This window comes from Lepisosteus platostomus, chromosome 21 (genome assembly GCF_059453375.1).
Source record: "Lepisosteus platostomus isolate fLepPlt1 chromosome 21, fLepPlt1.hap1, whole genome shotgun sequence".
NCBI lineage: Eukaryota > Metazoa > Chordata > Actinopteri > Semionotiformes > Lepisosteidae > Lepisosteus > Lepisosteus platostomus.
The window spans coordinates 10,026,294-10,091,468 of NC_142631.1; the positions used below are offsets into that span (position 1 = coordinate 10,026,294).

The following is a 65,175-nucleotide window of genomic DNA, read 5'->3' on the forward strand; positions in this document are numbered from 1 at the left end:
ATTAACACACTTGATAGTATTTCTTCTGCATGGATAAACAATAAGGACAGATGACAGTAAAAATGGAGAGGTTTTACTGTGTCAATTGATAAAGAACAACAGAATGCAGATTGTAATGAGTCTAGGGGGCTGTGCTTTGTTTTCCAAGAGCGAAACATATTTTACTGTTGTCAGAGGACTGCCACAGGCAGTATAAGGCTCTGCTTGAGAGAAGAATCTAAATAAAATATCAACATGCCAGGCTGCTTGAAGCCATGAGATATTCTGATTCTACCTCAACAATTTCCACTCTATCAGCAACATGGCTGAAGCCTTTGTGCCAACTGTGCTTCTCGGACATGTGTCACACATACATTCGGGTGTAAGGTCACAATCAGAGTTCCCAGTCATTAAACCATTACCTTTGCACAGACCAGCTTCCTGAGAGCATTTCTCATTATTATAGGATGAGTTAAAACTCAGAATTTTCTTATAGAAGCCATAAGTAGGAAATGTTGAGGCAACAGTTGAAAGAAGTGACAGATCAGATTTCCAACAGGCAAGGTTAGGGACTCTTACAATGATCAGTCAGTTGGTGTCACCCCAGAAAATGTCCTTGGAACTAAAGACCCTTCTTTGCTAAATAGACACCACAACCACCATCAGAATGACTGAGGCCTCTGAGCCCAAACTCAGCTCCCTGTTAAGTGAATCTGCCACTAAGGAACCAGGTGGGAATCTAAATGTATCATTTCTCACTTCCCGTTTAGAGCTAGTAGAGTAGAATTGTTTCTAACAGTTTATGAGTACTGTTTTCCCTGTTAATTCAGGATTTACAAAATATTTATGCCTTAAAAGGAGTTCTATGAAAATTTACATTAATTCTCAAATGGATTGTGCATCACACAGTAAAACGTAAAATTATTCTTACAGCAAGAATGCCTATCACTATTGAAACAACCATGGCTGCACAAATATGGAAAGGTTCACGTAGCGAGATCTGCTTCCAGATTTCAATTCTGCGTAGCAGTGAATATGACTTATTTGAAGTGTACGTGGCTCTGAACAGCTCTGCCCATTTGCAAAGCTAATAAGAACATTAGTAATAACAAAAGGTGAGGTTGGGTGGAAAAAAAGAAAATGTATTGCTGCTGATGTCTGAACTCAGTTTTTATTGTGAAAAAGCACCCCATGAAATTAAAAATGGATTGTCTAAATGCTAATTGGCAGGGAATTCAGTTTGCGAAATAAACAACTTCACTTTTTGAATCGGGATTTATGATACCTTATTGGAAAAGAGATCCCAGGAACATAATTTTAATTCCACTTTTGAAGAAAGCTCAAGATGATTGCTTCATAAACTGTTAGAATTATCTGTAGATGTTAGACTTAATAAAGCATTTCCTTTATACTGCATGGTTATACAGTAGAATCCCTGTAATGTATTATATTAGTGCTTTACATTTTTTGTGTTGTAGAACATGATGCTGGTATAAATATGAAATTAACATTGGTGGAGTAAGGATGTCCTGCGTGAGAAAATTTAACCCACGTGAGAGTGGGAGAGAACGCGTGGCAGAAACATTAGAGTACACACCGTGATTTGCAGCAATCCCCATTACTTAACACCTACAGTGCCAAAGCTCAGGAAGCTTGGGAGGCAGGGAGACATGCTTTTTGTCTTCCTTTGGGCACGATGAATCTAATAAACATTTCATGAATTAACAAAGACACCCGCGCTTTATGTGCCTTTCGTATAACCGGTTTCCAGTTCAAAAGAGGCATTAAACTTCCAGTAATCAATATTTCACATCGTGTTTCCTTTAAAGCCACAGAATTTAGTTTTATGTTTCTACTCCTATGATTAGATTATCTGGGCTGTGACCATCTATATTTCATCTCTTGACTAGTTTAAAATCCTAAGCCTGCTCTTTTTTTCTGATATTTGCAATGCTGCAGACCCATTACAGGGTTTCCGAAAAAAAAAAAAAAACACCTATGAGAGGATGCACAGCTGGCTAGCAGGCTCAGCTGTGGACCGGCCTTGGCACTGCAGCGGTTAACGGCGAGCGGTTTTGTCGAGCTCAGCATTGTTTGCGCGCCACGTGACAGCGCTGCCGTTTTTAGAAAACAAACTGAGACAGCAGCTCGTATGCAAATGCACTCCTTTCCTGTTGTGGCTCTTAATGTCATCAAGTCAATACTTTCTCAAATTATTCCTTCAAGAGCTTGTAACGGCTTCAGACCAAGCCCCTCAAGCCTCCACTGTTCAGACAGAGAGCCCACTACCACCACCCCCTTCCCTCCGAGAGGAAACAGTACAAATGTTAAAAGAAGAGCAAGGTAAGGTGTTCCAATAGACAGCATACAAGTGTAATAGTTGTAAGAAAGATATAGTAATTATTATTTCTTTTTTGACAATACTTTATTATCATAAAGATTACTTCTTTAATTAATTAATGGAGGCTCACTTGTACCATATCACCTTGTACCACAATATAACTTACAGAATAAAAAAGAAAGTGAATTTTGTCCTTTATATCTTTCTAGAATCTGAAGCATTCATTCGCTGCCTAGAAATTAAGCATAGCAGTCCTAACAAATGCATTTCAGAGCAGACTCTGAGATGCAATTTAAGAACTTATGGGAAACAGGAAAAGTTATACTGCTGACTGTGAGTTACTCTGAGATGTGTAATATTTTATGTATATACATATTGAAACATTCAAGTTGCTTTATATTTTATTGGACCCTATGGGACAAAAAATAAAGTGATATTCCAGTAGGAGTTTTAGTTTTCATAATTGTCTCTTTCAGTTTTATTGCTTTGTAAGTGCGAATAATGGTGCGTCTCTCTCCTCCATTAAGAGATGCAGAATAGTTGATTACATTTTAATTAGTGATGATTAAATGCCTGTATTAGTGGATGGGACTGATCAAAATGCCAGTGAAGCATTTACTAGCACACTGGTTCCCAGGAACATCTGTGCACAAGAACAAACATCATCAGTTCACACAAACATTTTTGGCAGATTTCTCACCAACGTACATCCTGAATGTGGGTGTGTGAGGTGTGCTGGCACATAACCAAGGCTTGGCTAACAGAGCTTGGCCTGTTAGCACTCCACAAAAATGCAGTTGTAGGTCTAACAATTCAGTCCACGTGGCAGAAAAACAAAAGAAATGAAACTACTGTTCTCATCAATATATAGTGCTTTCATTTATCTTGTGGCTTATGAACAAGCTGCATCATTCTCTCTGACAATTTGCAATAGGGCTTAAAGGACAGGATCAGCATTTGGTCTTCAGGCAGTTTTTGACCTGGGATCCCTTATGATCTAAGCACACCATCACCTCTCCAAACACTGTTCCAGGTTGGCAAGAAAACTCAACCTGAAATCATATTTTATCTAGACCCAGCAGATCTTCAGCAGCTGGGATCCTTGGTACTTACAGTGATTTATAGGTGTAATAGTGTGCCACATTCTCTCCTAAGCCAGAACCAGTAAAGGAGATTAAAAACATTTACTGCTGTGCTAAATCAGTCATTAAGGTATATAGGCCATCGTGCCAACTTAACAGTGCCATACACTGAGCTTTCCTTACGTTACCGTTCAGTGTCTACACTACTGAAGCTTCTGTGCTGAAACCAGGAGGGCACAAAATATGACAGCCTGGAAAAGCTAGATACTTGGATTCTTTTCCTTTTTGGAAAGCTTTCACAAAATTCATACTATTCCCTTCCCTGGTATGTGAGAGAGCTCCTTGTGGCCAATGAATCAAAACGAAACATTACAAAAACAAATACCTCCCTTCAATACACCGGATGTAATTGCCAGAGTGAACTAAACTATAAAGAGCAAATAAAAAGTCCCTCAAGACTGTTAATCTTTACTGAAACCTTTTTAAAAGTAAAAGAGGGAAAAGGCGAGAGAGAGAGAAACAGAGAGAGAGAGAGAGAGGGGAGGGGGGAGATGGGAAAAGATCAAGAGAGGCAGTAAATGGGTCTCTCAGCATTCTGGTCCTCCCACTCTCTGTCATCACCACTCTTCAGCACCGGTCCCACTGGGACGGGTGCGATGTTGGATCTGCGAGCTGATGTGGGCTGATGTGTGATCTGAGAAGGTCAGGGACAGGGCTGTGAGCGATGAGATGGGAAAGATTTGGGACAGGCATACAGCTTAAATCCCAGAGGGGAGAAGTAGGGGGGGGAGGTGGGGTGGGCTTAGTGCTGAACTGATGCCAGGTTGCAGCCCCAGGTCCATAAGGAAAACAGTCCCAAAGTCAAATAAACATGACCCAGCAGCCTAACAAAAAAGAAAGCTTTCTTTTTTTTTTGCTTGTTAATGTTTCTCCCAATTCAGAAACTGTCAAGTCAGCACATGTCTGCTGTGTCGCTGTCAGAGAAATTGTGTACCTTTCTTTGCCTCTGTCCCCATGGTAGTTTATACAAGCCTGATTTGGGAAATCCAGTATTTTATCCACCTTTCCATGTTTCTTCTGACAGCTTGGAAATGACACGACACCAGATGCAGAGTGGTTATAAACCGCACAAAGTAATTAATGCAAGGATTAAAGGTTTTTGAAATGTGTTACTAATCCCTATTTAACATCAGTGAGAGACTTGCAATAGGGGTGAATACAAACTCACCACCTTTCATGGCTCATTTTTGTCCGACAATATTAAACTGCCACAAAGAGAAAGTTCTTAACATACTGGAGAGTGGTGGACCTTTTATGAAAGCAGCCCTTCAGAGCGCTTAGCTTGTGTTTCTGCAGGATGATACACAGCATTACAGTCTGAGTAAATTCCTCACCTCTCTAAATCCAATGACCTGATATGACTTGGAAGAAGGGAGTGCAGTTTATATTGTTTCTTCTCGGACAATGTCTCTGTGCTTTTTCTTTTTGTTCCAGACAAAAGTGTGCCCCACTAGTTGTTCTAATCAGTCACTTCATCCTATTACATTAGTTTCTCCTATTAAGTTTCCTTTTACTCATGATTCAGAGTTGAAGGGAAATGTGCTACAGGGACCAGGAGAGTGTAAATATTTTATTGCAAATGTACAAGACTCGCAGCGCATTCTAGAAGCCTTTGTTTTATTCCACAGAATATATATCCTAGGCCATGTGCTTCCTGGACTTCTATATAAGCTTGATTGCGTTCTCTGTCAACACAAAAACATATAGGGAAACAAAGCCTACTTGATTGCACAATGCTTAAAGCAAAAAAAAAAGGAAACAATGATTAATGGCATACTACAAAGCCACTGCCTTGAAGGACGACTGATGTTATTGTAGTTGCAGGATTATTAATGACTAAATATGGCAGTGGGGGAGATTTGTAGAGTTTGTTTCAAGGATTATCAGCAAAGAAGAAATAACTAAATCACTGGATTGAAAAAAAACACATTTAGAATAGAGTGTGACAATAGCAATTCTGGCACAATTACTGGAAATGAAGCTTTTCAAATTTGAAACATATGATTTAGGCAATGAAAATGCCTTGTAGAGATACAGTAATTAGACTTAATTGTATCTAATGAGCTCTTCATTTTCATTATACATAGTAAAACTAAAGATGTAGGACAATACTAAATATTGGGGTTTAAGCATTTACAATGAAGCTACAGTCCTTTTTTCTTATTTTTAAATACACTGTACCTGTTTAGAAATGTAAAATGAGATTCAAGATAAAATTTAATCTGCATAAGATAAATGGATTCTGTCAGTTGTGGATGGGACACCATTTGTGCATTTGTACACAAGATGAAGATAGACAAGAAGTCATGTGTGATAGGAACCACATGGTATATTTACATCAGGTACCCCTGTGTAAGTGATCATCATCTAATGTGTCCACAATTAACACACGTCCAACCGTCATGTAGTAATGTACTGTATCTGTCCGAATAGCAAAGCTAACTGATGGTGTAAATGTCCATCCAGCCTTTCCCTTACTTAGTTAGATATAATAGACCAACAGGCCACATTGTATGATGGGGATTCCAGACAGAGACAGACCCTCATTACAATATTGAAAGATGAAAGGATTACTCTGATATTGGTGTTGTTGTAATAGTGGGTCAAGTGACAGCTGTGTAGTAAGATTAGCATCCAAACCCACTTCTAGAATTGGCATGAATGTTCCTTTTTACCATTATTGCTAGCAAAGCAGTGTTGCTCCCTAATGCATTAATATTTCATTCTCTTGTATAAATATGTCATGCAACTGCCAAAAGGGACAAAGGACTCCACTTCCTTGGAAAACACCACCTCCGACCAATATAAGGACCCCTGTTCATGTTGAGGATGAGGCGTAAACTGCGCTAGTCTCTTGATGTCACGGGAATTTATCTAATATTCTGTAATCAGGTTTGGGGGTCGTTCACGCTCCAGGCTGTGCTGGCCACTATAACTGCTGTGTCTCTGGTCTTGGTCTCTTATGGGTATGTTTTGCCCATTAGTAGTGCTGCTGGAGTCTAGCGTTGCTGAGTGATTGGATCCAGAATCTCTTATTGACTTCATGTGGCACCCTTCCTGCCAGCAACATTCCCAGAGTGCAGTCCTTCTCTCAGTCACTTGGCCATGGCATTGCCACCTTCTGATTTAAACCAGAGACCCTGTGTGCCTTCTAAGAATTCTAAGAGTTTGCACCTGTGTACATGCAAACTCACAAGCACTCATTCCTTACTATGTGTCTCGTCATGAGGTTTTGAAGAGTGCACAAAGCAGGCACAAGTATCATCACTTTCCACAGGCATATTTCAATCTCTCATGATGTAACAATATACAGGAAAAGACTATTGACTGAACTTTTCAAGTGTTTCCATATATTGTATTTAGAGTGGATAACTTTGTTTTTGAGGTACAGCTTACAAGCAATTAATCACTCCGTTACCTAGTTAGAAATTTGTAGTTCAGGTGCTCTGTAGATGTAACACCAACAAAATGAGAAGATACTGTAACTCCAAGCCCCTGAAGAATGCACTTCTGGTTTTACATATTTGCCCCATAATACAAGCCAAATGATTCATTATACAAAATACAAGTGATTCATTAATGACAGTGCATTTTTGAATAAAAGAATGAATCACAATATTAATAATCATGCCAACTGAAGGGAATACAGAGCTGCTTGCAGTGTGGAGGAAAGTAAAAGCACAGTAAAAAGGATAGGGTGTTAATTAATAATCATGTAATAAGCTAATTGATCTGCTATTTTATATTGTATGTTTTTTATGTACTTGTGTACTTATCACACTTTCAAAATTTCAAGAATGTACTAATAAGTAAATCAATACACTTTTGACTTTTTTTACATTTTAAGAATGATTGAGAGTGAACAATCCTCTCTCCCAACATACTTTTCAGCTTGTCTTCCCTTTCTAATGTTGTTAATATTATATCATACTCCACATCAAATTTTCAAGCTTTTAATTGTTATATCACAGGGTAACATAACACTAGTTATACAGCTGTACTCAGAGGCAATAGTAGCAAAGTACTGCAGCTCTTTAAAGGCAAGATACAAAGCTCACTGATGTACTTGTCCATTCTTGTACTCTAAGAAGGAATGGGCTATGATTAATGTCAATATTGATTGATTTCTAATTTTTGTCTCCCATGTGGCTCACCCAGTGAAAGTGCTATTTCAGCACACAGGCTGAGACCTAACAGCTTTATATCCTGTAACTGATTAAGTTGACTCTTGAAGCACATTCAAGACTCCCTTGTGTTACATCTAAGAATGGAGACCTCAAAGGAAAAAAAGACTGCGACTGCAAGGGGTGTCAGTGGACCTATAGGTGTCACTCTTCCCACTGGACCAGAATATGAAAACCTTAATATGATGGAAATAGACAATATACATTAGATGAGATGTGAAACCGAAGTCCACACTTCTTAGTAATTAAAGTTCCTTTGGTGCTAATTACAAGAGGAGTGTTAACCTTGACATACTGTCTAAATTCCTCTTTGGGTCTAAAAACTCTGGCCTCCTAAAATTTCCTCCTTAAATTAATTGGTGAAGGAATTTTTTATTTTGGCACCTTATTTGCTATGTCAACCAGGTAGATGCTGCATTTCAGAAGTATATTAATATATTATGTTGAGATTCTTTGGCACTAAGATCAATAAACAAGTGCTAGGAATAAACAATTGCTGTAATTATTAAATTTTAAGTCTGGCCTGTGGAATTACAGTAGGTGACTTTTGACCTGGATTGCCCACTTTTGGCTGGGAAGTACCTCATATTGGTGAGTTTTAATGGTTCACTGGCTGGGCCCTAGGTGTGCGACTGTGAGCTTACAGCTTTTTTCAGTTGAACGACGTCATTCCTCCAATTGATAAAAACTTGCACTGAAGGCACTGTGGGATCCTGCAGTGTGAAAAAAGGCAGATATGTTTTGAAGGACAACATGCATGGTCTGCCTCCCTCTCAGGCTGGAATGAGATTTGTACACCGGAACTTCTTTTCCATATTAAATCTTGATTGACCATTTAGCACATATACAGTACAGTAACATTAACATGCCTTTCTTAACAACAGGTAACAAAATTCCCTCCATTATTCACTCAGTTTGTTATGATTTTGCATTAATAAGAGGTTAACAGCAAGATAAAAAAATCACTGGGGTACAGATAGAAATGTGTGTATTTAAAATTTTAAAGAGCCAAAATCAGATTCCTAACATCACATACACAATGGTGTTACAACATGAAAGGGAAGATTGCCGATATCACTACAGCGATGACATTTTCTCTGCAATGTTTATTTGTTCACTGGAATGATTGTGCACGAAGAATGAGCTCATCCAGACTCAAAGCGGTAATATTCATGCACATTCAAAGAAGCCCATAAAAGCCTTTGAAAGCTCATGCCAGATTGTTTCTCTTAACCCTGAATAAGAAAAGGCACCTCTGTTCATGATTAGAGCATCATGGAACGATATGAAAGGCAAAATGTGTGAACTGTGGCAGAAGTTTGGCTGTCCTGAATCATCCTCCAGATGGCATTTAGAGTAGAAAAGTATCCAGTTTTACATATGAGTGAGGCGGAGAAGGGAATTGGACCCCTCCCCCTCCATCCACCACTGGAAAGCCCAGTGGGGCTCAGGCTGTGATAATGGTGTGCTGCCTGTGATTTATTCTGAGAGAATGCTGTGTCACCACAGGGCTTTCTGCTGGCAAAGAGTGCAAATTAAACTGTGAGACTCCCAACGGAGAGATGAGTACAATTAGGTAAATCCTTGATTAGGACAGTTAGTGAAGAACAGATTCCAGATAACCAGCAATTTGTTCAGACCGATGTGTCCAGTATTGGGCTGCTGTTGTCTGTCTGCTACAGCGTGCATGTACTGTAAGTAACAGAAAGGCTGCATTCCTCTCTTTGTATTATTAATGTATTATTTTCACTGGTTTATTTGCCTCCCACATTTATCCATAAACTGTATTACAGTTAATACAGCTGAGCATTTCACTGAAGCAATCAGAGTACAGTGACTTTTCAAGGGTACTAAAGTAATGCCTCTGCAAGGACTGGAGCCCAGAGCCTTCTGGGCTCTCCTACTGCATAGCAGTTTTTGTCCATTTTGGGTCTTCTATATTGTGTGTTGTTTTACAGATTGTATGGAATTTAACTGCTGTGTACTGCATACATTGCTTTTATGCTATAGCTATACAATCTGTATACAAATCCACTGATTAAGAATAAGGTCAATAACCTTAATCGTCCAGCATGTGGAGTTGGGCTTTATAATAGTCTCCAGCTTTCAATCAAACAGCTGTGTAATGGGAGAATTATTCCTATTGCACTGCTGCTTTTAACAAAGTTACTTGACTTTGTCCAATATGACAATGTCATACATTAGGGCGGAGTGGTGGCTCTGTGGCTAAGGATCTGTGCCTGTGGCTGAAAGGTTGCTGGTTCAAATCCCATGGCTGGCAGGGGAATCCTACTCTATTGAGCCCCTGAGCAAGGCCCTTAACCCCAGCCGCTCAAAGTGTGCCATATAAATGGCTGACCCTGCACTCTGACCCCAAGCTTATCTCTCTCTTTCTGTATGTCTCATGGAGAGCAAGCTGGGGTAGGTGAAAAGACAAATTCCTAATGCAAGAAATTGTATATGGCCAATAAAGTGATATCTTTAACTGATGTGTTGAGCTATCATAATTCCTGATCATAATGTAGTTTGGTGGTTGCTGCGTTTGGGGGTGATAACAGATGCTAATGGCAAATCATGGGGAAGTGGCCTGGCTCATAGGACTCTTCTGTTACCACTTGCCAGTCATCAGCTGCAAAGTTGCCCTTTGTCAAAAAAGCCTTGGAATTGTAAACATATGAAAAAGGATAGCACACATCAATACATTTAGATTTACATAATTTACACTTCTTTTTTGTCCTAAAGGGGTGACTATTGCTTTGTAACAATAAGTGTTCTTTGTTAGAACCGTTGTATGAACATGTAGCCTGTATCTGGGAGTCTGAGTAAACAAACGCTTTCATATGCATATATCTTCTTTATTTTATTCTGAGAAAGAATAAGGTCTTGCAATTCATCCTTTGATTAACAGTACACAATAAATCACTGGTGTCAGTCAACTACAGTATGTCTGAAAGCTTTTTTAAAGTACACAAAAAAAAGTATTTTCCCTGTCTCTCTCCCTCTCAGTCTTTCCTTCTCATTGACATAGCTGTTTTAATATGTTAACAGCTGTAACAGGTAAAACTATATATAGTTGGAGCTCAAACCTTTTGATCTATTTTTAAATGGCTATTGAATGATCAACTGATTAATATTTCATGGGCGGAAGGAACCATGGTGTTAGTTTGCCAGTAAAACAGAGGAATCTATTGAACTTTTTTTTTTGTTCTGAGATACATGAAGCCTTCAAAGATAGCAGGAATAAACACTGCCCTTCAGGGGAGGTTGATGGTGTGCTTTGTCATGGGCTCAGAAATAGCCTTTCTCCCCCATCCTGGACTGGACAATGTCAATGTGGTCACTTTCATCGAACACAAAGAGTCTGCTTTTCACAGTTCTGCATGTTTAAATGTCATAAAAAAGGGAGTCATATAACTGGGGGTGTGTATGGAGGGATGTCCAATAAGGAGCCCCCAAATAGCATATTAAAACATTGATTTTATGGGAGGGGCACCTCAAAATACTGTTTACACTCAACCCCAGAAAACTACTGAAGCGCAACATATAGAGTCACAGAAAGGACCCAAGCATCACCTGCGGGCCCCCTCACAATCTCATAAAATTACACCCCTGAATAAACCTCATATTCTGAGAAATACCATCTTCAATGTATTCAGAACACAAAGATGCAAATTGTGAGCATGAGGGTATTTACCTCAATTGCTATGTTGTGGAAGTCTGTATTTTTCTCTCTCACCATCTAATTTTCTTCTTGTTTTTTAAACAAACAAATGTCCCACCTAAAGTCCTACTGCAGTACTTGAAAAACAAACAACTAAAGGTGTCCAGTTATAGTGTCTTGTTATACCAGAACACACCTACAAGCAAGTCAAAAAAAAGGTTGTAAAATGCTTTTAAAAGCATCCCTTGCTGTGCTTTAACAGAAGACATTTTAAAAGCCATAGAACAGTCTTGAAGCTGTGTAAGTTCTTCCCCACTTCCTTCACTGAATAGGTTTAGCTGTGATTCCTTTGGCAATTTAGAAATGACAAAAGGTTTTCTATTTCTAAAGTGTCATTGTCTCTCTGCAATACACAGTCATCTCAAAAGCAAAGTATGGGCAGAAAGAGCATGGAAAGAGCAAGAAGACAGGTATCTATACAGCCGCAGTGTACTGATATGTGTGTGTGTCTTAGTCACTGTGAATTACACGACTAGTTAATCAATGGAAAACAGAAATCAATAAACAGCCCTCACAGCTGAATACAAATAAAACCCCACACAGTTATTATTTTTTCCAATTGATTAACGAGTTAAAAATACAACCAAGTTATCAGTTCTTCATATACAGTATATGCATGATATGAGACTCTTTCACAATGATCTGAAAACTTTAATCTTAAAGAAGGCTCTTGTAGTTTGCATTTGCTTGCGTGTGTCTAGAGGTAGCTTAGGATTGCTCTTAAGGTTCCAGTTTGTTTATTGACTGTGCCACTACACCAGAGATTCTGAATGGACTGAACAGCCCATAGTAAAAGCAAAAATGTTTGTATATAATAGTCTATGCACGAGACTGAAATTAACGTCTGGCATCCTCTGCGAATGCCTATGTCAAGCACCCTAGTCCACTTGATTAAATTTTCAGTGCAGTAGCACTAGAACCTGTGAAAACAGCTCAGAATATACACATATGAGCCCTGTAGAGGGGTAAGGAGCTGTCCTAAAACTGTGCTGTTAATAGCCCGACTGTCTTAAAAACAGGATAATATGGGAAAAGAAAAGCACACTTAAGTTTCTTGACAATCAAGTGAAAAGCTGTACGTTCAAAAGCAAAAATCTGATATGCTGTTTTGTTTCTTGAGGCCTGATAATATCTCTTTCAGCTTCCCTGTCAGGCCTGTATCTGGTTCCCCTTTGACATTCTCTCAAACCATTGGGCTATTATCTTTCTTAAAAAGCAGCTTTGACCGTGGAAAAAATACCACCACCAGCCTCTGTTAGACCTTCCACTGAACCTGCAAGTAAAGGGCACATCAAGATGCAAAATCTAGGTAACACCAACATAAAATAATTAAAGGCTGGCATTTGTAAGTGTTGCTTAGCAAGTCTAATGCTTTACCAGAATCTCAAGCATGGATTCAGCCTTACAGTATATTTGCTTGGAAGGTGGAACGCCTTCCCTGCCCTTGTGCTGATCATAGAAGAGCAAAGTTGTACTAAATTGTTACAATTTTTGAGCACATGGATAAACACATTTTCCAAAAGCTTGGTATGAGTTTACATTCGTTTATTAAGCTAAGGGAATTGCAATATGACATTCGATGAGGTTTAAAGTGTCAGCAGGGTTTAGTGCTATTAGATATTAAAAGATTTAACCTTTGTGACCTGGGCCATTTTCCATGCTGAGACCTCTAATGGAATGGAGAGGGACTGTAATGACATTTTCAGGGTGACTTAGTTGTGTAGCAGTTAGTGTGGCTGCCACCTGACTCTCATCTCTAATTTTGCCCTTGTGTTTGTGCCCTGCGGTGGACTAGTGTCCGGTCCAGACTGTTGTCCCACTATTGCACCCTGTGCTTTTGAGATAAGCTATAGTATGTCATGACCCTTAATAGTACTTTCTGAAAAAGGATAGGTGAATGGACAACTAGATCTTGAAGTCTTCACCATTCTGTTTGTGAGATAAAACTTAGAGTATCTTTGCAGACTCTGACTAACACTACTCTCAGTTTTTGTCAAACAGAAACAGAACATTTGTAAAAGAACCCCATTGTACTCTGTTTTGTATTAACTGCATCTTTATCGATCAGTACCATTAGAGAAATGACTGATATTTTGAAGGTTAAAACTTCAGATGTCCTTTGAAATGGAGCTTTGGACACTGTTTTTACAGTACTGTTGCCTTTCCTTACAATGATGCTCTAATAAATCTCAAAAAGACTGCTTGAGGATTTTTGCATAGAATATATATTTTTTTAAATCTAGGTTTTTAAGGGGACATCGTTATTACAAATGGTTTAAACACAGGGAGAAATTCCCCTTTAAAGCTACAGAGAATGGGAAAAACATGCACATTTTATTTTCTAAGGGACCTCAAAGCTCTTAAAATCTGGACGACCTCAGTCCAGCCAGTTGTCAGGCATAGCATATGGAAATTTTAAAGGTAAGAGAAAATGCTGAGGTATGTGCTGTGAACGTGATAGATAGGGCTTGAATGAAACTATTTGGGCACCATGCACCTGTTTAAAAAACATAGGCTACAACAGTGTTTTGAAAGCATCATTTTTCAACTGATTCTTTTTTATGGCAAAAGGAGTTCCTCGTTAAATTCATCTACAAAATGGAAGGAAAATGGAACTCTGCTCTCCCAAGACAAGTTCCTGCAGCAAATCCAGAAACAGATTCAGCAGCCCAATATACAGTTCTAGAGGGCCACACTATTTGTCGCCCTTTATAAACTACCCTATACTGATTTCAGGGGGGAATGGAGAAATTGTTTTAGCTTTGAGAGGATTTGTCTTGAACTGAGTAGTGACAGTATTGCAAATTCATCATAAATATTTTATTCTGTAAGGGCTTCTCTCATCATTGCTCACAATGCACGTGAAACCTTCCTCTCGGTACATTTTCTATTCATTTTGTAGCCAGTTGTACACCCACTTTATTTTTGAATGTGGGTATGTATATTTGTAATGCACCACAAAATTTCCAAATTCATATAAAAAATTTAATTAATTGAATACATTCTTAGTGAATATACTGAAAGCGTTCTAGTAAAAATATATTTGGTGTGCTGAAGATGAACAAAGGTATTTTTGTATTTATGTGTCTACCATCAACAGATTGTTCCATATGCTGTATATAGCATGTACATGTAGGGTTTTATGTACTTTAAAAAAAATTAATGCATACTTTGTCTAGGCTGATACATTGAATGCTCATGGCCTAATGGGTGCATCCATTTTCTGTAAAGCATTTTGGAGCTCCTTGTTTCTGATGTCTTTATGTTTTAGGAGCTGTGTTTAAGCTACTTCTGAAATGATTTTTCCTGGTTGGAGACATATGCATTGTCCATGTTATGGTGACATTCAAGCCCTAATAGAAGGTAGCATTCTAAACATCTAGTTAAAGCAAACAAGGCTAAACCAAACTTCAATGTTTCCTCATAAATACACAACAAATTGTTACAACTCTTTTAACTCATGCAAGTCCAGAAAAACTATTAGTTGTGTACACATTACTATGAATGTTTATGTTCCAGTTGCCTTTTTATTCAGACAAAATCCAGTCAAAACATCAAAGACGTCTGTAATATCTAAAAGAATGGCACACTGTAAGAAATAGAGGTTCTGACATTCAGAGAAAGATAAAAAAACATCACTGGCTGTTGTGAAATACTTTGTCTGAATGAGTGTTACATAAAGTGCATACATTAGAATACTGCCCCTCTTCCTCAACTACCTAGTATGATGTTATTAAGCTTTAAAATAAAGAACTCTTTCAGTCACAAACTATAATCACTACTGAACATTATTAAATACAACCAGATGATTAGAATACTGCCCCATTAGCCTGTAAAGGTAAAACTAAATAGCTCTAAATATTGAAATAGATGAAGACTAAAACAGAAGAGAGCATTTTGTCAATTTAAACAATATTTCCATAACAAGCTTTGATTTTTTATTTAATTTAAATAGCAAACTAATAAGATTTTGAATAACGTACTAAAAACTACTTTTAAAACTGTAACTGTGGAAAAATTAACCATCTAATTTTTTGTTGTTGTTCTTGTTGACTTTTTTTTCTTCCAAATTTTTCATCGCTGTTTGATGTCCCTCTCTTTATCATCTCTCATCTTTGTTTGCATGTTTTGGTTAAAATATGACTCGTTAAGGTAAGCCTGTTGTTGTCTCTACCCAATCGGCTGCTGTGAAAATTCTTTTGATATTTTCTCCTGTGATTTTGCCCCTGTTCCAGTGCGTTGTTAAAGTTATTGCTTCTTTTAAAAGCCTAACCAAAATTATCTCAAATATTAAGAATGATTTGAGCTCGAAGATATTTTTTGCCAAATAAAAATATCCCTCATCCTCCATAAAACAAGCAACTTTGTACCATGTGCTGTTTGATTATAGAATCTGTTTGAAAGCCTTTCTAGGCCCTGCAATAATTTGTGAAACAACTCCCTGTTCCCACAACAATCTGGAGTGTAATTGGACATTTATATTTAATTAGTAGTCCTTGCCCTCATTTCCCACAGATATGATGGGCAAATTTCTCTAAAGAAGTTTTTATACAGTTGTCTTTAAAACATCCCATAAATGTTTAAACATAAGGAAAAAAAGGGTAAAGGATTATGTAACTCCTGCTTAAACATAGCAATCCTGTACTAAACAGGTCTAAATATATCCTTAAACAGATACTATGCATAAACATGTTTCATAAATGAATTTATAAAAGAATGTTCAGTGGCTTTCAGTATCAATGAAGAAGAATTCTTCTAAAGCTTTATAAAACCTTAATTAGGTCTTATAAATCTTAACAATAAAGGTGAGTTATGCTTTGTGTGATAAGCAACACAGTAATTTTGGTTTTGTATTAATTGGCCTTCTCTTTAGATAATGTGGTCGTATTAACTATGGTCACAGGTATTTTAAAAGAATTATCAATTCCTAGAGAGTTACTCCACCACTATTGTCCTGTAATATAATGTTTGGTTCACTTTGTTGAGGCTGGTTATTCTTCATTGTGCTTATTATTTCTTTTAGAGAATGACGTGGGTATAATTGAAGATCAAGGGCTGTGCTGAATCCAAGATCTACATTTTAAGATCCTTTCAGTATACTGTAGTTATTGAAGTCATTGTTTCCTGTGCAACCAAATCAGAATAAACAAGCTCCAAACAAACATTACTGATCACACCTTGAAATTGCACTATTCAAGTACAACTGCAACCATAATCATTCACTTTAGCCATAATAGTGTTTAAACATGTATTCCAAGGTCTAGTCTGTTCAAATAAAGGTTTAAAAATGCATCATAATTAAGAGTATTTAACTTTACTCCACATTTAGACACTCATGTTCCACAATGCACAGAAGAAAGCCTTTTTTCAATAATTCTTTGCACTGCACATTGGAGGTCCGTAATATACCTCAAGTCTGTACATTAATGCATTGTGCATGCAGCAAATTTGGCTGGCTTCGCAAATTAGCTGCTCAAAGTCATAGCTATTGTTTTTACTTGATAAGCATGTTTTTATGGAAGAGTTTAAAAGACTCTTCTGTAAAAACATGTTTCTTCAGATCATCTCACACGCATCAGAGACAAAGAACGGAACGAGACAAAACAGAGAATCATCTATACAAATCACGCATTCACTGTAGAGTATAATTCTCTGCAGGCGAAGTTTTAGAAGAGAGCTGATGATTTTTTATAAAGTTATATACATTCTAACTTCACATAACTAGTACAGGAGCTGTTGTGGACAAATCTGCTGCTCATACAAAACATCACAGAGAATTTTTGAATACTGTCAACAAGGAGGAAAGAAGCATTTGGAAAAACACTTCATTAATAATTAGTTACACGAATTTGACTTGATGCGCTCAGTGGTGGAGTAAACAAGATGTGTTTTTTGTTTTGAAGCACACACTTCCATGACAGACTTCCAGCCCAAATCATTCGAATGAGACACAGGTTGATCCTCACAGCTCCCCTCTCCCCACCCCTCACCCTTTTTACAACCCTGGATATGACATTAACACTGCTTTGCTCTCTCCTCTGTCAGACTGTGAGTGCTATGGCCACTCAAATCGCTGCAGTTATATTGATTTTCTCAACATCTTGACTTGCGTCAGCTGCAAACACAACACTAGGGGGCAGAACTGTCAAGCCTGCCGCCATGGATACTTCCGGAATGCTTCTGCGGAGCTGGACGATGAGAACGTTTGTATAGGTCAGTCAGGAATTCCACACTCGACAACATAGGTATCTGTGCATTGCTTTTACTTCACCTCCGATAGCAGAAACTCTTTGGGTTTGTAAGGTATTTATTGATACAACAATGTACCTGAAAGCACTGAATTTGTAGTAAGAAACGTTAACCAGACAAACTCAGTACTGTTAGTTTCTTTTTTCTTGTACTAACCTATAGCAGACCTGTCAAGTCTACTGTCTAAATGTGCTGTATACTGCCAACATGACAATGAGCACTACAACAACTTTAAATTTCATGGCAGTTTTAAAGAGAAAATTCTGTCTTTGCTTTGCAACTACAATAATTTTATGCTGAATTAAAAAGTGTTATAATGATATGATGACAAGCGAGAACTTTTGAACAAATTAAATGTAGAGGAAATTGCTAGATGAAGCCTTTTTATTCTAGGGTGCACTGCACAAAATCATTTACAGAAGTCTCATTCCCTTGCAACTAATCACAGGGCAGTGAAAAATGAATGACCAGTCTAAATGTTTTGTGGTTTGTAATTCCAGGTAATTTAAGTATTCGCATTTCAGTTTCAATTTTTTCTATATGCAACAAAAAGGATGTTTTTTATTACAATTTCATACAGTTAAACATCAGCATAAGCTTTAAGTCACACATGTCTAGGTTACAATAACAAAATTACTTGGCAACAATACACAGGCAATGCCTTTTAAAGAACTAGTGCTGACTGGACTGTCACCACACTGACACAGAAATAGCATTAACACCATCCTCCAGATGGGTCAGGGGGAATTCTTGACAAAGTTGTAGGCAAACCAGGGTCCCATTTATTGTATTGACTTGTACTAACCTACAGACAATAATTATGTCTTGTATTATTACCCTGTATGTGATCACTGCAATTAACCAAGAAGTGAAGAAGTGTGTGAACAGTGAAGATCCAGTGTCTTTAGAGGCCATGGTGCTATGGGTTAGTGTCTTCTCTGTAGTCAGATTGACTCCTTTAATCATGAGCCTATCCTGGAAATAAGGCCCCAATATATTTGGACTAACGTAGATTAGTTTCACACATTTCCTCCTGCATCTTTAAGCAAAATGCTCTGTCCTTGTATGATATTCGGCCCAGTGTTCGTATGGTTTCCTACCCTCTGCACACATTTTTAAATATGTGAGTCCAGATATCCTCTGAATTTGAAGGTTGGCTAAATTCCATATCATTAATAAAACAACTTTGGAAGGTTGTGCAATCTTCTTGGGAAACCCCTTCTTTGTATTTCCTTTACGATTTGCTCGCCAAACAGGGCTTCTATGTTATAATCCTATCAGCAGCAGGCAATTCATACTGATGAGACCCATATCTCCCTGAGAGCTTAGTTTTAACATGTGAGCATCCATTCAGTCCAGGAGTGTGTTCTCCACCTCAAGGCAGCTGTTTATGTGACATCAATCACATCTGCAGGAGAAAAGCATTTTCCCAGCATCACTTTAGTGATGTCAGACAAAATGCAGCCTTCAGGATACTCCATTGCTGAATAGAAGCGAACACTTTGAAAAGTGAGTGCGCAGTGGTTTGGAACTTAAGTTAATTGAAGATTAACTGGTGGGTTGTGGCAGTTCAGGGTGATGTATAATGCTATCGTTTTCAGAAAGTCATGTACTTTCGATCTATAATGCTGATTTATTAAAATGCCTTTATTTTCAAAGTGAAACTGCTGGTGTACTGTATGTGAAAATCATCCCCCGTATAAGTGTTTTTAAACTGATAATTACTGATTATTGAAAGAAAATGCAAAAATAACCCACAGATAATGAAACAGCCTAAAATACTCAACGAGTTCGTTGAATAAAGCTCAGTGTCTGCAAACACTTAATTAGAAATACGGCATGTAAAAAGAACATAAAACTTTAGTCTAATTGTATTCTAAAATTCTTATAATTTAATCAATAACATAGAATAAACTGCATATTTCCATTTGGCTTTAAATAGCAAAGACTGCTTTTCAAGAGTTTACATAGCAGAGCACAAACTGAGCATGAAATCAACAACACAATTACATGATAAAATAACTTAAATAAAAATGGCATTGTTTAAACCAAAAAGATATGGTGTTTAAATGAAATAAGATTTATTGTTAGAGACTATTATTTACTGTTTTATTATTTACAACTAATATTTCCAGTTTAAAAATAGGTATAGTGACTACCTTACTAAAGCTTGCTTAGACCATTTAATTAAAATGTTTAATTGAAATAAAATTTCATTTAACATTTAATTAAATCCCAGCAGAGGAAGAATATGTAATTCATAGATACTGTGTAATAGTTAAAACTATGAAACTGTGCCTATTTAACAGCACTAGGAGTGTGTTGCCTTATGCTGACCTCTACTGGTAGAGAAACAAAAAACCTAGATGAGTCCCCTAACAGTTTCCTGTTAGATAAGGAATGGTTCAGTGTGTTTATCCTATTTTCTGCAATATATAAAAAAATATGATTGCCCTCTCCAAGAGTCACAAAGGTCATCAGCAGTAAATTAATCTTTAATTTCTAATTCATTTCTCAAACAAGTCATATCCAATAAGAGGGAAAAAAAAGTTCAATTTTCATTAGGGGTATAAAGTATAAAAAACAAAAAAACTTTATCTTGTCAAGCACAAGTTGGGCTCTACGGTATAAGTATACCAAATTTGAGCTATTGAGGATTAGTTGACATCAAAAAAGCAACACCAAATTCCGTAGGATAAAATCTAATTGGAGATTTTTAAAAAAGCCATCTGAAATTCACCACAGCTGTTGTTGTCAACAGTAAAGTAAATACAAGCAGAGGCCTAGAGAACATTCATCTTTAAATTAGATGCCCTCAATTCAAATAAATAAACATTTATCCTTTTCAATGAGACCACTTCAATGGAGTTGTAGCAAGAGCAAAATTAGGAAACCCTAACTGATACAGGGAAAATATCAATACATAACAGGCATTACATTTAGGTTCCCAAACAGAAATGGCCTTCCACTGGCCCACACATATTAAAATTACCATAGCTGTGCTTTAGAATTGAGCACCACTTTTCACTAAGGGAGTAGAAATGAAAAACTGTGGGATAATGTAGCTGTTTTAACCTTAATCACTCAGAGGACCCTTATAGTCTGGCCTACCAAGTAGGCAAGTCTAACAATGAAATTATAACAAGGCGGCTGAAAAGAAAAAAAGCTTACCTTTGATATTATCCCCAGGTAGATCTGTGCAAGATGAGACTAACAGGCTTTAAGATGGCAGTTTGAATAAAGACCCTCTACAGCTTTTAAATCGTAGCTTCTCTGTTCCCCCTGAAGAAGCAAATAAAGTTATAAGAAAAGAGAATTGTAGTCATTTAAATCAAAATATTTGCAGTTTTACTCATCCCAGTATCATGAGCCCCTAAAGAACAATTTAGATAAATTCAGTTTTTTTTTATCAAAATTCTAATTAAAACTAAAAATTGTGTTTGGTCATTTCAGTTGCCTATGATTTTGATTTAATTAAATTAAATTTGTAGTATTATTAAATCTATTTTTGTGCCTTGTTCTATTCCAATTGGCACAAAAATGGCTTTTGGTAGTCAGATCTAAATGTTTGAATGCACCTGTTGTGGAACACATCCCAATAGCAATAGCTCATCACATATTTCATAGGCCTATCTTCATCTTCATGTCAAAAATGAATTTGGATTTTTCAAAGACTTCCGATTGATTACAAGTCTGTCAAGGTTACTTTTTAGATTAAGTTTTCAAGGAAATGCATCTGAAATGAGCAGAAGAGATCATCCCCTGTGGTGTTGATGTGCCATGTTGCTGCTGTCTTTGTACATTTTCCATTTCTGTTACAGAATAAACCGGGCTTGAATTCTAGACTTTTCCTGTCAGAAAACATGACGATGTTTATAAGAGTAAATGTCAAGCCCTGTATCCAATAGATTAAACTTTCGCCTCTAAGCAAACTTCTTGCCATGGAGTGGGCAGTTTGGTCACAGAGAAGAATGAGGATCATTACTCTTCATTGACTAACATGCAGAAATGAGCCCTGCTCGGCCTGTGATACAACACCCAAGAGGGAGAGAGGGAGGGTGTGGAGGGCTGAGGGAGAGCCTTGGAATAGGAACTGCATGCTTCTTAGCCAGGCATCCTTCTGCCCCTGCTCTGCACCAAAGCAGTGCCCTGTTAATCTCTCTGTAGAATGTAACTGTAACCTGATGGGCTCCAAACACGACCGCTGCAATGAGACGGGTTACTGCATGTGCAAAGATGGTGCAACTGGGCCGAAATGCGAAGACTGTCAGCCCGGATACTACTGGAAGCAGGGCTGTTTCCGTAAGTACAGCAAGGAAGAAGTCGCAGCAGGGTAGGGAAACACTCGATGGGGCTTCAGAGAGCTGAAGGCGTTGCAGGTGCCGGTACCCACATTGGGAGCTACATGGAGTAAAACTTTCTCTCTGGGCAGTGGAACTGACTGGCTGATGGTAATATTTCTTGAGAATGGGCGGGAGTCTAAAAGCCTCACTCAAAGGAATCAATGTGTGGCAGAAGCGAGCTTTGAAGCTAAAGCAGCAGAGTGTCTGTTCTTGGTTTTCAGTCTCGTGTTTTCTCCGGTGAATCAGATAGGAAAGACGCTTTGCGACAAAATCCAAAACTACTGTCTGCACTGACAATGCAATCAGGTTGTTAAAAACGCTGTGTTGTGGTGACAGATAAATGTGACTGGACTGTTGTATAGCACTTTACCTGTAATCTGCAAGATGCATGTGTCTGATTTACACAAACTGCCTCATCATTGGTCACCAATTGGTTCCTTGTGTAATTACTTGAGTCTGCAATTGCCTTTTCAATTTTCTCTTACTGATCAAATCTGCTCTAACCTCTCCTTGTTCTCACTGACATTCTGATGTAAAGCAGTGCTTTTAGAAACAGTAACACCGTAGAGACTATGAGTTAACTGAGAAGTGTCTTAATCCATTAAGGGGTCTTCCTGTGACATTTCTTTAGAATGTTCCCTTATCATTGCATTCATTAGGAGTGTGTTAGAGGCTTGTCAAAATAGTGTTAACAGAAGTTTCTAAAGTAATTAGGAAACAATTGGGTTTAGGTGGTACCCTTTAAGATTCATTCACAGTGAATGAAAGTTTGATTAGTTTTAGTTATAATCTAAGCACATGAAAGTAAAAAACATAATATTCACCTAAATAAAATGAAAGGGATCTGAAATTTGTGCACATTTTATAAGAGTTTGGAGTTAGAACGTTGCTGTTAAAATTTGACTAACTTAAAAATGACATTTTTAAGGTAAGCACTGTTATCATCAAACCTAATTTATCTTAACAATACACTGAACATAGTGGAGAATAAAATAACAGAGCAAAGATGATTTTGTTAATAGACTGAAATTGATTAAAAATAAAACACATTCAGACCACTGTCTTACCTTTTGAGATTGTGGTTGTAGAGTCACATGGCTCATGAAAACCACCTGAGACCAATTATTAAAGAATGATGGGAGTACCCTGTTTCCCAACAGCCTTTGCAAATTCCATTAAATTAGAGGTCACTACCATAACAGTGACTGTGGACTGTGTTTTTTCTTCCTTCAAATCGAAGTGCCACATTTCAATTATGTTTGTAAACGTGTATCTTTGGGTCTGAAACTATTTACCAAAGGGAGAATGTGCCAGCAAATGTTTAACTTGATTGTATTTAGACTGTTTTATTGAATTAGAAAGGAAAACAGTAGGACAGCACACAAGTTCAAATGAAGACTATGCTGGGTTGACATGTTTAGTGTACATGAAATGGCTATACTACAGTGAATGAATCTATGCTCTGATAGCCCTCCACAATAACCCATTGCAGGATCTCCAGGTTACAAAAACGTTATGTAGGTGCATTTTGAATATACAATTAACATTAAAAATTATTTAAGGTATAATATATTAAACTGGTAGAAATGGATTTTGCTGTGTAAGCAGATTTTCAGCACCGTGAAGTGAATATGGTTTACAACAAAACTAGACACTTCTGTTTAATAGTGTGAGGTTACTATGTGTTCCTCAACTCAGCTCACTGGGGCTTTAGGGATAGTAAACTGGTCTGGATTTGGCTGAAGTAAAATTAACTGTCCGTGTACTCAGATTAATTTACAAGCCACAAGGATGTTGGATATTTTCCATCCTGTGGGGATAGAGTACCTCAATCTTCCGTTCATACATTGGGGTTGTAGAGGATGTACAGAGATATCCGTGTCCAAATGTCTCTAGTCAGCAGGCGTCTGAATTAACCCCCAGAGACCTGAACATCCTGACCCTGAGGAAAACCGGACTAACGCTGATTTGTGGAGAACTAGAAACGAGCAGGTGAACACCACCATTTCCTCTCGCGAAGCTGACGCCTTCCTTCTGCTTTTGCCTCTTCTCCGGCAGCCAACGTCTGCGACGAGGAGTTCTTGCTGTGTCAGAACGGGGGGACCTGCCACCAGAACCAGCGGTGCCTGTGCTTTCCCGGCTTCACAGGAGTCCTCTGCGAGCAGCCCAAGTGCGCCAAAGAAAACGGGGAGTGCGACGCCGCCTCAGCCTCGTACCTCAGCCTCGCCACCCTCCTGCTCTGCGCCACGCTAAGCCAGCTGGCCATATTAACTGCTTACTGAGCGCAACACGGGGTGGGGAGCTTTCCCGGTACTGGACTTCGCCTCCCTCTCGGTGCTCTGCGTCCACCAACACACTGCAGAAGAGAGGGCCACTCGCAAGGACCGGTTCGCAGACCCACGTCTGATCTGAGACTTTTCTCGCCAGCGTCAGTGCTGAACTGACTTTCATACCAAATAAATACTTAGAACGTACGAAAAGAGAAAGACGGGGGAAAAAAGAGGTGTTTTTCTTCTTGTAGTTGCAAGTTTCCCCTCCCTACCCCACTAAATACTGCACTTATCCATATAGTTTTCGGACCGAGATGGATTGTAAACGCTGCTGCAGCCTATTAAAAAAAATAGCCAGGTTTTTCGAAACAAAAATCGTTTCCACATTTTATTTTCCGCAATATTGGTTCATTTCATCCGTGGTCTAAAGGGGTCATGTTGTCTGAAGTTGGGAAGAGAAAAGAAAAATCCAGCTCTGTGTTTGTATCCTTCCCGATTGTGAACAGTGTTTTTCACGGCATTTAGGACGCAAACACAGAATATTACTTATCCAAATAAAGAAATATAATATATTACTATTATATACTGTTTGAATATATACATTGTTTGAATATTTTTTGTAGAAATTGTTATTTTTGTTCCAAGTAAACGTTATCATTAAAAAAATAAAAATCCAAGATGGGCATTTTATTACACTGTAAATCTCAACAGTAAATGTGACTGTTATTTGCTTATTCTTTTCATGCTTGTAGTGTCAATTATTTTACCAGCTTGACTGTAAAACCCAGATAAAAATATTAATAAGAAACATATTGCATCAGTAACTAAAATATTTTAAAAACATATCTATCCTTTCCACTTTCCACACTTCGTACTGTAATGCTTCGGGGTTCACGTGGGTATGCGCCCTCGCCTCTGCCGCCTCAGGTCGGCCCCCTACCGTCGGGGACTCGAACCCGGGCCTCCAGCATCATTCAACAGGGACCCAGCCACTTGAGCCAAAGGGAAATCTCCCATCAGCCTCAAGGCTCGAACAACCTGCAATGGTGGCCGTATGCGTTACAATACAGCTCAAAGAACCACGTTATCAAATTGGTGAACTGGTTTGGGATAACCTATCAAAGAAAAGTACCACCCAGTGGTCTAAAAAAAACTAAAGGTCTACCCTCAGTATTGTAGTGTTCTCCATTTTTGGTGTCTGTTACAAGATAGTTCATTTGAAAAAATCAGCTACTTGACTACAATGTAGCCAAATATATCCCTTGCCCTATAATATAGGAGAACAGAGCATATGAATATAGTACTTTTCTCATCCATCCTTCTTCTAACCTCTTTATCCAACACAAGATGGTGGTGGAGCTGGAGTCTATCCCAGCAAGCAATGGGGACAAGGCAGGATACACCCTGGACAGGATGCCAGTCCACTGCAGGGCACACACACTCACGCCAGGGCCAATTTTCCCAGGAGCCAATTAACCTACCAGTATGTCTTTGGACTGTGAGAGGAAAGTGAAGCACCAAGAGGAAATCCATGTCAACACAAGAACATATTAAAAACTCCACGCAGATACAAGTTGTATGCAAACGTTTGGACACCATGACATTTCAAAACCCCAATATTTACCTCAAATTCAACCATGAGATACTTACGGGATTTGAAAGATGAAGGTTTTAGAATGGCCACTCAGTCCCCAGACTAAAATATTATTGAAAATCTGTGGGGAGATCTCAGACATGCTGTGCAAGGTGACCTAAGAATATTTATGAGCTAGAAGAGTTCAGCAAGGAAGAGTGGGGAAAACATCCTAGAGCAAGGGGAGAGAACTCTCAGCTGGCTACAAGAAATGTCTGGAAGCTGATTTCTGCAAAAGGAGATGTTACAAAGTACTGTCTGACTTCATTCATTAATTCAGAAAATAAATAGTAACTGTGCATTAAAATGTGCAGAAATATGTTTAAGTTTGTACCCTGCAGAGGTAGTGTTAATCCTTTTCACTTAAAGATTCTGTGAAACATGCAATTTGACCAGGAGTGCCTAAAACCTTTGCATACAACTGTAGCACACAGGTCCCTAGCGCTGCAAGGCACCAACACTAACGACTGCACAACAGTGCCGTACACCTCTATCACTATCATCCAAAATGAGTGAACTTCTCATAGGACTGAACACTATATACATCTCATTTCTCTTGAAAAGAATACTGCTGGAAATCTCGTTCAAGAAATGATGAAAGTAAATATGCAACTGTACTGTATGCACACATATCAGTAAATTGCAGGACTGAAAAATGAGTTCCACAGGAGCTGGGATAAATGATCTGCATCACCTGGCTGTAAACGTTGCTGGAGGAACTGATAAAGCCAAACTGTTTTAATGCTTTTAACTAGGAAATCAGATTGGTCAAAGGCACAGTTAAAGCATCGCCACATGACAAAAGATAACCAGTAAACATTGTATATTCATCTTGTTAAGGCCAACTGCTCCAGCAACCAGGCCTGAATTAAGTCAAAACTCAGACCCACCCACCGTAAGTACAAACAACATTTTACTTTGTGGCAACATCTGCCTCCCAGTTGTATCTTGTTTCTGCTGTTTCTTCCAAATGAGCTTACAGAACAAATCTACACCTTCATTAGAGCAAGAATTTGCTGGATTTTAACCATTAAATTAAACTTGCATTGATGTACATACTCTATATACATATACAATATAAATAGTATATGAAGTTAACAAAGCTTTAGTTGTTAATTTAATATCTGTGACAGAACAAACTTTAGGAGCAATTAAACATGTTTTAATTTAATTGATACTAAAATGAGGAAATCTGTATTTAACTGGAATAAAAGCCAGACACCAGTGTTCTACAGGTCTTGATGCTCTGCATTAAGAAAAATAACAAAGATAAGTTCCATTTGCATTGCAGACATACAGTATACTACAGTAAGGTAAATCAAATTAAGTACTTTATTGACTGAGAGCCTTATTGTAATTGAGACAAGCAGAGGTAAGTATTTGACACCAAGCATCCAGTATTAAATTGCTTTCTTAGTAGAAAAATATAAAAACTAAAAATATATTTTAACAGTTGTTGAAAATACACATGACATTTAATGAAATATATTAGAATTACTGAAGATTACATGGAAGCATCATGGATATGTACAGATTCTGTTAAACAAAGATGTGGAATTGGGGCTGTTTTTTGACATGATCAAACTTGACTTGTTTGGGTGAGATCTACACTGGACAGGCCAAGACGAAAGCAAGCCAAAAGCACATAACTGGGGCATTAAAATCAGTATTAGCCATAAAACAGACAATGCTTCATTCACTGACTCCTTCCATAGCTTTGATTAAACTATTTTTTGTGGTACAAAAATCCTGATATGATACCAATTAAATAACTCTCAAGACACTTGCTTGATTTACTAATTTCTGAATTAAACCTTACACCTAATCATACTTCATACGTCACCTTTTTTCAAACAGTTAGCTCCTGGTGAGGAATGTCAACTGCATAAGAAAGGTGTATGGAAACCGAGATCAAGCAGGGGATTTTTTTTTTCCCACCAGAACACAAAAGCAGTATTTATAAATGGAAGTTCACAATTACACTCATTGCTCAGGTCACCACACCTTGATCATGTATTTTACTACCCAGTGCCTTTTATGGTAGCAAAAACGAAAAAGCCCACGCTTTCTGCTCTGGCTGTATATAGAAGTTGTTCTCTATCGATCATACTTTCAAATCAGTAATATTTACTGTTTAAAAAATAAGCAACTATTTCTGATTTTCTCATAGCCTTTGTCAGGTAGGAAATATATTTAAGACAAAAGTAAAAATTGCCTTTTATGGCTAACCTAAATCAAGCAACAGCTAGGATTTTTACTGCAGACTTAAAATGGATAAACCGAAGTAAAGCATATCAATGGCGACGGGTATGATGGTAATCAGTTATCAACGGATAATTGTTTTTGAAAACATTTTTTCTGACAAAAAATAGCCAGAAGAGCTCTTCCTTTCAGAAAAAAATAAAAAACACAAAAGCCAACAAAAGACATTTTAATCTCTGGCATCAATTGCTTCTACCCAGTTTGCATAGTCTCCATTTATGAGATAAAATAATAAAAGGTCTTAGCGCAATTCAGAGACTTCAGGCATCTAAAAACAAATGCAACCACATTTATATGTCCTGAATTACATTCTTCCCATTTTCAGGATGTAACCCTAACACATCCTCTATATCTTATAGAGACAAGTACGACATGATACATAAAGGCTTTGATAACAGTGGGGTGATGATAATATAAAGAAAAGAGAATCTGAAGTTCAGACTCAGAAAGGACAATCGGGAGCTGCCAGGTTTTGTGCCAGAGGATTAACAATTATGTTAGAACCAGGCTTGTCAGTCATGGCAGCAGGTCAGATGGGTTGTGACGATGCTCAAGTGGTTTGAAAAATGCATGTGGCTGAAAGTGAATTAAACATAACTAGCTAAATGGAGCATAGCTACCAAAAAAAGCACAACCCAAAGATACTGAAATCACAGATCTCTTGACAGCTCTGCAAATGTAGTTGGGCATCATTAGACCCTATTCTTTAACAACTGATAAACAATGAATATGTTTTTGTAGGTGGAAAAATTATATTTTAAGCATTTTTAAAACTGTAAAAGACTTACTTAAAGCTTTTTAAATCAAACGCATATCAATATAAACACTTCAGCTCCTGCAGGGTCTGGTGTTATCTGTACAAACCAGACATTTACATTAGGAACCAAAGCTCTTACTGAAATCAGGGCTTTCATTGTCCACGTACTTGTCAAACATATATCCACCTATCAAGAATAAGTTTAAAGCTCACCAGTGACTGCCGAAATTTTCTCCCTTCTTCCAAGTAAAAAGCTGCAGCATCCGAAAAAATACTCAATTTGACTTCAGATTACATAGCCATAAAGTATTAAATATTAATAGATGGTGAGAAATTCAACACTTTTTAAGTGTAAGTCTGTACGATTTTAAGCATCCACATGCCATGGTATCGCTAATGCAATTCTTCTGTATTGAAATGAAATATGTTCTCTTATGTCACTTTTTATGAGTGGTACAAAGCCACAGATAAAATGGCTGATAGGACTACACATAGAAAACAGGCATATGACAGCAAAAAAATGAAAGTTGCTGCATTACTTTGGGGTACACGAAGGTAAGAGGCAATGCACTGTAGTGGAAAATAAAAAAAAATCCAAGATTTACATTCTGACAACTGAAAGGGAGGTCTCCTGTGGTGAGCAGGATAGTTTACTGCTCTTGGAATATGAAATAAATGATAGGATTCATACTGAATGCTTTAGATCAAGGAAGCTAGCTCTGGTCCCGAAGAGCTACAGTCCAGACAGCATAATCAGTCTTATTCCCTTAAATCATCAATCTGTGAGACTTCAAACAGAGTATTGGTCAGTTTATCCTATGTGGTTCAATTAAGAGAGGGATACCCAAAGGCAGTCATTAAAAAATAAAGATTGTTAGTGTTGTCACTTCCCTTGGTGTCCAAACTACTTTACCGTACCTTCTTCAGTGGTGAAAATGTAATTGTGGTCTACTTTTTTACAAATTGATCATTTAAGAGTGACTCACAAACCATGATGAAAAGAGGTCCTTCATAACCAGAGTTAACTACCTCGTGCTTCAGTTGGATATTGGAATATTGTGGTTACTAAATTCATAGTGCTGACAGCTACAATTAGGTCTGTTCCTTGACTAAGCTATTATATTATTTATTATTTATTGTGTATTTATTAATTGAAGATCATAAACATTAAATCCTTTAGGTTGAATGCTTGAATTAAACGTGGATAGGTTCTAAATGGATAGAAACAAAACGGTTGGCATTGAAACTGGAGAGAACTTGAGCACTTTTCAGTTTTAAATTTCAAATTAGTAGCAGCAGGACTATTCAACATCTACCAGCATTAAAATAAAATTCTGTACACCAAAAAAAAAAATCAACAAAACAAAAAACTTAGACTGGCTTATTTATAAAGGTTTTAAAGGACAGAGGAGAGTGAAAACAAACTGAGTTTTGAACTGTTGAAGTGGCTTGATTTTTTTTAACAAGACACTTGTTCTAGCCATTAACTACAAGGGATGAGGAAGACCATTTTAAAACGAAATGGATGCTTCAAGATCTTGTTAAAGGACATCTCAAAAAGTCATCATTTACATGTTAGTACTATGAACCCTTTAATGAAAAAAAAATAAATGGAGCAGTTCCATCCCACTTCCAGTCCACAGCTGGAAAGAATGACTGCAGCAGTCAGGGCCATTTTGTCCCTCATGTAGTCCAGACCTAATTACAATTAGAACAATATTAACAGTCAGGACTTTCTGTGCTTTTCCAGTGAAGAGGACCATCTTGGATCTGACGATCTTTTCGGAGGTGGTCTGTCATATCGACTTGGGCAGGGCGTTCTGTAGTCCTTGTCCTCGTCCCTGTCCTTGCACCAGGAGGGACGTGACGCTGAAGAGTTCTGTGCCGAGCAGCTTGTTGAGCTTCTGCCAGCAGCACTCGTTCTGCAGTCAGAAGGAGCTGAACTTTGCCCATAGTTCCCGTATACTCTGCTTTGTGGATGAGATGGGACTGAGCTCTTAGCCAATGTAGACCGAGGTTGCTGGATATGAGCACTCCGACTGGCCAGACGAGGGTCTCTCGGTCTACCTGACGTTGAAGGTTTTCCTGGAAGTTGGGCAGGAGCTGCAGGTTTTTCCGGAGCATGAAACCCAGCTGTTGAAGAATCTGAGGTTTGAGATCTGCTTACTGTTGCTGTCGACCGTGCAGCTGGCAAGTTGGAGTTCTTAACCATTGATGATTTGTCAGCGCTCATCCTGCGATTGTCAGTTGGTGTACTTGTCTTAGGTAGCAAGGAAGAATCTTTTGGTGGAAAGGAGAAACTTCTTAAAAACCCTGGTTCAGGCTTAAAGATCTTCCTGGCATCCGCATTATAGTCCTTCTCCCTCGTCTTTATTATGGTGCCTCTTTTACCAGCATCCTGTATAAGCGCTTCCCAGTCTTTATGTTCCTACAAGCAGAGATCAAATGACATTTAAGAATTTCCAAGTATACCCGAATTCCAAAGAACACCCCAGCTGTTAGATATTGTTGAGGAACTTCACCAACTTGTTTTAAAGTAATTTAATATTCACCACTGGAAGGAAGCATTCAGACCTACCGTGAGAGTCCTTAGATGGCCCAAAATGAAGAGGCTGAATTTTGCTCGTGTAATTGTTACATTTAACCGCTGACGATTTCCCATAAATCTGCAAAGAAAAGTAATATGGTTAAAAAATATATGCTAATTCACACTGATATAAGTAAACGCATTCTGTAAGATAATAATCAGATAAGATAATAATCTGTAAGAACAGCCATGTACAGTTAGATGTTCTAGAAATGCTGAAATGCTCCTTCATGATTGAAAACGACAGGGGAATATTCTTAAGGAGGGAAACTATATGTCATGGCTCGTCTCACTGACCTGATTCCTATTTGAATCATCCTCCAGACCTCAGCAGCAAAAACAGCAGGTTTAGTTCTTAAGAAACATCTGTATGATGTCACTCACCCAATAGAGCCCTGTGTGCTACAGGCTCTGACACAAGACACTATAATACAGTCCTTTTCACAACCCTGAAAGCCATCTATAGTGTCCACTTCTACAGACCTGGAAAACATAGGTAAACATTTTACAACATCAGACCACATATAATTATTCTGTACCCGATTGATAAAAATGTAAAAAAACATTAATAACTTTACAACGACCACTAATAACATTTGCTTTTGCTTCAGAATGTAATACCATTCTGATGATTAAAGTCCCAGAAATCTATAAATAATGAACCTGTCAGCTATTCAGATTATTAGTTATTTATTCTTACTGGAAATGTTTGTTTGTGTCCAGTTTTTGCTCTTTGTTGATGTACTCCTTGATTTTTTGCTTTTGTGCACTGTAGGGAGTGATAACCCCTACTCGGGTGACCTGCTTCTCAAAGATCAGCTTGATCAGACGAATTACAAGCTTCACCTCTTGAAGGTTACTGAAAGAGCTGAAATTACAAAACAAAAACAATTGCAATTAATTGTCTTTTAATGATTAGGCAAAACAGACCTTTGCAAGTATCTGGAACAGCAAAAATAAAATAATATTCAAACATTTCAGATACAAGACCCTGCAATTAAAGCAAACACGGCCGTCATTTACACAGGTGAAATAGATGGTCAAAACCTTGTTTTTATCACACTCTGGAGCACATGCTGACATGTATGTTGCACTCAGACCACAGAACATTTAATTTTGAAACTGCAAGTTCTGTACCACTTAGAAAAGAATGAGACACACATTTTTCTTACACAATAATTGCTTGCATTTCTATAGCACTTTCTCTTCCTGAACTGCTTTAAATATACAATGGGAATGTCAGCCTCTGTTGGAGAAGCAGGGTATCTCCCATTACAGCAGACCACAGGAACTGCTGGTTGCCACAAAGCCAAGACTTTCTGCCTGATTAATCACAAACCATCCTAGCCAGTGTTCAGTCTATAGTGCACTGGCAGTTGGTGAATCTTGGTCCCAGTTCACCAGTAACATGGCCCAGGAGAGAACTAGTAATGTTAAGGACACAATTTATGCCTGTAGCTGGCACCTTTACTGTTTAAGCCACACAGAAACTCCTTTGGTGGGTTTTTAAACATCATGAAAAGTAATTCAAATATTTTTCAGGCACTATCAGAAAAAAATGAAAGCAACAGTTTGAAAACAAACTGAAGCTGTCAATCACAAATTACAAACTTTCGACTAAATAGAGGATTTTCCTTGAGTAGAAAGTCACATTTGGCAAACAGAGCCATTACAAATAACCGGGTTTGTAATCTGAAGCTGGGAGATAAATCAACACTTTGATTTAATCCAAGTCAAAGTAAACAAGCAAATGACTTCATGCCCTCCCAAAATCTCACGTACTCCTCGTTTCTTGTCTCGAAGCCATCCGTCACGTCAAAGAGAATGTATGGCTGGAAAGGCCAACTTATTCCACACCTCTTTTCTGCAGTTTCGCTGCAATGAAGTGTAAATCAAAGTTATTTCTTCTAACTCTTAAGTGAGAATGATTCTCAAACAGAAGGATTATTTTTTTTCCCTGATGATTTTATCTTAGTAAGAAATTGCAAATGTTACTAGCAAACAAACTGGCAGACTGCAATTTCAAGATCATACTGCAACAGAAAATTGGCCATTATAGAAAGTACAGTATTGTCCAGCATTTCATAGAGCACTGAACTGGCAGCCCATTTTTCTTTGAATCCATCTAATTTTACTTCTAGACTAAATTGGAGATGGACTGTCCCAATATATCTAGAGTACATATGAGGATTAAAATGTAGCATTTAAATCAAATCTGACACTATTCCACTGGTATCGTGGTGTTAGATAGTACTGCGCATACCATTTTTGTGACTGAATAGTAGGAATTATTGATTTACTGATAATTGAGTATATGACATGGTTTGGTGTTATGTCCTTTTACAGAAATCTGGATTGAAGTTAGCAACTGTATTAAAGGAGAACTGCAGTCCTAGTTTCTCAGACCGGTTATTAAATTTCAGTAACAAAATTAATTGATGGTACTGCAAAATTTTACATATGATTAATTAAGCACAAAATCGCAAAGTTTGTGAAAGTACTGAAAGGCAGCCATGATGTCTCAAACTACTTGTCTTACGAGGGTCGAGAGCAAGAGTTCTCAAGAATTGTGATGTGAGGAGGCCCTTCCTACTCACTAGTCACTGTAATGACTAATGTAATGCGACGTACAAGTGAATAAGTATGGATAAGTTGTGCAGCAGACATTTCACTTCAGAAATGTTCCAATGTTATCTGCATGTAAACTTAACATGTAGCATTTGTTAACAAAACTGTCTTGAGCTCAAGAGCAATACTCCTATTGGATTAAGAGATGTAAACAAGCAGGCTTTTGAATACAATATAATAGGGCCACTTCAAGCCACCAATAGTTGTGTTACCTTGTTCTGAATCACACATAATGACGGCACTATTACGCTGCCCATACCTGAAAAATCTGTCTATTTTGTGATGTCAATTGGAGGTCTTAAACGTTACTGTGTATATTTTACTTTCACTTGTGGTTTGAAATGCACTAATCAATGCAGATTCTTTCTAAACCTGAAATATAAAAATACCATTGCAGTTCCCCTTTAAAACATTGTGCTGTGGTTGTCAGTGTAGAAAAGGCCAATCTGTCAGTTAGCAGTAGATGTGTTACTGGGCTGACAGCAAAAAATGCAGCATTTCCAAGAGTTAGTAACTACTTAACATTACAGACTAATGGCCACCATACCCTGGCAGCACTCTACCAAATGAAACATTTAGAATTTCTGTGGATGAGAGCATCCTCTTACCCATCGGTTTTCAGTGCCCTGTCGTAGATGTATCTGGAGGGAAACTCACAGATATCGGGATGCATTCGGTACTGCGTGGCCAAAAATATTATAGGATTGGGAACGTGCGGTTTCGCCCTCAATTCCCGATGGAGAGACTTCCATAAACGTGCCATCAGTGACTGGTCATACCCTTTCTCCTTTGCTTTCTAAATAAAAATAAGTGACGATGAGAGTTTTCCCAGCTGTTCAAGGACTATCAGATTATTAAGGCCACAATTTACTGCTTTCATATTTACCCAAGTCAATAACAAACATGATCATAGAGTAGTGGTGATTTAGATAATCACCTACTCCAAGGTGAGGTTTTCTTATATGTGTGGTTTATTCTTGTCCTCCATTAACATTATTATTGTTTATATTTCCTTTGATTTATTGTTAACTGTTTATTTTCTAAAAGGTTCAAAAGATACAAATAGGGAATTAACTTTCTGTAACTGCTTTGATTCTATTCACTTTCGTGTAAGACTGCTACCCAAAATTTCATTCTGATTACTAGCTAGCAATTGCTCTTAATTCAATTCTATAAAGTGCTTTATAATTCTGATGCTGCCAAGGGGTTACAATCTGGTGACCTGCCAAGTAGCAGAAGAGGTCCCATTAAATTCGGCCTCAGAGATTAAATTAGGAGCATCATGAGGTACTGTACTGTATGACCTATTATCTATGCATGAAAACATGGCTTGGAATACTTTACTAAATACTAAATATATCTCTTACAGAAATTCTGTTTTTCCATCAATTTAGGGATTTTTCAGAAAATAATCAACACTACACAAAAAATGGAAATTAACATGAAAAAGACAGAGCAGGTTAAGGCAGCCAATTAACAAGCCCTAAAGATGAAAGAAAGGTGTTGCATGCATTCTATGAGACAGTTTAAAATGGATTGGCTGATGTACTGTTTTAAAGACCAGTTATTACCTGGGAGACCACAGTGGGTGGCAGCTGTTCTGGATCTCCAACCAGGACCAAACAAGGACAGCGATGCATGAGAGGAATCAGAGTCTCAGTCTCTGTGGCTTGTCCTGCCTTCAGGCACACAGCAACAACAAAAGGAATATTTCAAAGTCAAATTCATTCAAAAATGAGATCAAAAACACTGAAAGACTATGGTGGGACAACCATGTTATAGATTAAATGGATTTTTTTCCATGAAAGGTTAAAAGAAGTGTGAAGTACTGGTGATTTTATCTATTTTCCCTAATGAGACTAAAACTCTACTTAAAAAAGAGAAGTCCAAACAATTCCTGTAGCTTCACTTTTAGTAAATAATAAAAACAGAGAAAACATTTGATACTTCTTATGAACTACTTTGCTACAGTAAAAGTTTCAGTTTATTATCAAGTTATTGAGGTTTTAATGCCTGATCATAAGGAGGTTAAGGAAGCTATGTCATCTTGATGAGGACACAAAGAGAAAAAAGTTATGCTTCTCACAAAAATCTCATGTTGTCACCTTGACTACATACTTACTTCATCCACTATGACGCAGCAAAAGGGGTCGTGCCCTAGCCTCCGGAAGGCAGATTCTAACAGTATGCTCCCAGAGGTATTCAGAGTGCAACAGATCACGTGCGCATCCAGCACAATTTTAGTTTGGATTTCTTGTTTTTTGACTTTGGTCTGTAAAAACAAAAAGAAAAAAACACTCATCTGTCAACTGATCTTATTCACGTATTGCTGATTGCCAATACAACCTATATCAGAACACCCTGCTAGGGCTTCTGCTAGCACAACACTTGTCAACAAGTATTTTAAAGGTTGGTTACCTCCCTCAGCATACGTCCTAGCTGTTTTCTCTCCTCAAGCAGCTTGAATTTTTCATCTGTCAGCCGCTGAAGCTGCACAAAATGATATAGAAAATGTAGTTCACAAACCATTTTTATCAGAGAGGAATGCTTAATGGTTGTGCAAACAAAATGAGCATTACCTTCAAAATGTCTTTCTTATTCACAGAACTCAACAAGTTCGAGACCCTTTCCAGCTCCTGATCAAGCTGTTCTTTACGCCTATGGATTCCAGTGTCATGTTCTTGGCCCTTTTCTGTACAATCAGATGAAGAAAAATGCTTCAGTCTCATTCATTCAGGATTAGCCAAACAACCTACACACACTCATAGAATTCAAAAAGAGTATATTCAAAGACTAATCTCAAGTCTCAAATTTTCGATTAACAGAACCGAAGGGCCTCCAGCACCAAATATAAAATGAATATAAACAAGTTTTCTGCATCAAAAAACTGCTACTACCCTGATCAGAATTATTATTTTTATATTAACTTGTGCTATCACAATAATAACATGTATAATATAAAATGTCAATTCTAAAACAATAGTATTTTCCTCAGCAGTCCAGTGACAAGAACACACATGAACACTGAATGAATAAATTATACACCTAGAACTCAAAATTAGGCTAGACTTATAAGTGAAGGACTGTATTATTTTATTAATCCTGAAAACAGCCTTATTTACCATGCTATTGAAGACAGAATGTAAAGCATGAGGTCTGGAATAAATCCACCCATTAATACAATTATAAAAACCTTGATGAGTTGTCTCGTTTGTTTGCTACTTTATAATTTCTCCACTGTTTGAAAATGTATTCTTGTGGACTTACTTGTTTTAACCTTTATCTGATGATCAAGGCTAAATCCCAACAGTTTATCTGAAATGGCTTTCTCCATCCCAAGGCGTACTAAATTAATATCCCCGCAGTTACCTGAGTTGTACAACAAAAAACAAACAAGAACATATAGTTTTGTGGTCACTCTTGTCTAATAAGTCACAACCAAAACAAACTGCAAATATCCGGTCACAGAAACATGACACTGTACCTAATGGGGTTTGACGATTTCTGCACTTTCCCTTAAAATCCACAATGATGTTCCTCATAAGATGGTCAACAGCAGCATTTGATGGGGCACAAACGAGAACCCTGGGCTTTCTGCCCTTAAAGATCCTGTTCCCCTGTGGCATCAGGTTCTCCCGATCCTGTAAACAAAAACAAATGCTATTTCTTTGACTCAATGCAACACATACAGATACAATACTCAGTTGCTGTTCCTTGTATGATCAAAAAGCACAAGACTAACTTATTTGGAAATGAAATAGGTGGGGCAAACAGGAGTCAGTGAAATTTGTCTCCTCCTTTTGAGCTTCTATATCATTTTTTGTACCTCAGTAAAAATGCGCTGAAGAAGTCCCACAATGGTTCTGGTTTTCCCGGTTCCAGGTGGCCCTTGTATAAGACAGATTTTAGGTGTCCTTCGCTGCTCTTTTATCATGGTAAGTGCACAGTTAATGGCCTTTACTTGATCGGTATTGAATTCCTTTTAACAGAAAAAAAAAACAAGTCAGAAGAGTAAAAAAATCTTTACAGAAAGGTAATCTTGTTTCCAAGTTCTCAAAAAACCAGAAACCTTCAAATCACAATCGCAGAAGTAAAGGACAGAAGGCCAGCCAAATGGCCCAGGCGACGGTGCCCAGGATTCCCCAAGTGGTGGCACACAGTTGGTGACTGCCGCCTAGGGCAGGATGGGAATATCAGCTAGGCTCTTGTCAAACACACTGCACACCGCAAACCTGCATGCAGCTGGGCGGGTGCAGGTTTGCGGTGCTCCCATCGAGGGATATGCTTCTTGTCCAATTGGTGCTGAACATCTGATAAGCACAGGTTTACAACTATATGTTACAGCTGCCTATGAGTATTAAGAAAACATCATAATAAAACATTTACTTCGACATATTATCAACTAACTCTCTGAACAGCACTTAACTACAAAAACAAAAATATTACAGTAATACTACTACTCACAGAAATATGCTTACAGTAGATTAGTCAGCCAAAAACCAGCGACTTGCTGCTTAGAAAGCCTGTATGCATGTTTTTATATTCCACACAAAGAAAAAAAAACATTTCTACAGTGCCCTCCAAACATTCTGGGACAAGAGCTTAAATTACCCCATTATAGCCGTATGCTCGGGGCATTTGGATTTCGAATCACAAGATGAATTGGAAACAAATGCAGAGAATATCCTCTTTATCTATGGGTAATTTTTCTTATGCATAAATGTCTTCCATGTACCCCAACATTTTAGATGAGCATAATTATTGGGACCAACAGGTTTACAAGTGTTTCACATACATTTCGCACACATAAAAGAGCTGTGAAGGTCTAGGCATGGTTGAGGTCTTTTGAAACTGCTTTTCAAGTCTTTCGCATGGAATTAATCAGCAAAAACCAACATGCAAACCAGAGAACTCACTATGACGGAAAAGGAGACCATTTTGAAAATGAGAGGAAAGATAATGACCATCAGAGATATTAAGACTCTTGGCATTGCAAAATCAACAATCTGGAATGTTCTTAAGAAAAAGGGAACAACTAGAGGAGTCAAGAACAGGCAGAGAACAGGGTGTCCAAAAAGACACACGCAGTGACAGAAAAATATTTCTAAGTGAAAAGAAAAAAAACAAACAATTACTGTTAGTGATATCAAAAATAATCTCCAGAGTGCGGGGGTGCAAATCTCAAGTACCACAATCCACAGAAGACTTCACCAAGAAAAATTCAGAAGCAAGAACAGAAGAGTGTGATTGGAATGTGCAAAAAAATACCTAATTGTTCCACAATACATAGTGGAACAAGGTTTTATGGATAGATGAGACCACAATAAACATCGGTCAACAAAGTGATGGAAAGCCTAAAGTGTGGAGAAAAACAGGAACAGCCAATGACCATAAGCATACCCCCTCTTCAGTAAAGCACAGTGGAGGGAGTCTCATGGCTTGGGTATGTATGGCTGTCTCCAGAACAGGCTCAATGATCTTTATTGATGACTTAACTGAAGATGGCGGCAGTAGGATTAATTTAGAGATGTACAAATAGATCTTGTCTGAAAATGTAAGACAACATGGCACCAGATTTATTGGGCTGCAGTTCATTATGCAGGACAATGACCCGAAACACAGGAGTTCATCGGACTGAAAAAGTGGAACACTTTAAACTGGCCAAGTCAATCACTAGATCTGAAACCAACTGAGCATGCATTTCATTTGTTCAAAAAGAGATTGAAGGCAGAAAGCCTGACCAACAAGCAACAAGTTAAAGAGGCTGCAGTTAAAGCCTGGCAAAGCATCTCAAGTGGAGAACCAAAACGTTTGGCGATGACAACGTGACGCAGTTATTGCAAGCAAGGGATTTGCAACAAAATACTGACTTTTTCACTTCTTTAATTTGCTTTAAATTAACTGTCCCAATACTTATGGTCATCTAGTATGCTTGGGTAGTATATTTTTCTGTTTGCAAAATATATCCTAAAAATAAAAGGTGACCCTCTGAACTCTGGACTTACGGGAATTTCAATTTCTTGTGAATACAATAGGGAAATGTCAGTTTTAGGTTTTTGTCCCAATACTTTTGGAGGGCACTGTATGTTAAATTACCAGTCTCCACATTAAGGTTAAGTCTGATATTTAACTTTCGACATTGCACTACCAAAAAACAGAAAAACTGAATATAAAAGCTAACAGACAAAGGCTAATAGAAATTAATTAATACTCACAGGCATGTGACAGACATTCTTCTGTTCTCCAAAACTAAAGTAAGCAGCATTGGGTGAGAGTAGAGGTCTGGCCATCAAGCTGTTTCTCAGCATGCTCAAACCTTTAAACCCCCGAATAGTGCTGATGAGTGATCCTATCACCTCACACATCACAGGCAGCTTCTGAAGTGAAAAACTCACTTGAGTCTGTATAGTGAGTGTAAGGGTTGGAGTGTCCCCTAAAAATTAAGGGAAAAAGAAAACTGATAACTGAACTGAATAGCACTTAGTACAGAAAATATAACACTTGAATACACTGCATCAAATTACACAAAACAAAGTCCAAACCAGACTCTGGAATTAATGATCACTGTTGCGATCTGTAATAGTAATAATAACAAAGTTGAAGCTTTTATTAAAATTAATGAGTAGCATGTAATCATTATATGTTTAAGTTAACAGATTAGGATAAACTATTGAAAAATGTACTGAATTTAAAAAAAGAATCTTGCTTGTATATAAAGAAATGTTCATTGCTTACCTCCATGAGAAATGTTTGCTCGTAAGACATAGCCAATGCTTGGAATGGGTTCCAACATTTCACTATCCTCATTTGCATACATGTTAGTATGCTGGTGCAGCCACAGACAAACCAAGTGTTCCTCTTTAGGATATAGCTGTCGGTCCACCTCAGACCTAGTAAGTGAGGCTAAATTAAAAACAAAAAATGCTAATATTAAGATTCATAAATGAAGAAAACTACCCAGGACTACAGCAACACCTAACGATTAAACTGTTTTTTCAACAGCACGATTTTTGCGTCACCAAGGCACCAAAGCACCCTGGAGATCAATACAAATCCCTCACTGAATTCAAACTGTTCACTCTGGCTGTGGTTAAAAAGAATAAACCACTGATTTTCATGCTGTAATATAATCTTAGAAATTATACACAATCCCTAACCTTCCCAAATCCTACAATACACAATATCCCAGTGTGTTTAAAGCAGGCTACAAGGTAATACACAATACAAATATTTCACAGTTCTGCACCACATGTACCTGTTCCACAGTTTTTTTTATTACTTTACCTGTGAAGGTAGCATTGGAAACTCCATTGGGATATTCAACAGCAACCGGTCTCAATGAATTTCTAATTGTGCTTTTCGATTGTCTCCAATTGTTTACAAGCTGTAAAAAATGCAACACAGACAATGAGGAAACAAAAGCAGTGTATTATTGAAGCATTTTCCTCATTAAAGAAGGCTGATAAATTTAAAAATTAAATAAATTTCAATGTTTTCAGAACCTTTTCACCTTCATTTTAGATTTTTTCAAAACCGCTCATTTTTAATTCTTGTGAAGTTCAAACTGCAGTATGATTGTTGGTACTGTATGTTGGAACATTGCAGTAAGACACTACTACAGATTCTACTAACAAATCCCAATCTTAGTCTTTGCCGTTTAAAAGCCTTTTAATATTTTTCCTGCAACAACTATATTATATATTATCATATTAAACACACATTATGTTAAACAGGAGTCTCTGGCCTTGAAACATTTCGAAGGAAATATTTTGAATTTCCACTTGTTTTCTTATTCCTGCTATAGTACAAAATATTCAACTATTCACTAATTAGTCAATCGCTCCTTAAGTGCTAAATAACAAACCTTAAGGCCAAAGACATACCTCTTCAAAGGCATTGACCATCAGCAAAGGATAGAAGGTAGTAAAATAGTCCTCAAAAGATGTAAAGTTGGTGGGGACTTCTCTTAATGGAAAAGAGCAGAGGTCATCTGGTGTTCCAAACTGGGCATAATTACAAAACATCTCATAGTTCCATTTCAGCATCTGCTGAATCATATCATTCTGATTAAATCTGAAGCTGGAGGCAGAGTGAGGAGGCTTCTTGGTTGTTGAAGAATCTGTCCTTTCATGTGGTGTACACACAGGAACTCGTGGTTTGTAAGCAACAATGCGGCTCTCCGGTGGATTAGAACTGGGGGTAACAGGGGTCTTGGGCTGCAGAGGTGATCTGCTTTCAGGTGGCGGCATGCTAGACCTCCTGAGAGGCGGTGGCGGGCGGACAGCCCTGATCTTTAAAGCAGCTGGCAATGGCTTGGAGGTTTTCTCCATCTCCTGAGCCAAGTTAGCATTCCTGGAGCTCTGTGCATATATTTTAGTCGTGGAAGGCTTTGCCTGTTTCAGGTACGGGGATGGAATACCTGGCTTCAAGAAGACGTGATCGTCTTTCTGTTCCGATGTTACTGATTTCTCAACACTCCCCGAAGCATATGTGTCGGCCCAAGAAGAATGAGCTACTTGCCCTTCCCTAATGCTATCCACCTTTCCTGAATCATCTTTACAAACCTGGCTTTCACTTTCATCAATTTCCATGTCCACAGGGTCCCTCTGTGTAAGAGCAAAATTATCCGCATTGTCCAATTCTGGACACAATTCCATATCCACAGGATCCATCTGTGTGAGGTACATGTTGTCGTCGTCGTCATCATCATCATCATCAACCACCCTGTCACACTTGAATTCATGCTTTCGTGGTTGACCAGCTACCTCCTGTGGCAGGTCAGTATTTAATTGGGCAAAAACACCCAGTTCATTTGCACTGCAAGTTGTGCTTGAAACTTCTGGGATTTCTTTGGATGTTAAATCACAGTTTCTTTCTAGTTGATCGCTTTCAGCTACTTGAGGAATGGGCAGTGATGACAGAAAAAATAACTTATTGCCACCAGCATCACCATCACTACAACCAGTCTTTGCAGCTGAAGCTTTTGGAGAGATTACATCTTTTTCTTCCTTAGCCAACTGCTTATTTTCTTTCGCCTTCAGGCTGTCTATCAGCCCACTACTTTTTTTCTGTGTGATGGATGAAGAGCATATCTTAGCTCTCTTGCCCAAAATCGGGTCAGATGTACCATCCCTGTTAATGTTTGTTGCTTTACCCCTACTTAGACGGAAATATTGAAGATCCTGAGAAGCAAGCATCTTTCTTTTGTTTTTGGGAATCTGTTTCTGTCGGCTAGGTAGTGAAGATTTTGTGGTCCTATACTTGCGCGTTTCATTCTCAATACGGAAACGCTGTCCATAGTTTCTTAGCTGAGCTACACAGTCTAAAGATCTCTGTGAAAGATCAAAAGCTTTACGCTCTCTCTTCTTCAAGCCCAGTTTTTCTGCAGTGGAATTGGGCTCTGGCTGCTGTCGCACTTTTTTGGGGGTTATTATAGCTGGCTTTAAAGAAGAAGGTGAATGAACCTTGGGCAGACCTGTTACCTTCAAAGGCAGCGTGGTTGTTGCTTTTTTGAAGTTATTTTTGCTTGAGGAAGAGGTTTCTTTGGGCTTCTTTAAGGACCTGCCATTTGTGCCTTTCTTAGAATATGTACCTAAATCCTTTGTCACATTAGAGATGCTAGCTCCTGAAGAAGCCCGTTTTTCGGCAAGCTTTTTGCTGAGAGTTTTCTTTAACAAGGATATCGGGGACTGGTCGTCATTTTCACCAGCAATTCGACAAGGAGGTTCTTTCGTGTCATTATTAAATGATGAAGTTGTCGGCTCTTTTTCAGGATCTTTTTCAATGCAGTCCTCGGATATCTCAGATATCTGCTGTTTTTTTATCAATTCCTCTGCGTATTCTGATGCTTTATGAATGTAATCATCTGGAATAAAATCTGTTTCATAACCCCAGTCATTACACAGGTCATTTAAGTCTTCACTGCTATGAAGAAACGGTAGTTCATTTGAGGCATCTTTATTTTCTGTATCTCCTACAACAGTACTGATTTCTGGGTCCTCCCAGGCAGAAAACACCTTCTCTTCAGTTTCAAATTCAAACAGCTGAGAATCATATTCGTTGAAACCACAGTCGGTACCTCCATTGTTTGCACTTTTAGAAACATCATTCATCAAATCTATAGATTTTGAATGTTCACACTTTATGGTCATTTCTTGAGCCTTGAAGTTGCTACACGTTTCTTTACTGTTGGCATGCGGTGTCTCATTATCATCTTTGGCAGACTCTGAATCAGAAATTACAATCACTGCACCACTGTCTGTATCAGGTTCCAAAATCACTACATCCTGATTCTCTAATGCCTGCCCACTTCTGGCATTACACTTCACTCTCCTTTCTATCCTGTCACGTGACACTGAATACTCCTTGTTTGAATTAGAAGGGAAGGAAGTACTCTCTGAACTCGCAGTTGAAGACTGCAAATTAACATCTCTGTCAGTTTGGGGATCGGTTAATTGCATGCTGTTTTTTAATGTCTTATACAAACTTGTTGTTTTGTGCAAATTAGACATTATGACTGTAAGAGGAACATCATCATCATCATCATCATCGCTGCTCTCCGATTCACCGTATTTAACGTTAGAAATATGTGGACCACCTGAACTTGCCTCATATTTTGAAATACGTTCTGAAGGCCTTTTGGATCCAGAAGCACATTCTTCAGTGGACAATTTTTGTCCCCCCTCGTTCTTTTTGCTAACAAAAGATACATCATCTTTCTGATCATTTGCGGATGAAGGACAGGAGATAACTTCAGAAATTTTACATAAAGGGCCATTATTTTGCTCAGATTTCAGGTCATCCGACCTTACTGAATCAGGCATCTCACTCTTAAATGAGTATGAAATCTTTGACTTATTTGAATCTGAACACATGTGCACAGGAGAGGTTCTTTCCTTTTTCAAGGGTAGCTGGTATTGGTCTTGCAGGTCAGTTTTAAAGCTTCTATCGCCAACATTGGGGTGTATACCTGAGGCAAGCTGACCACAGTCCTCACCATCCCATGGGACTTCCTGTTTCAAGGGATAGTTTTGATGTAAGACCCCAAGCCCTGTGTTTCTCTCACATGTATTGGACGTAGATGTCATCCCATTATCTTGGTTTTCACAGCCATCCCATTCTTCCACTCTCTCCTGCTTGATGGAAGCAATGGGATATTTCATATCATCTCCGCTGTTTGTGCCTGAGCCAGGTGAGTCTTCCTTTCCATTAAGGTTTGCAACAAGCTGCCTTAAACACAACTGTAGGTTCTTTAACTGTGAGCTGCTGAGTCTCCATTCTCTGTAAGCAGTCTCACGCAAATGTTTGTTCAGCAAGTCAAGAAAATATTTGCTTGGTCTTTCTACAGACAGTTTGCACCCCTCTTTCAGGAGGGAACGTATTATTTGAACACATGCTTGAGGAACCACATTGCTCACTTGGGGGTGCCAGGACAATGTCCTCAAAGATGAAGTGGAAGATTTTCTGGCAGTACAGCTATCTGAACTGGCACTAAAAGCTGAAACGGACAACACCGCACAGTTCACAATCACGTCTACCCAGATCGAGCTGCTGTAATTCAAAATATTCATGCTGCTTTTGTTGAGATGCAGCTCAATGACGAAAACGAGAACAAGGATGAAAAATTCTGTTACTTTATCGCACTTCTGTATCTGTCCATTGATGAAATTGTTAATTTCTCCACACAGAAAATGAACTATCTCTCCAATACAGACGATACTGAGTTCTTTGAGATCCACCACAGACTGGACAAAAGAAATTAGCCACAAGAAAGTGCTGTTGTGGACACGCATCTCCTTTCCCATATCAGACTGAAGCACATTCATCAAAGAATGCATTTCTTCGTACAAGTGTGCACAATTTTCAGCATTAACAGCTGTCTTAGTACCAGAATCCTGCAACACAATAAGGCACATGATTATTCCTTACTAAAAACAGTAACAAAAAGACATGCTTTTACAATTTTTAAATTATGGTATCCACTTTACAATTGGAATGAAACGTTATCTCTTAGGAAATTATTTTATGTTTTTTTCTACTATGTCAATACCCTGATGACTACACCTGCTGCCAAATTTAAAAAATAAATCGATTTTCTAAGGATATTAAACTTTTTCTTGATCTTGGAAAGATTAGTTAGCCTTAGTGTTATTACTATTAATAATACCATAACTATAGTCAATATACCTTGCTTTTTTCCTTGTTACAGTCATAGATGATCTGACTACATGTTGTCATTGCATCTTCTAATTCAACTTTGGTTCTGGGTATTTAAAGAGAAAAAAAGATTAAAGTGCAATGAAAAGTGATTTTTTTGTTCTTAATTGAAAAAGTATACAAAAACAATCAGTCAATACTGAACAATCAAATTGTACTTTACATATCCATACCATATATTCCTTATTTTATCACATAAAATTATTAAGCTTCCAAGACAAAAGAAATACTATATTACTATGGTAGACCAGAGAACACTTTATAATATTTTTATTTAATTCAAAGCTGCTTCTGGAGATTAGATCCAATTTTTAAAGGGTGGGATACAAAATAAACAAAATGAGGAGTAAATAACTATTTTATTTGAATATTCCAACTCCCTCCCTTTCAGTATACTGGAGGTCACAAATCCTATAAACTAACTTTAATCTGTGTGATGAGCAGACATTGTGCCGTACACTCCTCCACATGTACCTAACTGCATACTGTGAGCTTTAAAAAGGAATAAAGTAGAATAAAACATACCCGTTTGTGGTTTGCCGTAGGTTTTCTAACTCTTTCTGGTAACTGCGGCTCCGAGTAATTCTCTGGAAGGCCCGAGCTGGATCAATCAGCTTCCCCCAAACCTTGGACCCCAGACGATCCAAGATCACCATAAAACACTGCAGCGCTGGCCAAAATGGATCTAATTTTTCATCTAAAAATGAAGAAATTACAAAAGGATACTATTTAAGCTTCATGATCCAAGACCCGATTCAAAGAATTGAAAGTAAAAGCACACTGTCCATTAAATCAAGACATTTTTGGAGAGTCTGGTTCAAGGTTAATTATAATTTGTGGATTTCCATATTATAAATCACCTACCTCAACTCCAAAAAATAAATCATGCGGTCCAAATCTAAAATGGATATATATAGATAAAACACAGATAGGATAGTGCATAACTTGTTCTATCCTTTTATGGAACCCTGCATGATATTTTGGCGCTTTTCTATTGGGCTTAAAGGAGACAGACTTTGAGACTTACGGAACCTTAACATTTTCTTTTACCACACCAAAACAAAAAGCTCCTTAAGTGCATATAACCTAAAACATTACATTGATCATGAAGAAAACATCCACTGCACACACAACTGCTATCAAATTCTTTAATACATTTTTAACAGAAGCACAAAGTTTGAAAACAGGAAAAGGCTATTTGGCCTTCTCTATTTGGTTGTTAGCAGGTAACTGATCCAAGGATCTAATCTAGTGTTTTCTAGATGGCTAGGTAGCTTGTTTCAAATTCCCCAGCACCCTTTGGTGCAAAAAAGTGCATTGTCTTATATGAGTTATACCTTCCTCTTCTTTCTCCATGGCATTAAGAATTGACTGCATGAGGTCATTCTGTTTGTCAGGGCCCAGAAGCAAGGAGTCCATAGCCTGTGCATCCAGAACGGTTAAAAGCATGCAGATCCCTGAAGATAAAATTAGTTCACACTTAAACAAAAACAAAGAACATACATCTAATGTCTTATAGGAAAAGAACTATTTTGATTTTCTGAATTAAGTCATTTACACGCCCTGATAAACTGTAACAGCAGTTATGCCAGTTTACATGTGAAAATGAAGACAATCCACAAATGAACAGACATATGGTAGTGAATGAAACTGGCATAAAAATATTGATTTTTTTTGTGTTCAACTCTGTTTAAAATAACTGAAAAATGGGGATGGGAGAAAAGAGCTTTACCCAGCCAGTAATTTTTGTAGTTAGAACAGTCATAAAGGTGAGGTGGAAGCAGAACCATTTTCCCTTCTTTTCGGACGTAAGAGCTGAATAAGTCCGAGTTCAAGATGAGGTCAAGTTCAATAGCACGACACATGCAGCTGAAAACCTCCTGGAGATCATAGAAGTCATCGCGATCCACCTTCCCCAGAGACCTCGCAGTGCAGATTGCCCATTTGCGCACCTGAAACATTAGTAGACAGAAAAGGGACACAGAGTAATTAAATTGTTTTATTTGCTTTGTTCAAAGTTTTTTAAACCTTGAGCAATTAAAATGACAAAACCTGTGTGACGTTAAAATACAAAGCAATACTTGCTTACAATGAAGATACTTAACTCTAATAGTCAACTTAGTATAAACCATTCTTTAAATTGCAATATCTAACAGATTCTTACCAGGTTATCTGAAATGCACATTATCAACAAATACACATGAGGGGGGTCAATCCAATTTCAATGGTAATACTGCTTACATTACTTTGCAATGAAGAAAAATATGCTATACTTAAAGTTTAACTGCAATATTGCATTCAAACCCCTTTACTTGCTAAATTAAAAGAACAACTTACGGTTTCATTAGGATGAACCAGGAGAAGGTATATCCCAGGGTATTTATCAAAGACCTGAAAGCTGTTCACTTTTTCCATTTTGCAGAGTGTCTCCACACACATTTCACCTGTGAACACAAATCATGCTGAACAATATGAACAAGAAACAACGTTTCAGCAGTGAAGCCTTCTGCTTCCACCCGAATAAACCTTCACACTTGTTGCTTTGCAGCCTACGCATGCTGATGCAGCTGCTTACTTGAATATATTCTGATGTTTTATTTATCTAAAACTAAATTTAAATAGTGAGGAATATGATTCAGAAATGAAATGAACTTCAGTTTGTTGTAATTATGATCTATCCATGGCAGCACAGAGGTGTGGAGGCTCCTAGCACTAGTCTGCAGCATTACCCAATACTGATATACCTTTCAAAGACCTTGGATTGGAGTAAAGGTTTTCCACCAAAGGATTAAACATGTTCTACAAAGGTTATGCCTGTGCCACTTAAGACCCAAGAAGGCTCTTCTGCCTAAAAGTTTCTATTGCCGTCAAAATATTTCTGTACTATTTTGGGAGACTGATGTCTTCTTCTCAGGGGACAAAAACACATGCAATTGCTAGCGACAGGAACACATAACACCCTACTGACCAAATGAGAACTAAAACTGACCAATCATGACAGAACTTTTGTAATCTCAATAACCCACAGAGACCTGGCAGACAGACCCTTCTTAGTCCTCTTTTAGGAGTTCCCATTGACAAATCGGTGTCTAAATTCTGTGATATAAGTAACAGCATCTATGCCGGCAAAAACAGCAAAATCAAATCTATTGTAAAAGCCTTACAAGTTAATCTGAGACAAAGTGCTAATCTACAAATGAATACAAACAAAATATTTTACTTGGTTGCAAACACATTTTGCAATACAGTAAAATCAGACCATGACAGTCTTTTAACATTTTATGACAACTAAGTTCATTTCCTGTATTCAGATTTAATTTCCTTTTAAATCATTTAATATATTTTTAATTTCAGGAGTGAATTGGCTGAAAGCATTGGCCAGTATCACCTCTTTTGGTCTGATAGATTGGTTCAATTAGACCAAGAAATGTTCTTTAATACCATCAGAAAAAATATCATCAATAACTGCTACAGGTGACATTTTTGGTCTTCAGTGTTGTTCTACAAACACAACCAAAGGAATACAATTGTTTAAACAGCACTGAATACATAAGTAAATGTGCATCAACAGTGAGGTATTATTTAAGCAATCTTAAAGTTTTTTGTAAGCAAACCATTATTAACACATTCCCTTGCAAAAAAAAGCATCCATCACAATGAGCTGTACATTAAATCCAGTGTTTCCTTGATGTGCAGAGAACACCACAATGAAATCACTCAACATTTAAAGTTAGCTTATTGTCAGTATATCTAAAAGCAAACAAGTGGCATATTGCACTATAGCTAGTCAACCTCAGTCTTAGAATGTAGAATCCATTTCATCTGCAGGAAGAAGAGATAGCGGTGATAAACCATACATAGTAGTTCCTATGCTGGACTGTGTCTGAAATAATCAGATTTCAAGCATTATTATGTCAAGAAGCATTTAAACTCAAATGTTATTGGCTCCAATACTCCAATGAAATATTGCATTTTTAATGCATCTCATTATATCTTTTCCACTTTTTGCTGATAATGACAATACTTCTTTCAGCAATTTGACTCTTGTACCTAAATATATTACACTACCTGTTATTTAAGATGTCATAACGTGCAGCATATTTGTACAGTCAAGTACAGCTTATACATTCCCAGAACAATAATTTTTCAATTTAATTTTGGAAATGATTTTTGATGGGGAGAAATAATTTATTATTTACCATTATGTTTTCACCATATAAGTACTGAGTTTTTTTAAAGAAATGGCAGTATACCTGATCGTGTAACTTTTGATTACTTATTCAACCACTGCTAATTGAAAAACTGCTTATTAATTCAGGGGCTTTATAAAGTTTTTTGGGGATTTTAATTTACACATTAGCAATTAAAACCGTGTGAAATAAATACTTTTCCTGCCTGGCAAAGTCCCATGGTGGTTGGCAGAGTGCTATACAGCTCATGGGTCCCCAGTTCAATTCTGGCCTGGAGCACCTACTGTGTGGAGTTTGCCTGTTCTCATCATGCCCAAGTGGCTTCTCCCTGCATCCTCTGGTTCCCTCCCACAGTCCAAAACCTGCTGTCTAGGTTACTTAATGTCTCTAAATTGTCGCTCCAGATGCATGTGAATCCATGCGTGTGCCCTGCCTTGCCCCCACCAATCACAAACAGCAGAAAGGAAGAAAGAAACCATAAAAAACATGCGACCACTACCCCCCCATTCAGAAAGCTCAAGAAGTACCCCCATTCCAAAGAACATCCAACCTTAGTAAGAAGCACCTGGTATGTGGCTTAGTAATTCAAATTCAAAATAGCAATCTGTATCCTTATAGTAATTGCATTTATCAAAAAAAGACCATTTTCAAAACCTGAGTCATTTGCCTCATCTGAGGACTAATGTTTCTTTGCGTTTTTCTCATCCTCAAATATTAGGATCTGACTGTCACATTCGCAGGAAATACCAGCTAACTGGGTGATGAAGCTCATACTTTCCCTTTCATTTCTCTTTCAGCAGCCCTTCAGGAAATTAGGTTTTGATTCAGAAACACATGCAAATATAAGCAAATAAAAACTGCTAATTAATCCAGGAGATATACAAAGTTCTTTGTAAACCCACTACGTCAGAAGTGAGCTTTTGGTTAAGGGCATACGTAGTAACCCGTACAAAAGACAGGAAATGACAGGAGTAAGCAATGACTCACTGATTTCACGGTGTTCCAGCAGGTAAGGATACTTAAGTATCTCAAGCAGTGGGACTCGGAGAAAATTCTCATATTCAGGTCCCGTGAATTTTGGCACATAGATCTCTTGGTCATCCTCTACTATGAACAGATCATCTTCCTCCAGCTCTGCATCACATGACTGGGTAAAACGATCAAGGAGACGTGAAGTCTCCAAATTCCACAACAGCTAGAACATCAAGGAGAAGAAAACTGCTTTTAGTATCTTGTATTATGCTTACTCAATGTGCTACATTATCTTCAGTCACTGTCCTTCAAATTAAAAGAGAAAAGTAGCTTAGTGAATTCAAATATCCTCTTGGCTCATACCACATAAGATAAACTGAAACTTTGTACCGAAAGATTAAAAAACTAATGAAAGACTTATCGAAGATTAAAACTCAAGACTTTTATAGCTACCGATATATAAAGCATTTAGTAAAGTATCATTGTTATGTATTTTACTTCTGGAAATATAATGTTAGCACAATGTCCACTAGCGTAATACCCTGATGTACATTAACCTATATTTTCACTTTCAAGTCTGTGAAAGGTTATTTTTTACCTGTATTGCCTCTTAATGCAATTGATTAATGTTTTTGTGAGCAACTCTACAAAATAAAATTAAAAAAATAATTATTTAGATGTGACTTGGGATGAGATTAATTGAACTGTTCAAGTGACCAATCAATAACATTTCCTCATACTGAATGCACATTCCCAACCTTTTCTATGAAGGTGCTCTTCTGGCTCTCACCAGTTTAGTTTTGGCGATACTCTGGATTTGGACTACTGAGTTTGTAATTTGTGACTGGGTGATGTGTTGAATGTCTGATTTACCAAGCAAGGTCTGGTCAATTGACCTCAACTCCACTGTCAAAGGCGCTCTGACAATTACATGCTGCCATTTGGGGTACACCCATCACTGTTTTTTTTAACTATATCTTAATGTTAGGTTAAAAAATTGTATGATATTTTCATTGCAGCCGTCAATATTTCTTTTTCTAGGTTACCTTGTGAAAGGATGGCAGTTCATCCCTGGCTCTGTGATACTCCACCACACATTCCAAGCAGTAGCACAGGTCCTCGTTGAGAGCATTCTCTTCCTCAGGAGAAAGTGACCTGGAAGAGTATTTCTTTAGCAGCTCAGTGGCCTCAGAGCCACCTGGGGTACACCAGCGACAGGTGCTCATCTAAAAGACATAGAAGGCAATGAAATCAAACTCATGAAGCATTGTAGATAAACTCCAGTCTATTGTTGTACCAGAATATTTGACAGATATTATCATAAGAGGAAAAAAGTGAGAGAGAGAGAGAGAAGGTCTTCTAAATGCACAATAGGTTCAAGTTCACACAAGGAGAGGATAAGAACTAGTAGCATGCACTTGGTGTCTGATAAAACACAACATAATCTGTTTTCCGTAGTCATTTAGCTGCTATGGGTGATTTTTGACGCACATATTATGAAACATGAAAAGTAACATATAGAATTGTTATGAGCCTAAAAGGGACTATATAATTATCTTTGGGAAGCACGCACATAAGCTCACTATAAGATACCTTATACTCTAAAAATATATGCTTGGGGAATCATACTTTGTGGTACTCCTCACAACATATACATATGTTTTTTTGTCAAGAAAGCCAATGATGTCTCACCACCAATACGATTACATAAAAGGAATAAGAGGGGAGGGGAGACCTCACCTAGAAGGAATGGCCAAGTTTCGGAAACAATAGTGGCGCAAAGTCAAGAGGGAGTGATTGTATGTGTAATGTAAGAATGAAACTGTCTGGAACGCACAAGCTCCGGTGTCTGAAGATTATTTTTTAGAATAAAAAGAAATGTGTGGAGCAGTAACTCAGTTTCAACAGATGGAAGCCTTTTGTTTCTCAAAAAAAGAAGACTTTGGTAGTTGAATAAATGTGCAAAACTAAAAGAGAGCAGCAATGAAGCTAGACCTATAGCAAAACGATGTTAATGTAGCTCTTCATTTTCCAAAGTGCTCTTACTAGAACTAATCACTTGATTGATCAAGACGCCTACTTCCACTTCAGCCAGATAAATCAAGGAACCATCTATTTTCAGGGAGGTGGCAATACAGTGTTAATCTATGTTTTTGCAATGTGCTTTACTTGTACAGTACACAAGTATATTAAACTTGGAGGTCTCTGACTGCACAGGAACTCGCAACACCATCATCTGCACGATACCTTTACTTTTTTGCAAATTTTGAAATTGATCGACTCAAAGACCTAGCAACCTACCAAAGACTGAAAAAGCAATCACTCAATTAAATGAACCGGTGCGACCGGCGTTCATGTACAGCACGTTTAGAAAAAGTCACAGATGCTGCTTGGACAACTGGGTTAAAAGGTATCTCCATATTTAAATATTCGCAAGTTTCTATAATAGATAGATAGATACTTTATTGATCCCGTGAGGGAAATTGCAGAATAGTAATAGTAAAATCTATCACATTCAGCATTACTTTTATGTTAGATGACGAAGTACAATTCGTCCGTGTTCTTTAGGATTTAATCGTTTTAGCTGGTATTTTAAGTTTGTATCGATAGTTCTATTATTTAAGTAAGGTTACTGTGCTAAGACAGTTCTTATTGTTTTGAGTCTAGACCAGCGATAAAGCTCAACAGTCCGGAACTCTACCTTACGAATGTTTTGTGATGAATATTTGCATATACATTCAACATGTTTACAACCGTAGCCTGTAATACGACCTTCTACCATGATTAACGATACATAAAAGCTGAGCAATATTACATCCCTGGTTATTTTAAGCACAGTAAATTCATGCAAACTGTAAAGGAAAACCAGGTCAACACACAAAATGACTATAAATTTCGCACATCATATATCACAATGGCCCCGTAAACCGGTGTTAAGATGCATGTACCTTATTATCTGTTGATATTAAGTATTTTTCCTTACAAATATGTTATCCTACATCAAACTCGGCCACTGTCAAATACCTCAACTTCGCCAAAGTTGTATTCATTTTCCCAAAACAATTCGATAGTTTTCAGGATATTGCTTTTTGCGAATTTCCGGTGCACTGCATGGCTACAAATATTTATACACGGTCTGTTTTGAATTAGAAACTCAATGAAACCCACCTTCTTTCACGTCACATATATTTTCCAAAGGACTCCTGACAACGTTGAATGCATAATCCAGCCAAAACACAATGTTGCGGTATCCCAGAAATAATCGCAATTTTATTATTTTTTCAGTATTTTCAGGTCAGACCGAAACTCTAAAAACGCCTGCTGCGGTAAGAGGAAGTGACGTGACCCAAATACTCTCTTCCGAAGGAAGCAGTAGTGTGAGCGTTTTACTTCAATGTCGAGTTAAAATGTTCAACTTAGATGAGAATTTGGGTTTTAATAATTCCAGGTATTCGTGCAGCTACTCCTATCTGTACGAAAGCACTTTTTTTAGTTATAAGAGCGGCTGTTTAGGTTGTAAGCAGGGTTCTCTATGAATGCATTCCCCTGGAATTCATTATTTCCAGGGGAATAGCTGCCAGCAGCTGGTTCCCTCCTCCCCTCCCCTTTAAACTGCTTGGTAAAACATTTTTCTTTTAACATTTAAAAAAAAACTATTCTAAAAACCGGAGTTAAATAATTCAATTTGTCCGCCCGTCTGTCGAACCAATGTTTCTGAGGGCAATTATAATAGACATTTCAGAACAGATTTGTATACAGCAACTAGAGAATGTTTTAGTCCAGTTTCAAATAAAAACATGAAGAAAGTTATATTTTATGAGAAATCCAAAATCACCACAAATTAGCATGCTATAACTGCTGTTATAACGACAGAATTACAGAAAAAAAGTTATTCAATTAAATTTAACGTGTATTTACAAAATACAAAATGTTTTTCTTGTCTTATGTTTTATATCCAGTTTTCCAACTATTTAATGTTCTGTTGACATTGTGGCAAGTCCAAGAAGCTCTCTTGCACCATTGTTGAACAAGGATACGTTTTTTTATTAATTTTAACTTTGAGAGGTTTCGCTCCTCCCTAGCTACGGAAATAAAGTTAAAAAGAATGTGCAAAGCTACGAAAATTAATTTCAATTAAGGATATTGTACCACAAAATGAGAGAAGTCACAAATGTAAACACGGAAAGGCCGAGTGCACGAGCTTTAATCAAAAGGCAAGACATACAACGGAAATATTTTAAAATATAACTTTTAGTTTTTACAATTGCGAATTCCTCTGGCTGTGAAGTGTTTATTTCTGTATCTATCTCTATATTGTCTCATTTTTTGTAATTTTGGTGTTTAAATAAAAACGTATTTTAAAAAAGTCCACGAGCTTTAACACGTGAAGTTGCCGTTTGGCAGCATGGTTTAGAAAAAGCAGAAAGTACTGGAGTTTCATCACAAATTTCACTTAGGGCATCCTAATTCATGGAGCAGAGGCTTCATATGAATAATTATTTACAATAACAATAACTAAACAACACACCATACAACATAAACGTTTACATAATCAGAACTATTGTAGCGCCCTCGCCTGGCGAGATCGTCCGGACTCATGTAAATAGTTTCCCTGGTTTCGCACCCCTTTTATACGTGTACCCAATAACCACCCCATCCCTGTGTAACTGTACCCGAATGGACCCCAGTTGTAGGCTGCGTTTCTATCACCTTCTCTCTCTGTTGTGGTTGCTGTGCCGGACGGACGTCCGATTAATAAAGCGCCGTGTTCTCATTTAACAAGAGCCCGAGTTCCTCTTTCTATCCTCGCAGAACCCGTCGCGTTACACTAGATTAGAAAATAAGACGTCTCAGGGGGTCAAGTTCTAGAGAGCCAGAAACCCAGAATGCTAACCCTGTCACCTAAAATCCTATATAATGCCTTGACAGACCAACTAAAGAACCACAGGCATCCTAAATTAACAGAATTCCACCCAAAACTAAAATTCCCTTCCTATAATTCCAGATATGCAGAAATGACAGGGACTCTATCTATTCTAAACGTGCGTCACCAAATTCAAGACCTGAACAAAGTCCACTCACCTGGTGCTTCTGCTTCCTTTTATTAATTCCTTTTTTCTCTCTCTTCATCTCTGTTCTCTGAATGTTCTCTCTCCCATGTCCTTGTATGATGTCTTTCTGTGTGTCATATGTTTATTCTTCAATTTTGATTAACCACCATAGAAGATCTTCAGATCCTGTCTCTCACTGCCCACTCACGGCTAGCTTAACAGTTCAGGTTGCACCTATTGTTTTTTTTTTATATTTTATGACATCTTAAGTCTTAACAATATTAACAATTATGTCCTGACAACTAAATGACAAAAGCATCTTTTATTTCTTACATGCAGGCCTGTTGGAAAGAAATATGAATAATTATACCACCGAGCCAAGGTTTAATAATGCTTAAGGACACCCACATGCGGTTTTTATACATCTAAAATATGTTAACTCATGATTTTACCCCCCTATGGCAATTGCCATGGTAAGGTGACCCCACAGACAATAATTATTACTGCCTCATGTATGACTGCACCACCTAGTAATTATATAGGGTGCTAGGTCTCTTACTATCCTGCCACAGGTTCTGTTCATCGCCCAGAATCACCAATGCATCCGAGACTCATAGACCAGAGAGTTACCTTAGACAGTAGAGAGAGAATAGAGGAGTTTATTGCCAAACGTACGTGTACAGTGGAATTCGTATTCATGCTGATCTCTCAGGACATACACATTACAATAGACATCATCACACAATATAGACAGTACATTACAAACATCATGAATAATAACATATTGTAGCGATCTTGGGTTCACGTGGGTTCGAGTCCCCGATGGTGGGGGGCTGACCTGAGGCGGCAGCGGCGAGGGCGCATACCCACGTGAACCTGAGACTGCTACAATATGTAATAGCTCACTTATTTATAGCAATCACAACAATTTACAGTAATCTGTCATTCTCCCGATCACATAAAGATATCGCCACAACACAACGATTTCTATAGCTGCCTAACATGTGAAAGACATAATACAACTCATTCATCAGAGGCACTTACTGACAAGAGCAGTGCAAAGAAACCCCATGGAACCCAGATATCAAACAAATTTCCCAGATGGGAAGTCCGGCAGCATTCTTCTCCGAAACCATCTCCGACTAATAACATGAGTATAAGATAAGATCACTTTATTGGCCATATACAAATTCTTGCATTAGGAATTTATCTTTTCACATACCCCAACTTGCTCTCCATGAGACACACAGACAGGGAGAGAAGGTTGGGGTCAGAGCGCAGGGTCAGCCATTTATACAGCGCCCCTGGAGCAGTTGGGGTTAAGGGCCTTGCTTCAGGGGCCCAACAGAGTAGGATTCCTCTGCCAGCCGCAGGATACGAACTGACAACCTTCCAGCGACAGGCACATATCCTCGTCCACAGAGCCACCGCAAGCTTTTTCATATAATTTTAACCAGAAGTACAATGATTCAAAATGATCCTGATACAAAACTGTAGTTGCTGATAAACAGTGATAAATGAACACTGATCATCTGAGAATCAGAAGTTTAACCTATACCAGTACTCATTAATGGTGATTTCAGTATAAATGATTGGAATAAAGTACAATTAAATCATCCAGTCCCTTCAGTATAAAACTCCATTTAGTCCTTCACTGGCTCTTAGGCCATCCCAAACCATGTGGTTCCCTTGTGCCCCCCCCACGCCGACCAAGATTCTCCAAGTCCAATGTCAGGTGCGTGGGGAGGAAAATGATGCCAGAGTCTTCCTCAGCTGCTCCCTGCAGAGTGCCTGGTGTCACTAATGTTTGCTACATGTTTGGAGTAGATTTGTTTAAGAGAGATAAGAGAGATCAGTTTATACGACTTCTTGCATTAGAAATTAGGAATTCGTCTTTTGGCATACCCCCAGCTTGCTCTCCATGAGACACGCAGACAGGGAGAGAAGCTTGAGGTCAGAGCGCAGGGTCAGCCATTGTACAGCGCCCCCGGAGCAGTTGGGGTTAAGGGCCTTGCTCAGGGGCCCAACGGAGTAGGATTCCCTGCCGGCCGGGGGATACAAATTGGCAACCGTCCAGCCACTGCTCCGCCCTATGCCATATATACTGTACAATACATTCTTAATCGCGCTGATCTCTCGGGACATATTACAACAGACAACACCCAATTGCCGATTAGCGTCTATGGACACTAAAGATAAGGAAGTGCTGCACCAGGGCAGGCTGAGACTTTTTCACAGCTTGAGTATATGGTTTTGGCCTTGCACTACCTGTTCCTCCAGACTGGACCCCATTAGGTAGGGTAAGTCCAGCCTGGATGCCGCGGTTTTTCTTTTTGTTTTGTTTTTCCCGCTTTTTGGGTTTCTTTTTCATTTTCGCTAACCTCACACCCACTCAGAAGAGGCGTCGACTTGTACCGGTTCGCCGCGGCTCCTCCCACTCCCGCATTGCCACTGTAACGCATACGGAGAAACTCTCCGACAGAGGCATGATTAGCAGCCCGGCACAGCATCTGATGTCCAGACGGCTAAAGTCCTCACTGCCGACTGGCAGCAATCTGCTAGAGCTGAGCGTGGTGTGTGGTGTTCCTGACCCACTGAGGCAGCGAAGCCACGGACCTGTCCGAGCTGAGAATTGATGAACCCGTAAGGTCGAAGTCCTTTTCCTGGAGATCGCACAGGAAGATGGAGACCGGGCTCTTGCGGGAAGAAGGTTGCTCCGCGCTCCTGTCTTGTGGATGTGGAGGGCAGAGCAGTCAGGAGAGCATGCTGGTGAGGGCAATGTTACCCCCAGCCTGACGAGAGGACCATCCAGACCCGGGGCAACATCCAGCTACAGTGACTGGTCTGCACACCTGCACACTGGGCGACGGAAACTGAGTACTCCCCAGACGCTCAGCTCAGATCAGATGTGGCCCAACTACACCTACAGCTGGAGTGGCTGACACAAGAGAGAAATCCCCCCCTCTTCTCCCGAGCTGCCCGACAAATAATACGACACATTTCTGGACATTATATTAGTTCTGTTACATAGTTAAAAAAAAAAAACAAGTAATAGGTTTATTCCATGCGGAAAAAAGAAGAAAGAGAACACAACGTTTCGGCCGTGGAGCCTTCTTCAGGTGTGGAAAAAAAAAGTTAGTTAAAAAAAGTTTGTTTCACCAGAAATCTGGGATGTCATGTTAACTATAAATAAGGGAGAGGTTGCGGGGGTTACTGGTGTTATGACAACCTAGATTTCAACATGGCTTCTGTTTACTACTACTACTACTAATTCTTTACACATATATAATGCTTTTTTTTGGACACTCCACTCAAAGTGCTTTACAGGTAATGGGGACTCCCCTCCACCACCACCAGTGTGCAGCCCCATCTGGATGATGTGACAGCAGCCGTAGTGCACCAGTACACTATTAGCTATCAGCTATTAGTGTGTAGGAGCCAGTTCAGTTACAGCTATATTATTGTTAAAGCTCAGCTTTAATGGGTAGTGGACTGTACTTTCAACATTTATAGATGATTTAAAGTAAACATATTGCATTCTTATATTATAGTTTACACCAAAAGGTTAAATTCACACTTTTGGATTTCTACAAGACAGGGAGGCATGATTTATCTGCCTGCTCGTGCACAGGTTTGGAATTGTCTGTAGTAAACGCCCCATTCTGTTTTTCTGTTTTCAATGTGTGAGTACATATAACCTACAATTCTATACCGAAATATATATATTTTTTAAAGTACTGCTTTGATTCAGGATCTGATCGTTCACAGTAAGCTGGAAAACAAAATTTCTCAGGATTGCTTCGTCTGCCTTACACATAAACCTAGTATTGCCAAAATATTTCTAATCAGATTCAGTGAAACCAGGTAATAAAAATATTTCTGAACTTTCTTAAACTGACATTTTGTTCCGATTATGAGTTACCATGTAGTTTTGCCAGTGTTATGGGCAGAGCGGTGGCTCTGTGGCTAAGGAACTGTACCTGTGACTGGAAGGTTGCTGGTTCAAATCCTGCGGCTGGCAGAGGAATCCTACTCTGTTAGGCCCCTGAGCAAGGCCCTTAACCCCAACTGCTCCAGGGGTGCTGAATGTTGGCTGACAAATTCCTAATGCAAGAAATTGTAGAGGGCTAATAAAGCCCTAATAAATAAATTTGGATGACTCAAAACTTCCTTCATCTTAACTGTGACAAGACTGAAGTCATGCTTATTGGTACCCCCCATCAACTTCGCAAAGCCAGTCCTGTAACCCTGTCTGTAGATGGCTCTGTACTTGAGCTCCAATCAAAATTGAAAAACCTTGGGGTTATATTCGATTCTGGCTTAACATTCAACCCACATGTACAGCATACTGTCAAAACATCTTTTTTTTCACCTTAGAAATATCGCAAGACTACGCCCTATGCTATCATTAACTGTGGCTGAAAAGCTGATCAACATATTTGTATTCTCTCGAATTGACTACTGCAATGCTCTGCTCCCTGGGGTATCTAAATCTACTCTGAACAAGCTGCAGTATGTCCAAAATTCAGCAGCCAGAATCCTGACCAGATCTAGTGCAAGTGTTCACATTACTCCTATCCTGGAGTCCTTGCACTGGCTTCCGGTCAAATTCCGCGTAGACTTTAAAATCCTCATGCTCACCTACAAGGCTTTACATGGCTTGGCACCTCAATACCTGTCTGAACTTTTATCGCCCTACTCCCCACCTCGCAACCTCCGCTCTTCAAATTCTGCCCTCCTTACTGTCCCCCAAGCCCGTCTACATTGTATGGGCGACAGGGCCTTCTCCTGCTATGCCCCCAAGCTCTGGAACTCCTTGCCCAAGGATATTAGAGTGTCACCTTCTCTAAACTCCTTCAAATCCAGACTCAAAACCCTCCTTTTCAGAAAAGCCTTTACTTAACTGGTTCCATTCTTCACCCCTCTGCTCTTCTTAATACCATCTTCCACGGTCTCCTCTATTGTTATTGTTGTATTGCTGTAATTATAATTGTGTCCTGTCTTGTGAAATTTTTCTTATTTATTGTTGTAGTCTTCTTATTTATTGTTATTGTCATCCTGTAAAGCGCTTTGAGAAGCCACCTTTAAAGGCGCTATATAAAATAAAGTTTATTATTATTATTATTAAAGAAATATTATGTCAATGCTGTTGCAGAAACACTGATATTTGCGGTTGCATCATAAACAAAAAGTATTGCAACTGCTAATTCAGTGACATCTGAAGCTAATTTTAAGTAACCCTAAAAGGGCTTACCATTTAGCTTCATCGTTGCACATCAAATATTCTCCCAGGATTTTTACTCACACGTCCAGGATAAAATTGTGTTGGAATTTTGGAAGTGCCATCTCAAGTCTGACATGACTTTAAAGCTTCAGAGTTGCTAGTCCAATTAAGGAAGGCTGCAACCTAAAACGCAGCCTCCCCCTACCCCTTTACCTTGAGCGTCCCTCTTCAAAATCCATTGTAAGAGGAAGGTAGTCAGGACAGTCCAAAGTGATCTAGACCGGAGATAGCAGCGAGATTAATTTTCTTCCTTTATTCACGATGTGTGCACAAAGGGAGTTCCACAACTCATGTGAAACTGCAAAGATGCAAGGCAAGCATCTGATGTTAAATAAACGTTTAGGTGGGGGTGGCCACCTTCACCATGCATTTCTATCTGAATTTGAATAAGGTGCACAGTGCAGTAAATGATCACCATTTGACCATCCCTTAATACTCCTCCCTAGTCTTCTTCACCTTCATCACTGGAATGTAGGGCCAAATAAGGAGGTTCTCTACAGCAACTCTGGGACACAGGGATGCTCAACTTAAATGGTCCCTTCTTGAACCGTCAGGGGTAGTACATTTCTCCCTTTAATGTGCTCTGAAAACCAGTTCATACGAACTCTTAGGATGTTGTAGTACTACCACCCACTGGCCCCCTCCATCAAGGATGTGTTGTTACCCTGACAGTCCAAGTAACGTTCTCAAAATATTCCGTGGGATAGTAGGCAGCTGGTTCAGCAGCGTCAGTATACACGAGTATAAGGCTTTTCATGTAACGTTAACCAGAGGTACAGGCTGGGTTCATTCAAAATGTTTCCGATACAAAAGTGTAGTTGCATATATATTAGGGATAATAAAGTAATCAACACTGATAATCTGAGAATTAAAAGTTCAACCAATAGCAGTACTCATTAATGGCGATTGCAGTATAAATAATTGGAATAAAGTGAGATTAAATGACTCAGTCCCTTAGGTCCCCTCATCATCCATCCATTATCAGAAAGAGACTTGTCCTGGTAAGGGTCGCAGACATCCAGGGCCTGTCCTGGGGCTGGAACTGCAGGACACAGGACGGGACCAAGAATGGACGACAGTGCATGGGACACTAGTTCATTACAAGTCCAAAGAGGGACAATACAGAGTGGACAAGCAATACCAATACTAGGCAGCAAATCGTGAGGACTTGGGTGGAAACCACAACCCCCAATCCACACAGACACGGAGAGACCTTGCAGACTCCACACATAGGCCACTGTGGCCCAGAATCGAAACCAAGCTCTATTAAGCAGTAATACTGCTTTTAAACCATGACACCAATCTTCAAAATATGCATGCAAATTACAGAGTATAAATAAGTAATAGCAGCATCGAATAAGGCATAAGTGACTAAAACTGAGAGTACAGTGTAAGCCACTACAAATTAAACCTACGCAAAGGTCCTTTATCATGCAGAAGGAGTACCAAATTCAAAAGGTTCTGCAACAGACCAGTATAAAATAAAAGTAAAACATCCAGGTTAATTTTAAGAGATGTTGGTTTGCTTGCTCTGGAGTATCTGAGCTACTGTAAATGCCTATAATTTTATATAGGGCGGAAAAGCAAATAAAAAAAGCATCAATTGAGAGGTTCTCAATCCAAAAACACAAAACAAAAGCACAGTAGGTATAAACAACTTTAAAAGCTGTTTTGTTAAAGTAATTTGCATGCTTAAAAAAAACTTTGGAAAGTGTGGCCTGGTTTCAATTTACTTTCTAAGCTAGAGGATGAAAAATGGAAGGAATAAAATGCTGGATGAAGAAATGAACAAAAGGTTTAAATTTTTTTAACTAAAACTGGCCAATGTTAGAAGTATCATTCTTTTCCTTATACTTCAGACCCTGTTGCAGGCTCATTCCAGTGTACTGTTCAAACCAAAGCAATTTCCCTGTCCATGAGAGAAACAAAACATTAGGGAAAAAGATTGCACTGCTTATTGCTGTTACAATTACTTAAACCAGAGGTGTCAACTTGAGTTGATCCACTTCAGGTCTTTGTTACGTGGTGGGCTAAACTATTATACTTCTACAGGATAATATATTCTATAACTATTCTATACTTCTACTTCTATAGCACATTATACTTCTACACATTAATGAAGAAAAAAAAACTTTAAAAGTTCTATATATCTAAACAAGAAAATAAAGTTCAATGTTTAATAAACTACTTAAATTGGAAGAAAAAAATCACAAAACACTAGGTTTTCAAGGATTTAAATTGGAGATCCTGACTTAAAGCAAATAACTAAATACCAGTGCATCAACATTACATTATCCATGCCAGATAGCACTAACAGACCATTATCAGTTCACTGATAAAGACTTCTTTCAGTTTGAAGGATTATTTTGATATCGATCTTATGTATAACATCACTGTAATCTCAACACTTGTAACCTTATGCCTAGCAACTCGAAGCATCGATGACTTTGCATCTGTTCTTTGGGCTCAACACTTCTTTGGACAACAATATGTCCTCATACTTCAGCCATAACGTGCAGACTGCTGGCAGCAACTGTTCAAACACTACAAGTGTTTGACAGGAAGAAGGGGAAGAGAGGATGAGTCGAAATAACTATTAAGGAAGTAACTACCGAGTTGTAATTTCTGATGGACTTGGTTGCACCTGGCTATAAAGGGAGCTCCGCAGCAGAGAAAGAGGAGGGGAAAAACTTCTCTCATGCAACTGGATGGTGCCTTGATCTCTGCTGAAATAAAGAGGCCTGGTCATCGGTTCACCTCTGCAGCCTGGACTCCTAATTATTTCCCATCCTCCTGAAGAGGTTTAACCAGTTTAGTAGGTTGATCAACAGCCCCGTTCCCCTGCTCTTTCTATGAACATTCTAAATATGTATTCCCCCTTACAGGAAGAAGAGTCTGAGTACTGGATGACTTGGAATTCTAATTGCTACTGAATGTCCGTGTGTGCAATACCAATAGATTAATCCACAATGAGATAAAAATGCAAAATTAAGATGTTGTTCATAATGGAAAAAGCACTGGGGCAGACGACTATATCCGTATTGTTTGGCGAAAGCTGTCACAAATAATAAATCCAACCAAGAACAGTTTTTCCTTACAATCATTAATTACAAACTATATCTGTGAGGGTTAGCTATACAAATAAAACAGTAACAAACCGAACCAACACATTCTAATTTTAATTATCCTAGCTCAAGAGCTTTTCCACATTTATAGCCTTTAGTATCCCATTAAAGGCACATTATTTATTATTATTAATAAATTATTCATTGATAATTAAAACAACTTAAGGATGTGCAGATGCAATTTTAATCTTTGCCTTTAACCAGCACATTTTTGTCCAAAAGGATCTCAGCGCATCATATA

The 65,175-nt window shown here is 38.3% G+C and overlaps 2 protein-coding genes across 10 annotated transcripts in view; one reads left to right on the top strand and one right to left on the bottom strand.

The window, feature by feature from the left end:
* LOC148644001 (netrin-G2-like) overlaps positions 1 to 24,970 on the top strand; it is a 70,810-nt gene extending 45,840 nt beyond the window's left edge. Inside the window, exons 8-14 of one of the 4 annotated variants that reach the window (XM_088615505.1) lie at positions 627 to 710; positions 2,206 to 2,322; positions 11,724 to 11,777; positions 13,714 to 13,788; positions 17,413 to 17,580; positions 21,784 to 21,918; positions 24,018 to 24,970. In XM_088615505.1, the coding sequence (XP_088471631.1) occupies positions 627 to 710; positions 2,206 to 2,322; positions 11,724 to 11,777; positions 13,714 to 13,788; positions 17,413 to 17,580; positions 21,784 to 21,918; positions 24,018 to 24,241 (857 nt within the window). In that variant the 3' untranslated portion in view covers positions 24,242 to 24,970. Of the gene's footprint in view, positions 1 to 626; positions 711 to 2,205; positions 2,323 to 11,723; positions 11,778 to 13,713; positions 13,789 to 15,519; positions 17,581 to 21,783; positions 21,919 to 24,017 lie in introns of those variants that run through there. The other 3 variants (XM_088615506.1, XM_088615507.1, XM_088615508.1) reach the window with 3 other exon arrangements.
* Positions 24,971 to 27,171: 2,201 nt separating this feature from the next.
* setx (senataxin) lies at positions 27,172 to 56,265 on the bottom strand. 6 transcript variants are annotated; one of them, XM_088614611.1, is made up of 25 exons: positions 56,185 to 56,265; positions 52,521 to 52,700; positions 51,490 to 51,697; positions 48,650 to 48,756; positions 48,045 to 48,264; positions 47,650 to 47,769; positions 46,838 to 47,009; positions 46,283 to 46,358; positions 41,980 to 45,990; positions 41,381 to 41,480; positions 40,832 to 40,999; positions 40,312 to 40,529; positions 37,923 to 38,075; positions 37,581 to 37,737; positions 37,364 to 37,465; positions 36,676 to 36,788; positions 36,515 to 36,586; positions 36,219 to 36,368; positions 35,668 to 35,775; positions 34,705 to 34,892; positions 33,224 to 33,343; positions 32,169 to 32,336; positions 31,853 to 31,951; positions 31,460 to 31,547; positions 27,172 to 31,309 (listed from the first exon to the last, which is right to left on the bottom strand). In XM_088614611.1, exons 2-25 carry the CDS (start codon positions 52,698 to 52,700, stop codon positions 30,608 to 30,610), a joined length of 7,800 nt encoding a protein of 2,599 aa, XP_088470737.1. In that variant the 5' UTR covers positions 56,185 to 56,265; the 3' UTR covers positions 27,172 to 30,607. The 6 variants fall into 6 exon arrangements, 5 of the variants coding, with proteins under 5 accessions (XP_088470737.1, XP_088470738.1, XP_088470735.1 ...); XM_088614612.1 differs by lacking the exon at positions 56,185 to 56,265 and adding an exon at positions 54,643 to 54,830 and having other exon boundaries at positions 33,251 to 33,343; XM_088614609.1 differs by lacking the exon at positions 56,185 to 56,265 and adding an exon at positions 54,643 to 54,830.
* Positions 56,266 to 65,175: the final 8,910 nt, after the last annotated feature.

Excerpts from the sequence above, each read along its gene's own strand:
- setx (XM_088614611.1), bottom strand. The coding sequence starts at position 52,700 with ATGAGCACCTGTCGCTGGTGTACCCCAGGTGGCTCTGAGGCCACTGAG. Across the intron at positions 36,789-37,363 it reads TCAGATAAAGGTTAAAACAA|AAAAGGGCCAAGAACATGAC; the intron begins GTAAGTCCACAA and ends CTGATTGTACAG. Across the intron at positions 36,369-36,514 it reads TAGGACGTATGCTGAGGGAG|ACCAAAGTCAAAAAACAAGA; the intron begins GTAACCAACCTT and ends TTGTTTTTACAG.